The 72,089-nt window shown below is 39.0% G+C and overlaps 1 protein-coding gene across 2 annotated transcripts; it reads right to left on the bottom strand.

Moving 5' to 3' along the window:
• Positions 1-48,414: 48,414 nt before the first annotated feature.
• On the bottom strand, positions 48,415-68,461 carry RPE65 (retinoid isomerohydrolase RPE65). 2 transcript variants are annotated; one of them, XM_060139770.1, is made up of 14 exons: positions 68,451-68,461; positions 67,246-67,328; positions 65,427-65,577; positions 63,839-63,946; positions 63,594-63,735; positions 60,002-60,149; positions 58,553-58,634; positions 58,182-58,314; positions 57,932-58,071; positions 57,144-57,273; positions 50,278-50,392; positions 50,086-50,180; positions 49,860-49,971; positions 48,415-48,566 (listed from the first exon to the last, which is right to left on the bottom strand). In XM_060139770.1, exons 1-14 carry the CDS (start codon positions 68,459-68,461, stop codon positions 48,415-48,417), a joined length of 1,602 nt encoding a protein of 533 aa, XP_059995753.1. The 2 variants fall into 2 exon arrangements, with proteins under 2 accessions (XP_059995753.1, XP_059995754.1); XM_060139771.1 differs by lacking the exon at positions 63,839-63,946.
• Between the last annotated feature and the right edge of the window lie 3,628 nt (positions 68,462-72,089).

The raw sequence follows: 72,089 nt of genomic DNA, 5'->3' as shown, positions 1-72,089 counted from the left end.
TCCTAAAGAATATTTCTCATGGGGCTTCCCTGGTGGCGCAGTGGTTGAGAGTCCACCTGCCGATGCAGGGGACACAGGTTCATGCCCCAGTCTGGGAAGATCCCACATGCCGCGGAGGGGCTAGGCCCGTGAGCCATGGTCACTGAGCCTGCACGTCCGGAGCCTGTGCTCTGCAACGGGAGAGGCCACAACAGTGAGAGGCCCACGTACCGCAAAAAAAAAAAAAAGAATATTTCTCATGTCACTTGGACCTTGTGGCAGGGAGGATGCCCCATGCCTGCATGTTGTGGCCTCAGATGCTGCCCTAAAGGACAAAGCCAGTACTCTTACAGTACGTGCCTAATGTAAGAATAAGCATATTCCCCATACTCTCTTACAAGTTCGTAAGACATAGCATCTCTCTACATGGTGGCAGACCACCTACGAATAAGCCCTAATTGCAATCCCTCCGTCATCCTACATTGTTGTAACACTTTAAATCTGGCTACTCTACCACCCCCCGGCTGACAGAGAGCCTCAGTCCATTCCACGTGATTGCCTTGCAACTACATATATAAATGGCCTCAAAGCAAGGAGAAGACCTCTTAGATGCCCCCTTTAGACAGCCCAGACTTACTTCTATTTTGTGATGGCTCTTGTAGATACAATTTCTGGGAAGACATAATAACTGTTTTCCCACATGAAATGCTTGGGGTGTACCCTTTGCCACTGTAAAATCAGCCTGGGCTGCTTACAGATCTAACTAGAGCTTGCACGCTGACAAGGGGAAAAAAAATGCTCCTATTTACTGACTGGAGATATGCTTTTTGAGTCTGCCATGCTGTTGGCACAATCTAGAAATCCCACAGATTCTTTTTTTTTTTTTTTTTTTTTTTTTTTGCGGTACGTGGGCCTCTCACTGTTGTGGCCTCTCCCGTTGCAGAGCACAGGCTCCGGACGCGCAGGCTCAGCGGCCATGGCTCACGGGCCCAGCCGCTCTGCGGCATGTGGGATCTTCCCGGACCGGGGCACGAACCCGTGTCCCCTGCATCAGCAGGTGGACTCTCAACTACTGCGCCACCAGGGAAGCCCTCCCACAGATTCTTTTTTTTTTTTTTTTTTTTTTTTACATCTTTATTGGGGTATAATTGCTTTACAATGGTGTGTTAGTTTCTGCTTTATAACAAAGTGAATCAGTCATACATAAACATATGTTCCCATATGTCTTCCCTGTTGCGTCTCCCTCCCTCCCACCCTCCCCATCCCACCCCTCCAAGGCTGTCACAAAGCACCGAGCCAATATCCCTGTGCCATGCGGCTGCTTCCCACTAGCTATCTACCTTACTGCGTTTGTTAGTGTGTATATGCCCATGACTCTCTCTCGCCCTGTCACAGCTCACCCTTCCCCCTCCCCATAACCTCAAGTCCGTTCTCTAAGAGGTCTGCGTCTTTATTCCTGCTTTACCCCTAGGTTTTTCATGACATTTTTTTTTCATAAATTCCATATATATGTGTTAGCATACGGTATTTGTCTCTCTCTTTCTGACTTACTTCACTCTGTATGACAGACTCTAGGTCTATCCACCTCATTACAAATAGCTCAATTTCGTTTCTTTTTATGGCTGTGTAATATTCCATTGTATATATGTGCCACATCTTCTTTATCCATTCATCCGATGACGGGCACTTAGGTTGTTTCCATCTCCGGGCTATTGTAAATAGAGCTGCAATGAACATTTTGGTACATGTCTCTTTTTGAATTATGGTTTTCTCAGGGTATATGCCCAGTAGTGGGATTGCTGGGTCATATGGTAGTTCTATTTGTAGCTTTTTAAGGAACCTCCATACTGTTCTCCACAGTGGCTGTATCAATTTACATTCCCACCAACAGTGCAAGAGGGTTCCCTTTTCTCCACACCCTCTCCAGCATTTATTGTTTCTAGATTTTTTGATGATGGCCATTCTGAGTGGTGTGAGATGATATCTCATTGTAGTTTTGATTTGCATTTCTCTAATGATTAGTGATGTTGAGCATTCTTTCATGTGTTTGTTGACAGTCTGTATATCTTCTTTGGAGAAATGTCTATTTAGGTCTTCTGCCCATTTTTGGATTGGGTTGTTTGTTTTCTTGTTATTGAGCTGCATGAGCTGCTTGTAAATTTTGGAGATTAATCCTTTGTCGGTTGCTTCATTTGCAAATATTTTCTCCCATTCTGAGGGTTGTCTTTTGGTCTTGTTTATGGTTTCCTTTGCTGTGCAAAAGCTTTGAAGTTTCATTAGGTCCCATTTGTTTATTTTTGTTTTTATTCCCATTACTCTAGGAGGTGGGTCAGAAAGGATCTTGCTTTGATTCATGTCATAGAGTGTTCTGCCTATGTTTTCCTCTAAGAGTTTGATAGTTTCTGGCCTTACATTTAGGTTTTTAATCCATTTTGAGCTTATTTTTGTGTATGGTGTTAGGGAGTGATCTAATCTCATACTTTTACATGTACCTGTCCAGTTTTCCCAGCACCACTTATTGAAGAGGCTGTCCTTTCTCCATTGTACATTACTGCCACCTTTATCAAAGATAAGGTGTCCATATGTGCATGGGTTTATCTCTGGGCTTTCTATCCTGTTCCATTGATCTATCTTTCTGTTTTTGTGCCAGTACCATACCGTCTTGATGACTGTAGCTTTGTAGTATAGTCTGAAGTCAGGGAGCCTGATTCCTCCAGTTCCTTCTTTCGTTCTCAAGATTGCTTTGGCTATTCGGGGTCTTTTGTGTTTCCATACAAATTGTGAAATTTTTTGTTCTAGTTCTATGAAAAATGCCAGTGGTAGTTTGATAGGGATTGCATTGAATCTATAGATTGCTTTGGGTAGTAGAGTCATTTTCACAATGTTGATTCTTCCAATCCAAGAACATGGTATATCTCTCCATCTATTTATATCATCTTTAATTTCTTTCATCAGTGTCTTATAATTTTCTGCATACAGGTCTTTTGTCTCCTTAGGTAGGTTTATTCCTAGATATTTTATTCTTTTTGTTGCAATGGTAAATGGGAGTGTTTTCTTGATTTCACTTTCAGATTTTTCATCATTAGTATATAGGAATGCCAGAGATTTCTGTGCATTAATTTTGTATCCTGCCACTTTACCAAATTCATTGATTAGCTCTAGTAGTTTTCTGGTAGCATCTTTAGGGTTCTCTATGTATAGTATCATGTCATCTGCAAACAGTGACAGCTTTACTTCTTCTTTTCCAATTTGGATTCCTTTTATTTCCTTTTCTTCTCTGATTGCTGTGGCTAAAACTTCCAAAACAATGTTGAATAATAGTGGTGAGAGTGGGCAACCTTGTCTTGTTCCTGATCTTAGTGGAAATGCTTTCAGTTTTTCACCATTGAGGATGATGTTTGCTGCTCCCACAGATTCTTAAACCCTGCTGGTACTCCTATTGCCAATGGCTGCCCTGTGAGAGGCTCTTCACCTCCATTGTCCGGTCTGTATTAAGGAGACTGATACTATTGTACATCTCTAGGGAATGATAGGGCTGACAGAGCTGCTAAATACACAGCCTAAAACGGATCCCCACCCTTTCTCCACCCAATTTATAAACCTGCCTTTATCTGTGGCTGATATTATTATCAGACAAGTACTCCTCAGTCTGAAAAAAGACAAATGAATACAAAAAGGTGCCAAACAATTGTCAGACACATTTTACATCGGGCCAAACAGACTTCGTGTGGCCCCCTTTCTTCTGACCTTTTGGCTTGCATCGATCTCCCATAAGATGGGACATATGTGCAGATGGGGGATAGTCAAGGAACTAAAAGATACTTGTTTCTGCTCTGGCATTCATAAAATTTCTGACTCAGTTATTTCCCAGTGCACTACTTGTAATCTCACCAAATTTTAGAAGCCAACATACCTTAGGAAGTCTTCCAAGGTCCACACGCCCCTTGTATTACTCCAGATGGATTTAAAGGTTTAGGCTATTCCCACTGGTGGTAATTGTCTGTATGTTCAGTGGGATAGAGTGAATGCTATCCATTAGATGTGCTGATGCCACTTTACTTTACAATAGTGGTAAAGAAGTGAATAAGAGATTATTTTTTGTTTTGGCATTCCTTTACAAATTGAATCAGATCAAGCAATTAGTTTTACAGCAGAAATAAACCACTCACTTGCAAAAACTCTGGCATACTCATCAGAATTTCCTACCTGATGATTGAGGATGCTCAATCATCATGGCAAGTGGAATGTAAAAATCAAGACATAAAAAGGACTTTAGGAAAAGTCTGTCAAGAAACTGGACTTAAACATTACCCACTGTCCTTATAAAAATCTGGAATACTCTAAATAGTAGACCTGGATTAACCCATTTTGAAATAATGTTTGGCTGCCCTTTGCCTTCTGGCGTCTCTAACCTTCCATTCCCAGATTGAGTGAATGTTATGGAGACTTAAGAGAACAATTTGATGTTAAGACTAGCTACATACAAGAATTGCCTGGTACACCTGGAGCACATCATCAACAGGTAAGAAAGCATGGCCTCCACCAACTAACTAGGCTCGCCATCCTTTCCACCAGGAGATCGGGGGTATATCAAGGCTTCTAAAAGAAAGCACACACTGTCACCTCATTGGGAAGGACTTTATGAAGTATTCCTAACCACCTACACTGCCATCAAAATAGAAGAATTTTGATGAATTCACATGAGTGACACCAAACTAGACCCAGATCAGCAGTCCCAGGACCAGTGGAGGACCATTCTTACAAATGACCTTAAAGTAATGATTTCTAGCATCAATTCTCAAGCCCTGGAAGCAGATGACATCATGAATTAGACAGCTTTTCCCAAGAACATGGATTAAAAAACTCCATTTCCACCTATTTTCTTCCCCTACTAAGTTTCCAACTCCACAGAAAAACAAACACATAAAAGCAACCCTCTTCCTTTTAATGAAGCCTCCCCTTTCTTTGGCCATCATATTAAGGGTTGACTGAGATTACTTGTCCCAATCTGTCCTATTCTCCTTCTGATCCTCCACTAGGGCCTTTCTTTCAAACTGTATCTCATTCTTATTAACGCTTACTATTTTCTCAGTAGGTCAGGGACAGACCTGACACTCCTTTACATTGTTTTCCCAAACCTTAGCCACATTAGCTAACCAGTCTAATTACTCGTTATGTCAACATCTAGATCATGCAAAAGAACCTGACCTAATTTTTGTTCTTACCAGTGTGAACATCTGGTAGAACAGTTCTAGAAAATGGGTGTATGGTATCCACAGCCAAGTAAACAACATCACCTACTTCTCCTTCTGCTGAGTTCATTGGACATGAAAAAAATCTCTATAGAATCTCAAGGACCATCCTTTGCTCAGATGAAGTCATTAGAAGGGAATTTTTCCCTTTGCACTGAAAACAGTCACGGTGCTTGACCCTTCCTAGGTGACATACAAAGGCAATGCTTCGATCAGACTCTGTGGTTTGATTCCACAGGTGACATGCTCAAGCCTCACACAAAGGTTATAGATGGTCCTAGCACTTACGGTACAAACACTTGCCAAATCATCAAATATTGTGGCTAGGTCACAAGATACCTTTGTGCAATCTTGGGTAGCTCAGTAGCTCAGCTGCTCCCCTAATTAGGATGCTCACTGCCAAAGATTACATATGGGGTAGTCTTTGTAGACCAAAGTAGACCAAAGTTCTGGACTAGGTTGGCCACGTGACAAAACCAAGCCTCATAACTACCAAAGCTGAACTGCAGCTCTCCTATATTAGATATTTTGCAACCTGTTCCATTCCTACAGACTGATGGGGATATGTGGAAGATGGAGTTGTGCAGATGCCAATATGACAGATGCCAAAACACAACAAACTCCACCCTAGTGGGTCAAAAGTTCCACTCTGACGTTAACCATGAGCATTGCTGGTCTTTTTGACTTATGTAACGACAAGGTATTTGAAGGATTCCCATCTAGATAGTCGGGACAATGTGGATTTGGACGCCTGATGCCTTCTGCCATCAGGTACTTTACTTTAAATAAAATTACAAACTTAGGCACCTTTGTTCTTAAAAGAGTGCCACATATTCATACTAAATGTACTAGGCAGGAAGTCATAGAAAACCCACTTGTGTATCACAATTCTAAATTCTTTTCAGTATTGAGATCCCTTTCCCCAGGCTTTGGAACTTATGAGCTGGAAAAGGCAGTTTGAAATCTTTTCATAGTGATAGAACAAGAGTTCAGCATTAATGTGCAAATACTGGAAGCACTTCAATTAGAGTTAATACTTTAGCTTCTGTTTAACTCCAAAATCTTTGTGCTCTGGACACACTGATAGCCCAACAAGGAGGAGCTTGTGTGATCATCTGTGGAGAATGTGGTTTCTATGTAAATCACTTGGAACAAATAATGTCTAATCTACACTATTGTCCTTTTAAAGGACAAGATAAACACTCTCCATCAGATAAATCATCAGATAAATGAGTCTTAACCTTTTTTCTTTCTTAATTGTACTGACCTATTCCCAGGGATGGGAGACTGGTTTAAAGGGATATGGGGAAACATACTTAGATTTTTTTTTCTTTTCTGCTTATTTATTAGTGCTTTATCTATGTTATTCTCTTCCTTTGAAGATCTTTTGCCAATCAGCTAGTAACCTGTTCCTTCTCTCCTCGGCCTCCAACTCAGCTTTTCATATGTGAAACTTCTGGGGAATTTCCAAATTGGGGAGATGAAGGGGTTAAGGACATGCTACCCAAAATAAGCTGCCTTGATATATTGATAATTTTGAGTTAAAGGCACTTAAACAGTGGGTGCAAGAAAGGCACTCTGATTCTCCTTTTTCTTCCTGAAAGCAGAAGTTAAAACTCCAATGTGAGATCTGCCCTGCCTGTGCCAGGAGGAAAAAACATTCTTATCACCAGAAATGGGAGTCAAGGCCAGGAGAATTCTGTACTAACAGACATTGTTAAAATAACTCTTATCTTCCTTTAGTTTCTTCATTTATTTTAGTTATGTTTCCACACTTGCCACTCTTTATTCAATCCAGTATATAAGCATTCAGGTTTTGACACTTCTTTGGGTCCTTCATTTCCTTATGAAGGCTTCCATGTCATATAAAACTAACCTTAAATAAATGTGTATGCTTTTCTCCTGTTAATATGTCTTTTGTCAAGTTAATTCTCAGGAGTAGCCAGACACTTTAAGAGAGTAGAGGTAAGGTTTTTGCCTCCCCTACAAAAGCAATAAACAGAAATGATCTCTGAGGGGGTCGGATATTGGACTTAGCAGAGGAAGGCTTCAAAGCAATTACTGTAAACATGTTAAATAAAGGAAACAATAGTTAAAGAAGTAAAGGAGGTATAACAAGGACTCATTAAGTAGAGACTATCAGTAAAGAGATAAAGATTATTTTAAAAATCAAATAGAAGTTCCAGAAAGTACAATTGAAAGTACAAAAATTAAAATGAAAAAAATTACTAGAGGGGCTCAATAGATTTCAGATGGCAGAATCAAATGAATCAATGAAATTGAAGCTGGATCAAAAATTATAAATTACAGAAAGAAAAATGAACAGTCTCAGAGACCTGAGGAACATCATCAGGTGATCCAACACAGGTGTTCCAGAAGTTCAGGAGAGATAAAAAAGGGAAGAAAAAATATTCAACAAATTGTGCCTGATAATAACTAAAATATATATAGTCAAAGACATCTGTATTACTCTGTTCAAGCTGCCATAACAAAATATCATAGACTGCATGGCTTAAACAACAGACATTTATTTCTCACAATTTTCGAGAATGAGAAGCCCAAGATCAAGGTGCTGGCAGATTCAGTTCCTGGTGAAAGCCTTTTTTCTGGCTTACAGATGGTGGCCTTCTTCCTGTGTCTTCATGTGGCAGAGAGAAAGAGAGCTCTGATCTTTCTTCCTCTTCCTCTAAGGACAAAAATTCCATCAAGGAGACCCCATCCCCATGACCTCATCTAAACCTAATTAACTCACTAAGGCCCCAACCTCCAAACGCAATCATATTGAGGGTTAGAGGTTCAACATATGAACTTTGCAGGGAGACAAACATTCAGTCCATCACAGTATCTTACAGATGAATTTAAATGGTGCACTAGAAAATATTTAATACAGGGGACTTCCCTGATGGTCCAGTGGGTAAGACTCTGCGCTCCCAATGCAGGGGGCCCGGGATCGATCCCTGGTTGGGGAACTAGATCCTGCACACATGTGCAGCTAAGAGTCTGCATGCCACAACAAAAAGATCCCACATACCGCAATGAAGATCCCACGTACCTCAACTAAGACCTGGCACAGCCTAAATAAATAAATAAATAAATAAAAATGAAAATCTAAAAAAAAAAAATTACTACAATACAGGCAATAAAGAACAGAAAAAAAATGAACTATGTAGATAAATAACTCCAAGTAAAATTTCAACAAATAAGTTGAAAGCAAAAGCATGGAAAAAACATATTATTAGAATAGCCAAAATCCAAAAACTGAGAACACCAGTTGCTGGTAAGGATGTAGCAGGAACTCTCATACGTTGCTGGTGGGAATGTAAAATGATGCAGATACTTTGCATCATGACAGTTTGGATGGATGACAGTTTGGCAATTTCTTACAAAACCAAACATAATCTTATCATATGATCCAGCTATTGTGCTCCTAGGTGTTTACCCAACTTATTGGAAGACTATGTCCACATAAAACCTGCACATGGATGTTTATAGTAGCTTTATTTATAGTAACCAAACTCTGGAAGCAACCAAAATGTCCTTCAGTAGGTGAAGAGATAAACTGTGGTACATCCATAGAATAGAGTGTTATATTCAGTGATAAAAAGATATGAAGTCATAAAAAAGACATGATGAATTTTAAATGCATATTGGTAAGTGAAATGAGCCAGTTAGAAAGGCTACATACTCTATGATTCTAATTATATGACAATCTGGAAAAGGCAAAACTACTGAGACAGTAAAAGGTCAGTAATTTTCAGGGTTTGGCATGAGGCTGTGGTGGGGTTGGGGGGAGATTCAGTAGGTGAAGCACAGGGATTTTTTAAGGATGTGGAAAGGATTCTGTGTGATAATATAATTGTGGTTATGTGACATTATATGTTTGTCAAAACTTCAGGAGCAAAAATAACAAAAATGTAAAAAAATCAATTAGGAGATTGGAGGAGTCTCAGGATTGAATGATGTATGTGAAGGAACAATCAAACTGTATGTGTTACAAATGTATGAAGCAACCGCACTGAAGGGGGTAGGGGTAAGAGGTACTAACCTAAGTAACTTTGGAAATGAGTGGAGTCTGTAAAACTAATGACAAAAGAAACTGTGCATAAACACTGTCACTAGTTGATAACGTTATTACCTACGGGCATATAGCTTAACAGTTCTGATACTGCTATTCTGGAACTGAACAGTTAAGTAAATTGATGTCAGATGATGGGAATCAGATGTTACATGATGTCAGAAGATGTCTCACTGTTGCACTGAAAAGTTAGAGATATGCAAAGGGAGGAGGCTAGAATTATTCAAGTGGAAATGGGTTAGCGTTTGAGATGTCAGTATGAACTCAGGTTTAGCTTAGTATCAGTAGAGACGTTTACACATAGAAATGTATATATACACAGGTTAGTATATACACATATATTTCCTTGTTCTGTCAGCTGAGCAGGCCCAGAAGCAATAACACTCCAGTAGAAATGAGCACACCTAGTCCCCAGATCTTGGTTTCTAAAACTATTCTCCAGTCAAAGGAACCAAGGTTCCTTGGAGAACTGGCTGATTCTAGAACTGGGACAGGAAATATACAAAATGAGCCTGGAGCATCTTATGGTGCCAGAAAGTAAGAAAGTGCTCAAAACAACTAACCAACCAACCAAACTATGTGTACAATGTTGGGGATATGTCTGGGGCACAGGAAGCAAATGAAAGAGCTCCCAGTGGCCAAAGCTGGAAGAGTTTGAGGAACAAAATGAATAAAATACTATTGGATCATAACCCTAACTGTAAAATAAGTATCCATGAGTCCATAATGATATAAATAAATGATTGAATCAATAATAAATGGGGGAGAAGAGACAAATCTCCCATGCAGAAGAATTACAAATAATTTATGTGGATACTGTTGCCTCAAAAATGTGGAACGTAATTCCCCACTCCTTAGGTTTGGGCTGTGTATAGTGACTTCCTTCCAAAGAGTGTAGTGTGGAAAGGAGAAAAAAAAGAGTACATATATAGTGGAGAAAGCTGACAAACACTACCTTGATCAGTGGGTCAATGTCAACACCAACAGTGATGTCATGTTGATAATATGTATCCTTGATAAAATGTGGTGAAAGTGGCACTTTACCTTTGTGGTTTTCCTCTGCAAAACCCATAACCCCGGTCTAATCATAAGAAAAACATAAGTCAAACCCCAATAGAGGGACATTAAGCAAAATACCTGACCAGTACTCCTCAAATAATGTCAAGGTTATCACAAACAAGGCAAATCAAAGAAACTGTCACAGTCAAGAGGAGCTTAAGTAAACACGATGAGTAAACATAATGTGTCATCCTGGATGGGATCCTGTATCATAAGAAGGACACTGGAGAAAAACTGAGGAAATCTGATTAAAGAATGGACTTTAATTAATAATAATGTATTAATGTTGGTTCATTAATTTTAATAAATGTACCTTAATAATGTAGGATATTATTAACATCCTACATGTTAATAATAGGGGGAAATGGATGTGAGTTACACAGTAACTCTGTACTATCTTGGTAATTTTTCTATAAATCTAAAACATTAAAAATAGTTGATTTAAAAAATATATATGTACCTGTGTGAGTGTATGCAAGCAGTAAACTTAAAAAAGATATAGCAGCTATAATAATATAAGGGAAAATAGAATTTAAGATAAGAATATTTATAATAGATAAACAAAATGTGTTATGTCTACATAATGGAATAGTATTCAACAATAAAAAGGTATGAACTACTGATACCTGCTACAACGTGGATGAACCTTAAAGACATTATGCTCTGAAAAGAGCCAGATGCAAAAGACCTCTTGTTCTATGATACTATTTATATGAAACATCCCCAGAAAAGGCAAATCTATAGAGACTAAATAGATTAGCGGTTGCCTAGGGCTGGAAGTGAGAAAGTGGTTTGGCTGCAAATAGGCCTGAGAAAGCTTTTGGGAGTGATGGAAATGTTCTAAAATAGGAGTGTCGTGATGGCTCTGTAAACTTAAATTTACGGAAAACCATTGAATTTTACATTTAATATGGGCAAATTTGGGGGGAAGTGTATTTTCTGATTGTGAATTATGTGTCAATAAAGCTGTTTAAAGCATTAAACAATTTTTTTTTACTCCCTAGAAGAGTTAATGATTAATAGCATATCCAGCAAACAAATATCCTAATGATTTTTAAAATCATTAAAAATACATATCTCTAGTGATCAAATAGCTTAATATGAACATTTCACAGAAAAGGCAACTGCTTCCTGAAAAAATTGAAGGGGGTGCTCAATTTATATAAATAAGTTTATTTCCTGACTTTCCATTCAGATTGTTTGTTCTTCAAGGACAGGACTATTGCTCTCAGAGAATAAACTTAGATATACAATTAATATAATTATTAATTATTGTTTTTTCAATTAATTATTGTTTTTTGACTTCAAAGATTTATCCAACACTTGATTAAAGACCAAATGCTATAATTTATTGGGCTTCAATTAATTGTTGATTAATTATTAATTTAATTAATTATTAATTTTTTTTTGACTTCAAAGATTTATCCAACACTTGATTAAAGACCAAATGCTATAATTTATTGGGCTAAATCAGTGTAGCCCAAGATGAGGTGAAGTTTCAGATGCCCTCTAAAAGGAAGTGTTGCGAACTATATTATTGTTCAAAATATTTATTCCCTGCCCGTGACCTCATGGGAAGAATTCTCTTCCCTAACTCAATTGATGTTGGGCTTGATACTCTATGATTTGCTTTGGCCCCAGCTGAGCAGAATGTACTTCTAAACTCCTGACCTTGGGCTTGGCTATGTGATGTGCTGTGGCCAATGGGAGTTAACAGATGTGATGTAAGAGGAGGCTTAAAGTGTGATTACAAGGTTGAACTTGCCATCTTGTGCTTCTGCTATTGCCACGAGAACTTCTCCAGGGAAGGCCCAGGTTCTAGGTTCTTCCTTACCAGCCACAGGGGGCCCTGGCCTTTGCTGAGAACCTGGGTGTGGTACATAGCAGCTAGACAACCTCCGGGATACCTGGAATTCTGTATCTTTTGGCTTCCCTAAAGGCAACCCCAGGGTCAGTGCATCCTTCCCAGTGCTGGATCCATCAACCAGCCCACAGATCCGTCAGAGAAGCAAACCTCAAGAACAGTGAAGCCTGTATAAAGAGGTAATTTCACACACAGGGGTGACTCTGTGGTCTTCCTTGACCCCTTTAGCCTTAATGCAGCACACTCTCCTTTATACTCCTTGGGGCTTGGCACCCATCTCGGGTTTTTGTCTTCCTCACACTGTATTATGATCATATACCTCTCTGTCATCAGCCTTAGATGAGGACTATCTTGAGAGGCTGAACTGAACTGTTGGTTCATCTCTGTGCTCCTAGTATCATGTACAGTGACTGGCATGGACAAAGCTTTTAATAAATATTTCATTAATGAATAAGGAATGTCTGAAAAAAGAATGAAAGAGGCCAGGCTCCAAAGGAAACTTTGAAGTTTCCTCTTACCTCATCCCTGCATCCCCTAGTTGGTCTGGGTTGCCAAACCCTTTGTGGGAATAGGTGCTCTTTCCAGCCCACTTTTAAAGAATGTTTTTATTATAGGTTGAAACTTGCAATGTTGAAAGTGATTTTTCAAGATCATGGCCTTCAAGCCTAGAATTAAGTTGCAAATATGTGTCTCTGGTTGTTAGCAATGAAAAAAGGTTGAATGGGGAGATCTTTCCATGGAAAGGACATTTGATATTGTTACAAAGAGTAGTCTTTATAACATTGCAAGGGAATATCAAGGTTTTTCAATGTTTTACAAGGAGGCTGGGGAAGAGGGTGATCTTTAAGTCTCACCAATTCTGTCTCTATGGTTCTACTTATTGATTTGCAAAGAGACCACACTGCATTGTTCTTAGCCAAGGTAAGCGCTCTAAAAAATGCATTGATGCATATCCTGCCTCCCACATTTGTGAACTTAAGTTCATTTCATACTTCTTTCTTCTCTCTGAGCAAAAAATTTACCAAGATAAACAGATATGTGGTATATCCTGAATCCTCCTGCAATGCACGTCTTTCACAAATTTGACCTCCATTTCTCCTGGCATACAAACCTCTTTCTAGAAATATGCTTATTTTACCTGTGACTGTTCCCTGGAAAGCAGTTCTGTCCCCAATTCAACCCAGTTCCCAGATATCCTTGGAAAATTCTTATTATTTTGTACCTGATTGAGTTGGACTGGTTTGTTTGTTTGTTTTAGCGTATAGGGTTTTATTGGGCGGAGGAGTGTTAAAATTTGGGCTCCCTTAGTGCACCTATTTAGGTTGAGTCCAACTCTTTCTCCATGCTCTTGCATAAACACTTAATGCAATGTATTACAGACCCTTGTGTATATGACTGTTCCTTCCATCTCCTTGAACGTAGAGACCAGGTATCGTTCCCCTGCTTATCCCTAGCACCTAGCCCTGGGCCTGACACCTTGAAGGCACTTGGTAAATGTCCTGTGAATGAATGAAAGAGGAGGTGAACAGTAAGTCAATGGAAGGCTGTGATTTTTAACTTTTACCATTGGAAGCCCAGCATGGCTATGTTAGCACCTGTAGCACCAGTGTTAGTAGAAGGATAAGAAGGTGGGGATGTTTGGGTAGTGTTTGAGAATTAATGGTGGTAAGGACGATCTCTCAGATGAGGAAAGGGATGGAAGAAAGTAGAAGACAGTTAAATGGGGCAGGAGAATAGAAAAGAGGAATAGCGGAAGAATCCCCATCTGTCAGACTCGGTTCTTCCTTTTTCCCTCCTCTCAGCTCCAGGTCACTGAACATTTTGGAGTTTCTCTTTGTAGTCCTTCCCCACTTGCTCCATTTCTGGTCAGAAGAATTGCAGTTCAGGATGGGGAATTGTAAGCAGGTGAAGAACAGCAACTAAACAGCCAAGCAATTTAAAGTTGTGTCAGAAATGCCAGGCTGCGTTAAAATGTCCACAGGGGGTAGACCTTCTAAATGACTAATCACCTTTCACCCGTAAAATGCAGTATGCTCTAGTGGAAACAGCCCATGAGCAGCCTGGTGTTCCGTTTTTCCAGCGTCTGCCCGGCTTGCTGCTGGGTTGATTCAGTGGGTTGGCTGGGTTAGGCTGAGGTTAAGCCAACAAGATCTTTTCAAAGTAAGTGGCATTTGGGGCCAACTACTATATGTTTCCAAAGAACAGACGATGTTGACAAAGAGATGTGACCTTAAAGGTACGTGACCCCAAAGACAGGTGACCTTGGTCTTTTGCCTGATTCTGAAAAAAATAGTCAAGAAAATGTCTGATCAAGGGTCATGTTTAAAGAAAAATTACAATTTGCCAAATTCTGTTTTTAAAACATCAGTTTCTTAAGAAACAAGGAATAAACACTGATTGTAATGCAGGTGTATTTTTGTTTAATTATGAAAACATTTTTAGGATCTCTCAAATGCCCTCCAGAATCTGGCAACTAATATTTAAAGTATACATGTTTAGGTGAAATAGTGAAATTAGAAACTTGCCTGCTGGGAAAAATGAGAAATTTTGAGCTCTTCATTTGGGTTCATGGTGATACCATCTGTATCTCTGTACCCAGGTGCTTGGCATATAGTGGGAGTTCATAAACATTTGGTGCATGAACAGAAACAGAAAGCCAATTGTATTATGCAATCCTGCTCTGCTGGTTTGTTATAGCTAATAGGACGTCAGCATCTGTATTTCTTTTGCTATAAAAGTAGGTAAAGTGAGACCTAATAAAAGTGTTAGGCACACTTATTTTAAACCACCTAGTCTCAAGGCTTGTCATTAACAATACATCTGTTTTATTAGAAATACTTATATGTGCATGTGTGTGCCTGTGTGTGTGTGTGTGTGTATGTGTTTGCAGAAAAACCTTCCAATGTAACAAAAGCAGTTTTCTAAAAATTGACTATCTTTTGTAATCAGTAATTCATACAGTCGTAGTTATTGCAAATGGGCAAACAGCTCCAAGATTCTGTAAGGTCACAGTGATTTGAACTAAATTAATAATGGTGTCTTTCTGTATTTTTCCTGATTGCCAAGTCATATGTTTTTTTATTGCACAAAATGAAAAAGCAGAAAGAAATGAAAACTCAGAGTTGTCACTATGAATACATTTCTAGAGTATTTTCAGTGTGAGGATGCGTAAAAGAATTCTAAGATGCCCCCCATGATTTCCACCCTCTGAGGTTATGCCTACGATTAGGTTACATGGCAAAAGAGATTTTACTTAAGTTACTAATCAGTTGACCTTAAAATAAGGAGATTATTCAGGTGGGCCTAACCTAATCATTTGAACCCTTTGAAAGCAATTTTTTCTCTGGCTAGTTGGAAAAGCAGAGGTCAGAGATTCAAAGCATGAGAAGAATTCAACATAGCATCGCTGGCTGGAAGATGGAGGGAGCCACAGCTGAAGAATGTGAGTGACCTCTAGGAGTTAGAGTGAGTCCCAGCCAACAGTCAGCAAGTGCATGGAGACCTCAGTCCTACAATCAGAAAGAACTGGATTCTGCCAGCAACCTTAATGAACTTGGAAGAAAATCCTTATTCAGAGCCTCCAGTTTGGCCAGTGCCTTGATTCAACCTTTGAGATCCCAAGCAGAGGACCTAGGTGAGATACGCCAAACTTCTGACTCACAGAAACTGTCAGGTACAGGCTTTCCCTGGACATATTATAGGTTTGGTTCCAGACCACTGCAATAAAGCGAATATCGCAATAAAGCAAGTAACACAGATTTTTTTGTTTCTCATTGCATATAAAAGTTATGTTTATACTATACTGTGGCCCATTAAGAGTGCAGTGACATGTCTAAAAAACAATGTACATATCTTAACTAAAATATAATGCTGTTGGGAAAATGGCGCCGATAGAGTCGCTTGATGCCTGGTTAGCACAAATCTTCATTTTGTATAAAACACAGTATCTGTGAAGTGCAGTAAAGTGAAGCACAATCAAACAAGATATGTCTGTAATAAGTATGGGTTGTTTACAGTTGCTAAGTTTGTGGTAATTTGTTGTGTAGCAATAGAAGACTAATACAGATTTTGGTATTTAGAAGTGGGGTACTGCCCCACAGTAACAGATACCTAGTGTGGAAGTAGCTTTGGAATTAGGCAGTGGCTGGAGGCTAGAAGAATTTTGAGGAACATGATAAAAGAAACCCAAACTGCCTTGAACAGACTGTTTGCAGAAATATGGACATTAAAGATTCAGCTGGCGAAAACTTAGAAAGAAGTGAGAAGCATTATAGAGAAAACTTAGATTTTCTCTGAGAAAGCCTAAATCACCATGAACAGACTGTTCTTAGAAATCTGGACTTTAAGAGCGATGCTGGTGAGGACTCAGAAGGAGGTGGGAAACATGTTATTGGAACAGGAGGAAGGAGAATCCTTGTTGTGTGGTGGCAGAAACCTTAGAAAAATTGTGACCTGCAGTTATGTCAAAAGCAGAATGTGTAAATGACAAACTTAGATATACATCTCAGGAGTTTTCCAAGCAAAGTGTTAAAGGTGTTGGTTTGTCTCTCCTTACGGCTTATACTAAAACGTGAAAAAGAAATAATTTTAGGGAAAATCTGGTAAACATAAAGAGATGAGGACTGGATAATCTTGAAAATTCTCAGGCTTTTCGGATGGTAAAAGATGCTAAATGTCAGAAATGACTTCTGAAAGCATGACATAGAGGAAAGAAGGACTCCGTGTCTATACAGGTCTTTACTAAAACAACAGAAAGACCAACAGGTCAAAGTATTCAATCATACAAAAGCCTCTTCTAAGAGATTAAGAGTGTGATGCACAGATCCCATTAATCAAACCAGAGGGTCTCTCAGAAGCTTAGGGGTGTATCCCTTAGCCATCTCTGCAGAAGCCAAAGATAGAGAGGAGACCTTCTCAAAAAGATATGTGGGTATGACTCTTGTCTAATGGAGCAAAACCCTGTGAAATTAATGCAAGGACAATAGAATAGGTTGAATAGTTTTCCCCCCAAATTCATGTCTACCTGGAACCTATGAATGTAACATTATTTGGAAATAGGGTGTATGGACATATAATCAAGTTAAGATGAGGTCATACTGGATTAGAGGGGACCCTAATCTGTTGACTGATGTCCTTATAAGAAGAGGGAAATTTGGATAGTATTCTAAGTATTCTGGCAGTATTCTAAGATGGCCCCTTGATCTCTGTCCTCTCGTGTTACTCTCTGATTATATGATTTTACATAAGAAAAGGGATTTTACAGATGTAATTAAAGTTACTAATTGGTTGTCCCTAAGAGAGCGAGGGTAGGACTTCCCTGGTGGTCCAGTGGGTAAGACTCCACACTCCCAATGCAGGGGCCCCGGGTTTGATCCCTGGTCAGGGAACTAGATCCCACATGCATGCCGCAACTAAGAGCTCGCATGCCACAACTAAGAAGTCCTCATGCTGAAACTATGAGCCCACATGCCACAACTAAAAAAGATCCCCCATGCCACAACGAAGATCCTGCCTGCTGCAACGAAGACCTGGCGCAACCAAAATGAATAAATAAAATAAATATTTACGAGAGCAAGGTAGACTTGTTCTAATCACATGAACCCTTTAACTCAATAGAGTTTTTCTCTGGTTGGAAAAGCAGAAGTCAGAATTCAACATGTAATTGCTGGCTTGAAGACGGAGGGAGCCCCAAGCTGAGGAATGTGAGCAAGAGTGACACTTGGTCAACAGCCCCCAGTGAGAGGATGGAGACTTTAGCCCCACAATCACAAGACCTGGATTCTGCCAGCAACAGGAATGGTCTTGGGAGCATATTCTTCTCGCCGAATCTCCTGAGGAGAGCTCAGCTCAGCTGACCTCTTGATTTTAGTCAACCTTTGAGACCCTCAGCAAAGGGCCCAGTTCAAGTGTATTGGACATCTGACTCCTGAAAACTGTGAGATAATACATTTGTGTTATTTACAGTTGTAAGTTTGTGGTAATTTGTTATGCAGCAATAGAAAACCAATGTGTGTGTGTGTGTGTGTGTGTGTGTGTGTGTGTGTGTGCGCACATGCATGTGCATGCATTCTCTTAAGCAAAAGAGATTACATTTTTACCAAACAATATAGAATCAGTCTAGCCAGAGGTTTATAGAACAATTTGGTAGGTCAGTGATGAAATGAATTTTATGGTACACATATGATTCTAATAATTTTTTAAAAGCCCTTAATAAAAAGAGATAGCTCTAGGTTTAAGCTTCTTCTTGCTTTATGCTTCTGGGAGATTCTGTGAGGAATATACCTGGGTAGTAAGTACTCTCAGAGAGTTGAGATCTCAATCAAACAAAATCATTCCAATAAATTATTGAGAATCTTGCATGCATCACTAGACACTGGGCTCAGCACTGGGGATTGAATGATAAATATTTCTTGCCCTCCAGGGGGTTTATGTTGGATAGGTATAACAGTCAAGTAACTATATAATCGCAATATAATGTGTTAACTACTATAATTGGGTAATACAGGAGCACATATGAAGATGACCTAATTCAAACATGAGAGGGGGATGGCGATGGTCTTCAGTACTTGTGGCTCACGGGCTTTAAAACATAGGCCCAGTAGTTGTGGCACACGGGCTTAGTTGCTCCACGGCATGTGGGATCTTCCCAGACCAAGGCTTGAACCCGTGTCCCCTGCATTGGCAGGCGGATTCTTAACCACTGCGCCACAAGGGAAGCCCTAGTGGGAAAAACCATTAGAAGTATTATGCATAGCAAGGATGTTATCAAACTTTCCCTTCGGAAAAATCTGAAGGATTTTTGTAGGGAAAAGATCGAATTGCATCTTTGAGATGAATTGTAGGGAAAAGATCAAATTGCAGGGACATCAGACCAAATTCTCCCAGGTTAGCAATACCTGAACTGAGTGATGGTGGGAATGAAGAGGATGATATGGCCTTGAGAGGTAATAGGGATAAGAGCAACATGTGTTTGTTTGCACCTGGACTGTGAGGAAGGAGAAGAACAAAGGTTAATGTCCAGTTATTTGGCTTGTGAGGCTGGGTAACTAGTTGCATCAGTGAAAAAGATGGGAACCGAGAGGAAGAGCAGTTTGGGGGAGGAGCTGAGCTCAGTTTTGGACATGTTTAGTGTGAGATATGTGTGGGATACCAAGGGGAAATGTTAAGTAGGAAGTTGCTAATATTGTTCTACAAGTCAGGAGAAAAATCTGGTCTAGATAGAGGTTTGGACAAGTAGGTGCAATGAAATTACTGTTGGGGAAGGGATTGAAACTGTCGGCAAGAGAGTGGTTGCAATGATAAAATCTAGGCTATTTATCTGTAAAATAGGGATAACATCTGTATAAGGTATTCAGGCTGGAGGTTTGGCAAACTCTAATACATAAATGTATGGATGTTATAAGAGCAAAGGAAACATTTTAAGCAAAGGATGCCCAGATTATCTCACCGAATATATGTGAAGTAAGTGTAACATCTTGTTTCCCTAGTTCTTCACAGAACTGCCTACTTTGGTGGTGATGATGTTTCACCTGTCTAGGATGAGATCCTGCCAGGTTGCAGGAAGCCCTGAGGGGGAGCTTACCAAGCCTCTTATATTCCATAATATGTCACACCCAAACTCTAGTATAATTACTTTATAAGGCTGAAAAAACTTCCTTTGGCAAGTCCCGTTACCTGTATCTAAACAACATAGGTTCCAGGTATAATTCCTTACTAAGCCATAGTGCCATCCTGCTACATTGTCCTAGGTTTTAGAGTGACGGCTGTGCATCTCTTGTGTGCAGTTACATTGTAATGATGAGTAGTGTATATGGGTTCAGTTCGAGACCTAGAGAGGGCTCAGAATGGAAGGCTTGACTAAGGCCCTTTGCACCTAGTCCACAGAGTAGTCCTGAGAATTAAATGATGTAAGGCACGAAAATGCTTAATACAGTGCTTGGAATAAACTAAGAACTCAATAAATGCTAGTCATTGTTGTTAATTGCTATTACTTACTTGTTATTGTAATTACTACTGTTGTAGTAACTATATTATTGAAGAAGTCGTGAAGACAAGAGGGGATGCTTTGAGAGGAATCAGAGGGTATCTGGAAGTCATGATGAAGTTGAAGAAATAATACTGTGGGAGTAATTGAATGAGAGAGATGGAAGGAAGTCTGCAGTGAGTGGAGAGTTTGAATTTAAGCCTTAAGAGATGGAATAGGAGCATAGGTAGCAATCCAGGATGGACGTGGGAGTGAGTGATGTGACATGAGAGATGGGGGAGGGAGATGTGAGGTGAAGGTCATTAGCGCTCAGAAGGTCAAAGAAGTCACAGACTGAGGAATCCAGGGGGTCATCCATGTGATTATGGGACTCCTGGGGTAGATGACAGCACGCCTTGGATTAGAGGAGGCAAGTGTGAGTTAAGTGCTAACATCTTTAATAAAAGAAGGAAATACCTGAATTTTGTTGGTGGGATTCCCATGCCTGAAATTGTCTCTGGATCCTGTGGTTTTAGCAGAGCTCTTACATGTACTATGTATACCGTTGACAGAGTTTTCTTTATCCCCTGACTTCTATTGAGCCAGTTACCAGAGAGCTGCTGGGATAGCGTATTTAGGCCTGAACTGGCTGTTTGGAATACATATGATGTACTATCCCCATTCCTCCAGTCCAGGCAAACTGCCCTGGGGAAGTTTGACCCCTTAAGGGGAAGAAAGACCCCTTAAGAGCTACTTGACCGAACATCACGAAATCTGTTCTCATTCTAATTTAGAATGCAGAGACTTGTGTGGTGACTCATACATTTGAAAAGCTCAAATTAAGTAGTGGTGATCTCAACCGTGATTCACTGATGAAAACTGGAAAGTGATTCATCTCCTTTATGTGCTTGTCCTTGGGAGTCAGGAGGCTTAGAGGTCTTTCTTCCAAAGAACACACCACACTCAAGGAAAGACACTGGGCCCTCCTATGGTGGTATTTTAGTAATTACACAGAGTCATTCACTACATTTTCTTACAAGGCCATTTTCTTTAGTTCATTTTATTTCCATACATAATCTGGACGCTACTTTTGTGCTGTAACGACTCATTGCTAATAAATTAGGGAAGGCAAGGGTGCTTTCAGGCTAAAGGTGGGGGAACGTTTAGGAAACCATTGGTGCAGATTCTAACTTTGTAACCTGTAGAGCTATTGTATCTTCCTCAGTATCTATTTGTTATCAAGGAGTAAGTTTTTTCATAGGAGAATAACTAGGCTTAAATGAATAATAAAATCCTAAGAGGAAACACTAATTAAAAATACTTAAAAGTGGAGATGAATTCTACTGTAGCAAATAAACACAGAGATTAATGACTCTTGTATACCAGTAATAGTACTTTATGGAATTAAAATTGATACCCAAAAGATCTATCTGAAAATGAAAGGCCATAAAATTTGACCACAATAAGTATTTATTTGTGCACCTACTGTGTGCCCAACCACTGTGCTGACTACCCAGGACTAGGTAGGAACTCTTCCTACGAGCTTTCCCAGCACCTTGTACTAACACTCACTGTTGCTTTTATAAATGATCAGTTCCAGTGCCGTCTGGTATATCTAACCTCCTTACAGGCTGTAATGCTTATAGCTAACATTTGTACTGAATTTATTTTGTGCCAGGTTGTGGGTGTAAGCACTAAACATGTATTAACTTATTTAATCTTTACAGCAACGCTCAGAGATAAGTACTTATTATTATCATTATCCCTATTTTTATATACAAAGAAACTGAAGCACAGAGGCATTAAATTGCCCAAGAAATTTTTCCCAAACTAGGAATGAAAGGAAACTTTCATAACCTGATAATAGACATCCTCAGAAAAAGAAAAAAAATACCACAAATATAACTCTTTTTTAAAAAAATAAATTTATTTATTTATTTATGGCTGTGTTGGGTCTTCGTTGCTGTGCACGGGCTTTCTCTAGTTGCGGCGAGCGGGGGCTACTCTTCGTTGCGGTGCGGGGGCTACTCTTCATTGCGGTGCGCGGGCTTCTCATTGTGGTGGCTTCTCTTGTTGCGGAGCACGGGTTCTAGGCGCGCAGGCTTCAGTAGTTGTGGCACGCGGGCTCAGTAGCTGTGCTTGCGGGCTCTAGAGTGCAGGCTCAGTAGTTGTGGCACACGGGCTTAGTTGCTCCGCGGCATGTGGGATCTTCCCGGACCAGGGCTCAAACCCGTGTCCCCTGCATTGGCAGATGGATTCTTAACCACTGTGCCACAAGGGAAGCCCCACAAATATAATTCTTGATAGTGAAATGCTGAAAACATTCCCATTAAGATGAGGAACAAGACAAGGACGGTCATTATCAACATACTTTATTCAACTTGGGACTGAAGGTATTGGTCTGAAAAGTACAACATAATAGGGACTTCCCTGGTGGTGCAGTGGTTAAGAATCCGCCTGCCAAGACAGGGGACACAGGTTTGAGCCCTGGTCCGGGAAGATCCCACATGCCACGGAGCAACTAAGCCCTTGCGCCACAGATACTGAGACCGGTGCCCGGAGCCCGTGCTCCTCAACAAGAGAAGCCACATCAGTGAGAAGCCTGTGCACTGCAATGAAGAGTGGCCCCCACTCGCCGCAACTAGAGAAAGCCTCTGAACAGCAACGGAGACCCAACACAGTCAAAAATAAATAAATAAAATAAATAAATTTTTTTAAAGTACAGCATAATGAAGACTGGAAATACAGCAAAAGTTGAAAAACAAATTGCCCAAGGTCACAGAGCATAAGATGGAGGAGCCAGGGCTCAAACTCACATAGACTTGCTGGAGTCTATATTCCTTATCACTCTCCTGTGTGGCTCTCTGTTAAGTCTCTTTCTTGCCCATCGTTGCATCCCTAGTACTGGATATCATGTCTGGCCACTCAGCTTTCCTGTTTGCTCCCCTTTGATCTATTCTCTGCACAGCCACCAGAATAATATTTAAGGACAATTAGATCAAATTACTATGCTTGTCAAAACCCCCAGTGACTCTCCATCTCACAGAATAAATTCCAAACTCCTATGAGGTGTGATGCAATCTGGCTACTGACTACACAACCTCATCTTTACCATTTCCTGCCTTATTCACTCCCATCCACCTACAACATTCTCCTTGCTGCCCTACAATAGAGCAATTCCTTCCTGCCTTTGAAACTAGAAAATTGCTCTTTTCTCTGCCAGTAAGATTCTTTCCCTGGCATTTCTTTTGCCTTAATTGATATCTCTTCTGAAATACCATCTTCTCGAAGGGGACTTTTCTGACCACCCTACCTAATAGATCCCACCCACTCCCAATCATTGACTTGCTCTTACCCCACTCTTTTTTTTTTTTTTTTTTTTTTTTTTTTACGGTACGCGGGCCTCTCACTGTTGTGGCCTCTCCCGTTGCGGAGCACAGGCTCTGGACGCGCAGGCTCAGTGGCCATGGCTCACGGGCCCAGCCGCTCCGCGGCACGTGGGATCTTTCCAGACCGGGGCACGAACCCGTGTCCCCTGCATTGGCAGGCGGACTCTCAACCACTGCGCCACCAGGGAAGCCCCTTACCCCACTCTTAATCGTTATCCAAAATGTTACACAACAATGCGACTTTCATGATGGCAGGCAATTTACTGTCTCATTCACTATTTTATCTTGAACGCCAAGAAGAAGTACATGTTTCCTAGTAGGCATTCAGTACATATTTGGTGAATGAACATCTGTCTAGTAATAGATATAAAAGTTTTTGAGTGAGTGAATAAATGCATGCAGTCTTATAGATGAAACACATAATTTTAATACAATGTGAAAATGTTTATGAGTGCACATAAGAGGGATTCCTAGTATTTCTGGAGAGAATGGTGCTGAGCTGAGTCTTGACAAAATAGTAGGAATTAGGCTTAGAATGGGTGAAAACGGTCTTCCAATCAAAGGAAACAAGATGCACAACGATTTAGAGGTGTGAAACAAATATTATGCACTACATAGGGTAATTACAAGTAGTTGGGGTACTCTAGAGCCATAAAGTATAAAGAAACAAAAATAATCCTGGATATACAAGCAGGGGCTTCTTCATCTCTCTTCAACATTGAAATAAAAATGTAAAAAAACACAATCAACCACACAAAATCATCTTGTATTTATAATTACTGGAATATATTAACATGTAATATATTAATGTATAATGTAGTAATATATTTTCAAAAGCTATTATTAGTTCTCATGCATTTTTTTTTAAGCCAGATACTCAGAATTACTGACAGCATCCAGACAAAGAAAGAAAAAGGACATCTGAGACACAAGGGCACTAATTACAAACCGCTAGTACATGAGCAACTCAGTTTACTCCTGGATGATGAAAACATTCTGGAGGTGTCACCCTTAGCAAGCCATGACTTACCTATGACACTACCTAGAATGCAGGCAACTTCACTGGTGAGATGTCTCTTGCCCCAATTATTATTTCACTGAGAAGGGAAGCAAGTCTTTATTTTCTTGTTGGTTGTTGATTTCTCTACTAGAGTAAGCTTCTTCAGGGCAGGGACCTTACATATTTTGTTTATCACTGCATCCCCAGCACCTAAAACTAAATGAACATTTGTTGAATGAACATACGGATATCCAAGTGGAGGTGCCTAGGAGTCAGTTGCATGCATGTGTACAGAGATGGTTCATTGGACTAGAGGGTAAATAAAGATTGTGTTGAAATGGTCCCCAACATTGCCAGTGGCTTTGTGGATTAATTTTATATGTGAACCTTAAAATTATACATAAAGGAGGCAGAAGTTAAATAAAAAGAAGACTTGGACTAAAAGTCAAGGAGCTCAGTGAATGAGGGAGAGTAGCTAGGATGTCTGTAGATGACATCAATAATTTGGGATAAAGAGTGGTATAGATGGATATCAAAGTGGTAAGTGATTCAGCCTGAGTATGGAAAAGTAACAATGCACAAAAGGATATGGGAGAACCTGGACTCTGTGGTATTTGGAGTGAGAAAATAAGCAGCCTTAAGAGGACTTAGGGGAAAACAAATTCCCACGGGGGATTCAGGTTTCTGGTACGACTAGAAAGGTGAAGGAACATCCTGTAACTAGGTTGGGGATATAAAAAGGATGGTTGAAATAAAATCAAGAGTTTTGTAGAGCACTGAGAAGTAGGACAGCTATGGAAAGAAGAATCAGAGGTGAGGAAGAGTATAGCATAGTATAGAAAGGATAGCACATAAGGGAATAGTGGATTACAGAGCCTTGTTTTTTGGCCAATCACCAAAGATGGCAGGGATGAAGGGCACAGTGGCATTGTTCTTGAGTGAGGGACCATTCTTAATCTGCAACCGTCTCCCAAAGTGTTAATTCATTCTACAGGTATTTATTGAGGATTTGCCAGCTGTGTTCTAGTCAGTGTTAATACACAGGAGAGTAAAATGGCTCTAGCTCTTTTTCTAGTGGATGCTACAGTGTAGCAGAATAGATGAATTTAAACAGATATTAATGTAATAGCAAATATAATAGATCCAATGAAGGGCATAAGTAGAATGCAATGAGAATTTATAATAAGGAATTTACCTTAATCTAGAGATTCAGGGAAAGTTAATCCTAAAATATGAGTAGTGACACATCAGATTATAAGAGTAGACAAGGAGGGACTTCCTTGATAGCGCAGTGGCACCTGCCAGTGCAGGGGACACGGGTTCGAGCCCTGGTCCGGGAAGATCCCACATGCTGCGGAGCAACTAAGCCCGTGCGCCAAAACTATTGAGCCTATGCTCTAAAGCCCGTGAGCCACAAGTACTGAAGCCCACGCGCCTAGAGCCTGTGCTCCGCAACAAGAGAAGCCACCCCAATGAGAAGCCCGTGCACCGCAACAAAGAGTAGCCCCCGCTTGCTGCAACTAGAGAAAGCCCACGCGCAGCAATGAAGACCCAACACAGCCATAAATAAATAAATAAATAAAATTTTTAAAAAAAGAATAGACAAGGGAAAAGTCTCTGAGGCAAGGTGGAACTGCCTGGTACAGTAATACACAGTGTTCTGTAAAATTTAGTACTCAGTAAACCTTTAGTACTCTGTTATGTTTTATAACATGGAAAAGTGTTTCATGTCATATGTGGCATTGGGTAAAGTCCTTAGTACAAGCATTTAAAGTGCTTTCAGGTGCTGTTGTCAGATACACATTCTCAATAGGTTGGCTTTGACATTTTCCTTCAACACCATAGGTATGTCTTTCCTACTGATATAGGAAATTGAAAGAATTGTTTAACCTCTGATATTGAATTTAATCAGCAGTCTACTGACTACAAAATGTTGTCCAAGGTACAAAGATGGTCAGGAGCTCAATGAAATTACAATGTTATTGAGAATGCTATATATTAAAATAATGAGAGAAACATGATCATACAATATAAATATATAGTAGAGATTACAAAACAGTGCACAACAGACAAAGGACATAAACAAGAGATACTCTGGAGTCTTTGGATGGAGATAATACTCTCTCCTGGAGTTGTCTGAGAATCCTTCATGATGGAGTTGAAGCTTGAGATAGTCTTTGAAATAGAAGAAAGGCCATAGCCAGATATTTTGATCTTGAAGTAATCCTCTTAGAGTTTGCATTATTTAGGATCATTTTGGTTGCAGCTAATGAATAATATAACCCAAAGTGGCTTTAATGATAAAGGAAATATGTTAGCTAACAAAACTAAAAATTCCACTAGTAATGTAGACATCAAACACAGTTTGATCAAGGACCTGGATATATTTCTTTTCAATTATCTTGGCCCTCATCTTCTTTATCCTCAGACTGTTTTCCTTCATGGTTGCCTGATGGCTGCCCTCAGCAATAAGGGCTACATGCCTCTTTGTTCACACCAGGGACAGAGAGGGAGTCTTTTCCACAAGGGTCCTGAGCTTTGCTCTGATAAGGTCATCTTATGTCCTATTTTGATGGCCATGGGAATACTCTGTACTGGTTGTCTTAGGTTTGGGTCACATACCCATTCTTGAACCAAGCGGCAAGGGAAGGAGGATTAAAAACTACATCTTAAAAATAACTGAAGGGAGTGGATAAATTGGGACATTGGGATTGACATATATACAGTACTATATATAAAATAGGTAACTAATAAGGACCTACTGTATAGCACAGGGAACTCTACTCAATACTCTGTAATGACCTATATGGGAAAAGAATCTAAAAAAGAGTGGATATTTGTATATGTATAACTGATTCACTTTGCTATACAGCAGAAACTAAGACAACAGTGTAAATCAACTTAATAAAAATTAAGAAAAAAAAACCTGAAGCTGGTTGACTATGTGTCAGTTGAGTTCATTGTGAAATGACCGATAACTCCAAGCCATAGCAATCTACAAACCAGTATTTTTGAACACTGGCTACTTGTCCAGGCCTTTGCTCTTTTGTTATTCTCAGATTCATTTCTATTCAATAGATATGTATTGCATGCCTGTCATGGCATTGTGCGTAGTGCTGAGGGATATGATATCAGGAATGGATCAGTTCTTATCCTCATCCACCAAAGTATATTGTATGGGTGGCGGAGGGCAATGAAGTGTTACGATAAGAGTAAAGACCACGAGAAGCAGAGTGCTATGGGGGAGAAGAGGTGCTAGAGGGAACCATTGTCAGAAAAAGTACTGGGGATAGGGAAGAAAAACTTAAAACATGTATAATAACATTTCCCTCTTAATATTAGTGTGGATTTTTCCTCCTTAAAACAGAAGCAAAAATATACTGACATAGTAAGGATTCATGTAACAAAATATATTTTGCCTTGAAATTATTTCAATTTAGAAATAGCTTTATCCTTCTAGTTAATACAAACCAATCAGAAGTATATTTCAATTGAGTGTTGCCAGATTTTGTTCCTTTAATCAGAGTAGGGGAGGAAAAATAACTTTCCCTCTACCTTTCTGAATTCTTGGCTAAGACTCCTGTAATAAAACACAAATTAACAAGAGAAAAACAAACAGAAGTTTATTAGCATGTGTACTTCATGTACCCATGGGAAACACCCAGGAAAAATGAGTAACTCCCTGAGGAGGCTTAGAATTCAGATTTAAGTACCATCTTAATAGGGAAAGGGTCAGGAAGATATAGGCCTCTTAGGGGAGAGTAAATGATTTTGAGGAAAGATGAATGGACCTTCAGAAGAATAGCTAGGAGGTATGATAGATTGTGACAAAGTTTGTCTTGGTGTGGTGTTGACTTCTGGTCTCCTCTCCTGTGATCAGAGTCCATTTCCCTGGTTGATGAAAGTTCCTGGGAGGGGCATTAGAACAGGGGATTTCCTTTAGGAGGATCTGTCTTTAGGAAGATAAGAGGAGTTCAAAGAAAGATTCTCCCTGCATTTGCTGTTCTTCAAGTACCTACAGCTCAAAATAATCAAAGTCAAAGTGGCATATTCTGTTACTCTTCATTAGTTAATGAAAAATAACCCTTCTCCCCACTTTCTAATATACTATCGTTGGAGAGACTGGTATCACCAAAGAAATGTCTTTGCCTTTGGTGTTACGTTTGTGAACCAACCCCACTTCTCTTGCTCCTGCTGGGCTTGGAAAGATGCCCGCAAACAACGAAGCCATTGTGCTTTCAGGTTCTGTGAACACTACATCACTCTGAGGGGAATAATACCCTCAGACCCATGGACAACTCCACCCCAGGGCCAGGACTGGTAAAATAGGGCTACATGCAGCTGAGTCTGTTTATGTCTTTCTGATAATCCTATATCAGCTTGTGCTGTGTTGCAAACAGTCCCAAACTTGGTGGCTTAAAACAACAATTATTTGCTTACTCTTCTGTATGTTAGCAATTTGGTCTGAGTGGTCTCACACACACGTGTGTTGTCACCTAGCAATCGTATATAGCCTCACTTACCTGTTTGGCAGTTAACTGTCATCAGGGGTAATGAATATTGCCAGGCTTGTTCACATGGTGGTGGTGATAGGGTTCCTAAAAGTAGCAAGAGAGAGCAAGCCCCAAAACCCAAGCACCTTTCAGGACTCTAGTTGCATCGTGTTTACTAAAATCCCATTGGTCACAGGAAGGAACATGACCAAGCCCAGATTTAGAGGGTGGAGAAGTACTCCATCTCAATGGGAAAAACTGCACAGTTGCTTTGCCAAAGGGTGTGGATAATGGGATGGGGAGAATTTCTTGCCAATTTTTACCACACATCTACCACACACCCAACAAATAGTCTCTCTGTTTTTTAAGAGTATAGTGTAAAATTATGCTTAACTTAAAGCCAGAGAGTGGACTAGAAGGAACTTATTCAGGCTGCCTGAAAAAATCACTGTTAGCCCAGATGCTTTTCTGCAACAGGTGTTAATGGCTGAAGCAACTTTATATTATTTTGAGGCAGAAAAGGTGAACGTAGAGGGAGAGAATAGATAACAGCATTTGTGGATGAACACCAACATTTTTCTTGTTCTAAGATCCAATTAATTATACATTATCCTACAGGAACTGGAAAGATATATGGAGTCTGGTGTATGTTAGTAGCAAATGATGCAACAGTGAAAGATGTGTCACTATACCCAATTATGGTGAAGAAACAACTGTGAGCACATGACATGCAATCAAGAACCACCTTGCAGTTGTGTACCTCATCGATAGTGGAGGAGCATTCTTGCTACTACGTAAGTGATAGTCAGAATGATGAATTATTAGTCATTTGGTTTCTGTATAGATTCGTATCAGTCGTTATCATTGGACAGTGTTGATGATTTTCACTCATGGCAGTAGGTTCATCATCTTTGATTTCTGGAACATTGATGATATTCTGTCTCAGCTATGCTAATTCCTAGCTATGAAAGTAATTAAGGGGATTAATTTCTTTAACTCTGGGGTCTTTTTTCTTCAATAATATGATTGAGCTAACTAATGATAATGTGGTAATGTTTCACCTATTTGGAATTCTGCAATCAGTTTCAATAAATATTTTCTGAGTACTTGATTTGGGATAGGTATTTTGCTGGGGGCTGGGGATATAATGATGAATAAGGTAAGCATGTTTGGAGCTTTTATTTTGGTAGGAAAGATATAGATTAATTAACTAATAATACATATGTTAGATATTTCAGTTAAATCAGCTGTGGGATCATGTACTAGGATATCTAACTTAGTCTAGGAATCAGAGATGTCCTTCCTGAGGAACTGATACTTTAGCTAAAATTGAGGGATGGATAGGAGTTAACTGGGTGGAGATAAGGACAAGGTGTAGGGGATGGAGATGAGCTTTACAGGTAAATGAAAAAGTATGTGGGGATTTCCTGGTGGCGCAGTGGTTGAGAGTCTGCCTGCCGATGCAGGGGACACGGGTTCGTGCCCCGGTCCGGGAGGATCCCACATGCCACGGAGCAGCTGGGCCCGTGAGCCATGGCCGCTGGACCTGTGTGTCCGGAGCCTGTGCTCCGCAACGGGAGAGACCACAACAGTGAGAGGCCCGCGTACCGCAAAAAAAAAAAAAAGTATGTGGACAGACCTGTAGGTAGAAGACAGCATATATATTTGACAAACTGAGAGTAGTCCACTGTAGCTGGATCAGAGAGAGCAAGGGAAAATGATGGCTGATGGTGCTGGAGGGTCTGGTGTGGCCAGACTGTTAAAACATCAGTGAGATTGATAGGAAAGGTATTATCTTTTTTTGAAGATTGTCATATATATAGGAAGTGTAGACCTCAAAAAGTGCGAAAAATCTCTGGCTGGACTCTATATATCCCCTAGAGCAAGAAAAGTGTTCAAACTCTGATTTTCATGGATTTACTTCATTATACAGATAGCTGCCTAGTTTCTCATATTTCCCCATACAAAACACGTAGGTTGTTTTCAGTGTTTTGGTATTATAAGCAATGCTCCAATATACATATTTCTTGCAGAAACAGGTTGAATATTTTTGTAGAATAATTCCTAGAAGTGGACGTGCTAGGTTAAGGTGTATGTGCATTTCAAATTTTATTAGAAGTAGATGCTTCACAAAAGCGGATATTCAAATGACCAGTATGCATATGAAAAGGTGCTTAATATTATTATTCATCTGGGAAATGCAAATTAAAGCCACAAGGAGATATAATCAACCCCCCCAAGAGAATGCCTAAAATTAAAAAGACTGACAACAACCACTGTTAGGAAGGATATTGTGCAACTGGAACTCTCATACATTGCTCATGGGAGTATAGATTAATATAGCACTTTGGAAGACTGCTTGGAAATATCTATTAAAGCTAAAGACATTCTATTGCTCAGTAATCCCAAGATGAGTATATATGCCCACCAAAAGACATGTGCAAGAATGTTCACAATAGCTTTATTCCTAACAGGTTCAAACTGGAACTAATCTAAATGTTTATCAATAGGAAACTGACAAAGAATTTGAACTACTAATACAATTACCTACGTGGATGAATGTCACAGGTATGTTATTGAAAGAAACCAGACACAAAAGAATACTAACTGTATGATTTACTTTACATGAAATTCAAGAATAGGCAAAACTAATCTGTAATGATAGGAGTTACCATGTCTTTATCTTGGTGGCGGTTACATGATATTTTACATGTGTAAAAAAATCTTCAAATTGTATAATTAATATAATGCACTTTACATGTTTAGCATATATGTCATATCTCCATGAAAAATAAAATTAATCAAAAAGATAATAGGGCTTCCCTGGTGGCGCAGTGGTTGAGAATCTGCCTGCTAATGCAGGGGACACAGGTTCACGCCCTGGTCCGAGAGGATCCCACATGCTGTGGAGCGATTACGTGCGTGAGCCACAACTACTGAGCCTGCACGCTAGAGCCCACAAGCCACAACTACTGAAGCCTGTACGCCTAGAGCCCGTGCTCTGCAACAAGAGAAGCCACTGCAATGAGAAGACTGCGCACCACAACGAAGAGTAGCTCCCGCTCGCAGCAACTAGAGAAGGCGCTCAGCAACTAGAGAAGGCGCTCAGCAATGAAGACACAACACTGCCAAAAATAAATAAATTAAAAAAATAGAATTTGGGTAATAAGATAAAGTCTAACCTCTTTTTTTTTTTTTTTCCTATGTGCTTCGTCCAGTTTCATTTGCTTATAGGGTGCCATGTGCGGAGGCCTAGCCCCCAGCTCCTCAGACCAGAGTTCCTAGTGCTAAACAGCTGAGCCAGCACCTCCGCTCAGGGGTCTGTGTCGAGACTCGATGCAGGACACCTCCACCCAAGCTGGTGGCGGCGGGCCGTGTGCAGAGATGCTGCACCCCGGCACCTGAGATTTGCAGCCAGTGCCGGGAGCTGTGTGGCAGGGCCAGACCCGTGAGAGCCCCGCCCCCGCCCTGCCGGGAGACCCCTATAAAGCAGCCCCGCCCACGGCCTGTCGGGGAGAGCCTGCGCTCTAGAGCGCAACTCTCACCTGTCCATTCTTTGATCAAAGAAGAAAACTTTCCTTTGCTTCTGAACAAAACTTGGTTTCGTTCTTCTGGCTCAAACAACACGGGGCTGGACTCTTGTTGGGGCCCAGCTTAGGGAGGGTGGGTAAAAATGCTGGGCGCATTTAAAGTGCTCAACAGCCCTATGTGGCCGGTGACTATAGCATCAGACAACATGGTACAGAACATTTCCACCTTCACTGGTCTAGACAGTACTTGGAACATAGTGGTTGCTCAATAATATTAGTTGAGCGAAAGGGCTGAGTAAACAATATTTATTTGCTTTGCCTACTTCACAGAGTTTTTTGAGAATCAAAGCTCTTTTCAAATGGTGAGTGATCTGGGCATGCTGAAGAATCTTCCTCTCCATGGTGGCTTCCAAACAACAAATACTTCAGTGGAGGACCTTTTGTTCTGTGGAGGCAGAATGAATTTTTACTGTTTGTCTTTTAGGAATGGTGTTTCCTCATGGCCACTGTTTGTGCAGTTAAACAAACCTTCCCTTTTGATTACAGGAAACAGCATGAACTTGACATAACTGTATGGCCCTGTTTGTTCTTGTTCCTTTTTCTCTTCAACCTTTTGATTCTCACTCCAAAACCCCTTCGGGATCACTCTTACAAACATTTTGTGAAGCGAGTCTGTGTTGGGGAAACAATGTGAAGTGTGTGTGTGTGTGTGTGTGTGTGTGTGTGTGTGTGTGTGTGTGTGTGTGTGTGTGTGTGTGTGTGTGTGGTGGCTGTGAGCAGAGCTGGCAGTCAACATATTTGTAATCCACTTGCAGTGGTTTCCCAAGCAACCTCTGTGGATGACAAAAAAGCTGCTTTCAATAACAGGAGTAAAAGTGACCTGACTTCTTCTTTGTGATTTGGTTTTGTTTATTATGGTTTTAAAACTTCACGGCTAATTGGTCTATTTAGTTACTCTCAAAACGAACAGTTACATTATTTGAATCAGTGCCTTACACTTGAATCCATCTCTGCAATTTACCAAAGATGTTTATATATGTCATCTCACTTGTCTTAGAATAATCTTGGAGGGCTGTTAGGGCTGGTATAATTCTTGCAGCTTTGTGGACAAACTTCAGGGCATTTTACGTGAGTGTTTTGCTTCAGGTTACATAGCTTATGAGAAGCAAAATAGGGCTAGAACTCAGGGCTTCTGATACTTAACTCCTTTACACTCTGCAGCCTAGTTTACTATGAAGGGGGATGAACGCGTGGGTAGGTAGTAGTAGATATAGACACTGACTTGAGCCTATTTCAGTCTCCTCTAATACCCTTTAAACTGGGTTGTGTTTTTGCCATTCTTTTATCTTTCCTTAATTTAGATGCAATGAAGAATGGTAGGAAAGGATGGACTTTGAAGTCAGATAGGTTTGAGTTCTGATGTCTCCTCCACTACTTACTAGTTGAGTACATTTGGGCAAGTTACTTACATTTTCTGAACTTTGGTTTACTCATTAAAAAGCAAATTAGCAAATCAGGAACATTAGCTACCTTACCAGTATACTATGACTTAGCAAGCTTTTTATAAATACAGCAGTCATTCTCTCCCTTTCAGAATTAAAAAGTGAATGACAGATCTCAGATAAAGTTTAGGCAGTCCACGTGCTCTCAAAAGACCTACTTATTAAGTATGTACTGTGTGTCCCAAAATGTGCCATGCAAGGCTCCTCAGAGTGCAGAGCCTGTGTTCCTATCCTTTGAGGCTCTGAGTACACTCTATCAGTTAGTGAACAAATACTGTTTATTGAGAACTTAAGTACAGCAGTATGTCAAGAATGATATGAAAAATGATAAGAGGTAGCCTTTCCCTTCAAGGTACTTAGGTTCTAGAGAAGGAAACAAGGTACTTACCGTTGTTGTTCCATTTTATAGATGCAAATTTTAAATAAACTGTCAAAGTTCACAAAGATAATATACGGAAGAATGTGGATTCTGGTCCAGATCTATCTGACTCTAAAACCCTTTTTGCTGCTTGAGAGAACATCTGAGAAAACCTCCCCAAAACCTACCCCTCTACGAACACTCTAACCATGACGACCAACATTTACTTGGTACTCCTTCAGTTTCAGATACTGCTCTTAACACTTCACATGCTTTCTCTTGTTTCATCCTCACAGTAAACATGTGAAATAGGAGCTTTCATTAACCCCTTTCTACCAATGGGGCACCAGACCTAGCTCAGAAATGGCAGAGCCAGGATTCAAACTGAAGTCTGTCACCAAACCTAACTCTTCACCACTCGCTAGAGGAGAACCTGCCTTAGTCTTCCCACCCAACATCCACATATGGAGAAACAGCTCTCCCAAATTCTAGTGCACTGACACTTTGTGTGATTAATGCCTTCTCTCATTCATATTTCAGCATATTATTCCTTCAGATAACCAACAAAAGCTATTTGTAGCTGCTATGTAGGAGATTTAAATTATTTAGCTGTTCAAAGTACCCAACACAAAGCCAGTATTTTTAAAAAATATACGTGATGAAAATCTTGATCCCCAAGGCAATACTTATTTCCTACACATGCTTCAGTTATGTGGAAACGTTTTTATTTATTCTGTGGAAATGGGACTTTTCAATGATGATTTATGGCTATAAGACATTCTACTATAAAATTTCATCTACGGTTTTTCTGTTAAAAATCAATCTTCTAGTAATAGCTTCAACCATAATGAAAAAGAGAGTAAGCTGAATTTGGCCTGATACTATACTAATAATTTGATTCATATGGTCATATCAACAATGATTTCTCACATGCTAGCGGATCAAAACCAAAATCCTTACACAGGGCCCTCTGAATTGGTCCAGACATATCCATTACTTTTCCCTGTCATGAGCCCTGTTTATCCTTCTCAATATCCTCAAAAGGATATTGACCCTGGGTTTCCTTGCTTATAAAAATGCCAATTAAAAATTCAGTTCCTTATACTCACATTTCAATAGCCACAAGTAGCTAGTACAAACTGCATTGAGCAATGCAGATATAGGACATTTCCATCACTGCAGAAAGTTTTATTGGACACTGCTGCTCTACAGCAGAATTTCTTAACCTTCATGATTTCAAACAGTATTTCTATAGAACAGTTTTTAATAACTTAGATTTTGTAACATCACCTTTACTAATTTGAAGTGAAATAGGTGATATAACTCAATTGTACACGTAATTTTAAAGCTATATAATAACATCACACAATTCATATATGTATATATGAATGAGAAAATGTGAAAAAACAAATTTTGATAATATAATATGTATTTCGGTAGGAAATATAGGGGACCAACTCCATTAGAACACATGAGTGCCTAGAGGCTTGCACCTTTATGCAGAATCACCACAAATGCAACAGCTGCAAATATAAACTCACACAGCTTTGCTGTATTGGCAACTCAGAGTGGTTTTGCCATCAGTGACATAATCATATGAAATTGTCAACAATCAAAATCTCAAACCAATAAAGGACAATATTCCCTCTTTACACATGGTCATGTATTCCTGGCAATTTCTGTGTATATTAAAATCAAGGAAAAAATACTAGATTTAAATGTAAAATTGAGCCATGTTCTAGGCTCTAATAATTATGAGCAAGTTTTTCACTCTTCTAAATGTCTAGCACGACATTTGAAGTTACAAAGAGTACAGAGTTCTTCTTCGACCAGTAGTTCCCTAGATTACAGGAAAACTGACATCTCTGGATTGGCTTAAAATGTTATCAGTGTGTTCCTTTTCCCATCTTCCTGATGATACAATGTGCCTTATATATTTCCAAAATTCCCCTATGGTTGTTTCACCCCCATGGAGACCTCCTGCTCTAGAGTTTCTTGGGCTCTGATTGCAGTGGCTGTTTAGACAATGGTTGCTTGGTTCAAATGAAGGATGTGGCTGTAGAAGTTCTGGAATAGTTCTACCATGAAGCCTGTAGTTCTAACCACAATGAGCAAGGGCTAGCATTATAGTGAAAGTTATTTTGCTTCTTAGGATTTTTAAACCCTAACCTTTTATTTTCTTAGATGCTACTGATAGTGGTCTAACACCACTTTCTTAGGACCCTAGGATTCCTTCATACAATGAAAATATACTGAAATACAGATTATTAGCAACTCTCATGATAAGAGAATAGCAAATGGAGACTGAGTCTATGTTTAGAGACTGATGTGGACAACTTTGTAAACGCCTTATACATTTGGTCTTTGGAAATAGTCAAATGGATATTTAAGGTCAAGAAACTTACATTTAAAATTTCATGTGAGATTTTCATTCATAGATACAAATAGCAGTTTGGTCTTTATTCATTTGTTCATTCATTCACTCACCCAGTGAATATTTAAGTCCTTATTAAGTACCAGGCACAGTGCTAGCTACTGAGACACAAATATAAATAAAACAAGGATTCTACTCTTAAGGAGTTTAGAGCCTAGTGGGTAACAATTAATTATGAAACAGTTATGGTAAGTGAATTAGCAGAAAGGTACATGGGGCATATGGGAACAAAGAGAAGAATCATGTATTAAGAGGACATGTGTTCCCAGAAACATACCATGGGGCCTGGCATTTCAGGCCGTGTCTCTCTTTCTCCTTCATAAAAATCATCCAGCTTAAATCTCATGTTATCGGATTTTACCATCTCTTATTTCTCCTAATGTAATTATTTAAGCATTTTCTAGGTTGTTACCCTTCATCTGTTGAGCATTTAGCTATTGGATCACTCTCTTCCCATTCAATGCCACTTTTGTCATAATTCTTGGGAATTTCAACATTCATTTAGATGATTGTACCTGTGCTCTGGTATCATAGGTTGTTTGACTCCTCTCCTTTACCCTTCCTTGGTCACTCATTCCCATGTCCTATTCTTAATCTTCTTATACCCCTTACTGCAAACTGTCTATAATCTCAATTTCACACACTCCATTTTGCAACCATTGCCTTCTATTTTCTCTTACTCCCAAAATAGTTTGGCCTGACATGACCACTGACCCTATCCTCATGATCTTTTTTTATCTTCCTGTCTCACTCTGCTTAAGTTCCATGTCTATTCATTATAATAAGTTTTTTGCATAAATACTAAACTTCCTCAGCCTATCCAAAGTATATGTGCCCCAGATTCCATTTTTTTCTTGCCTGTTCAGGACATTGCTCCAGAAATTTCCCACTGTTTCTACCAAATCATCATGTTCCCCTCTCTACCAGATCATTCTTAACAGCATATAAATAAGCCATAACTTCTTCAATTAAAAAGAGATTTTTGGATCTAAATTTCTCCCAGTCACCCCCACTATCATCTCACTGCTCTCCTTCCCTTTATGGAAAAACTTGTTGAAGGTGTTTCCTATGCTTTATATTTCCAATTTTCCCCCTCATTCATTTTTGCACCTATACCAGTCAAGTATCTTTTCCCACCACTCTGCAGAAACTATTCTTAACAAAGTCAGCCAATGACTTCCACATTGCTAAGTTAAATGAGAGGTTAAATGAGGTCAATTCTCAATCCTTCTCTAACTTGACCTCTTCTAGTATTTAACACAGATGGTCACCCACTTGTTCTTAAAACACTTTGCTTTTATAACACCCACCTTGACTGTTTTTCTTATACATTTCTGTCTACCCTTTTAAAATTTTCATTGTTGGCCTTCCCTGGTAGCGCAGTGGTTGAGAGTCCACCTGCCGATGCAGGGGACATGGATTCGTGCCCCGGTCTGGGAAGATCCCACATGCCGCAGAGCGGCTGGGCCTGTGAGCCATGGCCGCTGAGCCTGCGTGTCCGGAGCCTGTGGTCTGCAACGGGAGAGGCCACAGCAGTGAGAGGCCCGTGTACCGCCAAAAAAAAAAAAAAAAAAGGGAAAAAAAATTTTCATTGTTAATTCCTTCTCATCTCCCTGACTTCTAAATGTTGGAGCACCCCAGAGCTCAGTCTTTGAAACTCTTTATTTCCCTTTCTCTATCCTTTGCCTTGTTGATCTTACTTAATTTCATGGCTTTAAATACCGTATATGTGGTAATGACTCTCAAATATATGTCTGCAGACCTGAATTCTCCTCAACTCCAGAAACTTATAACCAGCAGCTTACTTGATATGTCATGTGGATTGCTATAGACATCTCAAACTTAACATTTCAAAACCCGTTTCTGATATTTGTCACTAAACCAGCTCCTCATACTTTTTCATTAATGGTAATTCTGCCCTTCCGGGTGCTCAGGACAAAAATTTTGGTGTTATCTTTGACTCTTTACTGTTTCCCCTCAACCAAATCTGTCAGCAAATTGTGTTGGCCCTATCCTCACAATATATCCAGAATTCCACTTCTCATCACCTTCATCACTTCCTTAGTCCAAACCTCCATCCTCTCTCACTTGGATTACTGCAGTAGCTTCTTAACAGCCTCCTTATCTCTGGCTTGTTCCACTGCAATCTAGTCTCTGAATAGCTACCTAAAAGATGATGTTAAATTGTAAACCAGATCACCTTACACCTCTGTTTAACTCTCCAGTGGCTTGCAATCTGAAAGTCCACATGATCTCACCAACCTCCCAGTTCCCGAGACTTCTCTGCTTTCATCTTCATACTTCACTAGTTCACTCCATTGTAGATTCTTTCCTCAGGCATGACTAAAATTTCACCTAATTAAGACTTTGCCTAGCCATCCCATCTAAAGTTTTAATCCCCTCCCAATATTTCATATACCTCCTTCCTACTTTATTTATTCTCCTTAACACTAACCACTGTCAAACATACGTATTTTTACTTACTTACATTGTTCATTTCTGCTCAATCACTAGAACGTGAGCTCCACAATGTCAGGGATATTTGCCTATTTGGTTTCACCACTGTGCTTGGAATAGAGAGCCTGGCATACAGCTGATTATCAGTAAACACTGAAGATATTATTTAATTCTAAATCAATATAGAATAACCCCTATGCTCTCCTAATGTATGCATCCTATACAGAATTATCAAAGCTAGAAGGAACCATAAAGATAATATGGTCCAGTCCCTCTCATTTTGAGGACACTGGAGAGCAGAGAGGTGGGGAGACTTTCGCAATCCTATGGAGAGCAATAGAGCCTTGCCAAAGCTCTTTTATTACATGTCTTATAGTAACTTTTATCTTCAACATTTACGTTGTCAAGGATTACTTATAACTTCATGTAAAACTCAAGCTATTTATACCATAAAGTTAATTTACTAATATTTTTCTTAAATGTTAAGTTTATTAGTTGCAAGTGAACTCCCCTGAAGTCAGAAAAAAATAAATGTCTCCGTCTGACACATCTCTCTTACATGATGCTTAAACACATTTCTAGTTTGAGGCATTATGGTTCTACCATTTAATTTTTAAGGCCACAAAATTTAATATCTTAGTGATTATTTACTGTTGGACTGTTTGTGATATTGTGGTTTATATACTTTGAATATACCTGTTATCTAAAGGCTAAAATAAAAAATATTCACAAGCACCACTTTCTTAGGACAAAGCAAGATTTTCCTGCTGTTCCTCTTGGTAACAGAGTTATTTTTTATAATCCTAATGTAAGTAGGTTTTGTCTCAGTAAAAACAAGTTTTCTCACAAATAGATTTGTAAACTAGTGTACCCACTGTCTCAGAAATAATAGGTTCTTGTCACCAGGGAGTTGAAAAAGAGATTAGATAATCCCTTCCCTAAAATGTGAAAAAGATTTTTACCAGATAAAGGCTGGCCTGGATGACTTCTCAAGTTCTTTCAATTTTAAGATTCTGTTATTCTAAAAGGATGTCAAGGATTATGTATTCTCTCTTTTATAAAATATATGATGGAAAGTGGACACAATGACACGTACAATTTTTAAACGACTAAGCTTTCGTCAGAGCGAGCTTTGAAATACGAGTGAATGACAATTATTAATAAATATTTCTAGGAATATTATTAGAATATATAAAAATGTATATATGTATATATTATACATGAGTTTCTTTTTGATCCTCCCGCACCGGGGCACGAACCCGCGTCCCCTGCATCGGCAGGCGGACTCCCAACCACTGCGCCATCAGGGAAACCCTACAAGTTTCTTTTTTTAATTAATTAATTTTTGGCTGTGTTGGGTCTTTGTTGCTGCGCACGGGCTTTCTCTAGTTGCGGTGAGCAGGGGCTACTTCTTGTTGCGGTGCGCGGGCTTCTCATTGTCATGGCTTCTCTTGTTGCAGAGTACGGGCTCTAGGCACGCAGGCTTCAGTAGCTGTGGCACGTGGGTTCAGTAGTTGTGGCTTATGGGCTCTAGAGCTCAGGCTCAGTAGTTGTGGCGCATGGGCTTAGTTGCTCCGTGGCATGTGGGATCTTACTGGGCCAGGGCTTGAACCCGTGTTCTCTGCACTGGCAGGCAGATTCTTAACCACTGCGCGACCAGGGAAGCCCCGATACACCAGTTTCTTATCAGCTATATTTTTTGCAGATGTTTTCTCCCTTTCTGTAGGTTGTCTTTTCACTTTCTTGATGGAGTTCTTTGAAGCACAAATTTTAAAAATTTCCATAGGGGACTTCCCTGGAGGTCCAGTGGTTAAGACTCCCTGCTTCGGTTGCAGGGGGTGCAGGTTTGATCCCTGGTTGGGAAACTAAGATCCTGCATGCCTCCCTGCATGGTCAAAAAGAAAAAAAAAAAAAAATTCTGTAAAGTCTAATTTATCTACCTTTTTCTTTTGTTGTTTATGCTTTTGGTATCACATCTAAGAAACCACTGTCTAAACCAAGGTTATAGAGATTTACCCTTATGATTTCTTCTAGGAGTTTTGAAGTTTTAGCACTTACATGTAATTCTGTGATCAATTTTGAGGTAATTTTTACATATGATGTGAGGTCTAGCTTCATTCTTTGGCAGGTGTATATCCAGTTTTCCCAGCATCATTTGTTGAAAATACTATTCTCTCCCTATTGAATTATCTTGCTACCCTTGTTGAAAATCATTTGACCAAATGTGAGGGTTAATTTTTGGACTCTTGACCCTGTTAATTTGATCTATGTCTCTATCCTTATGGTGGTACCACACTGTCTTAATTACAACAGCTTTGTAGTGGGTTTTGAAGTGGGAATGTATGAATCCTTCAATTTTGTTCTTTCTTTTAAGATCATTTTGGCTATTTTTGGTCTCTTGCATGCCCTTATGAATTTTAGGATCAGCTCGTCAACTTCTGCTTAAAGACAGCTGGAGTTTTGATGTAAATTGCATTGAATCTGTAGGTCATTTTGGGTAGTAATGCCATTTTAACAATATTAAATCTTCCAATGCAAGAAAATGGGATTTTTTCCATTTATTTAAGAATTCTTTAATTTCTTTCAATGGTGTTTTGTAGTTTCAGTGTACAAGCCTTGAAACATTTTATTAAGTTTATTTCTAAATATTTTATTCTTTGATACTATTAAATGGCATTGCTATCTTAATTTTATTTTCAGGTTGTTCATTGCTAGTATATAGAAATACAACTAATTTTTGTATATTGGTCTTGTATCCTGCAACTTTGCTGAACTTGTTTATTAGTTCTAATAGGATTTTTTAAGTGAATTCCTTAGAATTTTTTACATACAAATCATGTCATCTGTAAATTGTTTTCCTTCTTTTCCAATTGTATACATTCTATTTCTTTTCTTTGCCTAATTGCTGTGGCTAGAACCTCCAGTACAGTGTTGGATAGTAGTGGGAGAGCAGACATTCTGTTCCTAATCTTGGGGAGAAAATTCAATCTTTCATCATACAGTATAATGTTAACTGTGGGTTTTTCATAGATACTCTTTATCAGGATGAAGAAGTTCCCTTCTATTTGTGATTTTTTTCTTCATTTTTTAAAATGAACGATTGTTGAATGTTTTCAAAACGCTTTGTCTGCATCTATTGAAATGATCATGTGGCTTTGTCTGCTGTTCCATTAATATGGTACATTATATTAACTTTTGGATATTAAGCTAATTCTTGAATTCCTAGGAGAAATCCCACTTGGTCATAGTGTAGAGTCCTGTTTATGTATTGTTGAATTTGGTTTGTTAGTATTTTATTGAGGATTTTTCATGTAAATTCATAAGTGATATTGGTCTGTGGTTTTCTTTTCTTGTGATTTTTTTTGTCTGATATTGTTATCAGGGTAAATTTGGCCTCATAGAATGAGTTGGGAAGTATTTCCTCTATGTCCACTTCTGGAAAAAGTCTGCAAATAATTGGTATTAGTTCTTCTTTAAATGTTTGGTACAATTCATGAATGAAGCAGTGTGGGCCTGGATATTTCTTTGGGGAAGTTTTAAAATTACTAATTCAATCTCTTTACTTCTTATTGGTATATTCAGATTTTCTATTTTTTTTAAAATTAATTTATTTTTGGCTGTGTTGGGTCCTCGTCTCTGTGCGAGGGCTTTCTCTAGCTGGGGCGAACAGGGGCCACTCTTCATCGCGGTGCGCGGGCCTCTCACTATCGCGGCCTCTCTTGTTGCGGAGCACACGCTCCAGACGCGCAGTAGTTGTGGCTCACGGCCCCAGTCGCTCCACGGCACGTGGGATCCCCCGAGACCAGGGCTTGAACCCGTGTCCCCTGCACTGGCAGGCAGACTCTCAACCACTGTGCCACCAGGGAAGCCCCTCTATTTGCTTTTGAGTCAATTTTTGTTGCTATTGTCTTTCTAGAAATTTGTCTATTCCATTTAGGTTGCCTAATTTATTGGCATAGAGTTGTTCATAGAATTCCCTTATGCGTTATAAATTTACCCTTTTATCATTATAAAATGTCTTTATCTCTAGTAACAATTTTTGTCTTAAAGTCTATTTCTTCTGATATTAGTATAGCCATTTCAGTTCTCTTTTGCTTACTTTTTGCACAGTATATCTTTTTCCACCCCTTTTTTTTAACCTATTTGTGCCTTTTAATCTAAAATGTGTTGCTTGTAGATAACATATAATTAGATCATTAAAAAAATACATCCTGCCAATCCCTGCCTTATGATTGGCATGCTTAATCCATTTATATTTAATGTAATTGCTGATATGATTTTTGTCTGACATTTTGCCATTTGCTTTCTGTATCTTTTGTCTTTTTTGTTCCTTCTTCCTCCACTTGTGTTCTTTTTTGTTAAATATTTCTAGTGTATATTTTAATATTTAGTACATTTTTTAAGTTACTTTATTAGTGGTTGCCCTGGTGATTACACTTAACATCTTAATTTAAAAGCACTGGATGTTTATCAGCATTCTAGCTTGTTTTTGGAACATACGTCTCATGATATATGTCAATAAAAATGGCTCTATCCTTGTATAAGGTTGAGAATTGTTTTATATTCTCTCCCATGTAGGATATCATAAAATACTTTATTTTATTTTTATTAAAAACTGATTAATTAATTAATTTTTGTTTGTGTTGGGTCTTCATTGTTGCATGCGGGCTTTCTCTAGTTGTGGCAAGCAGGGGCTACCCTTCGTTGTGGTGCGTGGGCTTCTCATTGCAGTGGCTTCTTTTGTTGTGGAGCATGGGCCCTAGGCTCGCAGGCTTCAGTAGTTGTGGCACATGGGCTCAGTAGTTGTGGCTCACTGGCTCTGAGTGCAGGTTCAGTAGTTGTGGTGCATGGGCTTAGTTGCTCTGTGGCATGTGGGATCTTCCAGGACCAGGGCTCAAACCTGTGTCCCCTGCATTGGCAGGCGGACTTAACCACTGCGCCACCAGGGAATTCCCATAAAATACTTTAAATATTAATGAAAAATCATGTAGCAAAGAAAGCTGTTAAGGTTTTTGAAACCCCAGATTAAAAATATTAACTACCATTTGTTGAGTAGCTACTATGTCTTAGGCACTATGTTAGGTACTTAATATCTCCCCCAAATCAAAGTCAGGTCTAGTACTATTTCCTATTATGCCACTGAAATAGTAACTCATAACCAGTCATGGTTATGAAGAATATTTAAGTCTCTTGTACATTTCACATCAGCTTAGCCTTCACATCTAGGTTTTTAAGTACTTATTCAACTCTCTTTATAATAGCTTCAGCAATAATGTATTGCTTCTTGGATTAGTTGATCATTAATACAAATGCACTATTCACATAATTCCCTAACACTTGGCAATGTTTCTTTAGTGTGGTAGATCATTTGAGCCTGAATTCTTAGTCCTATGTCCCATTGCAAGGGTTGCTCTTGTAAATGGGAGATACCCCTTTGCTCACCTTCTGGAAGGAGATGAAGATATGTATATGGATGAATCCAAGTTAAAGAAACTTGAGAAACAGCAAGTTTTGAGATTTTTGTTGGTAGCTTCTTAAACTTATTTTATCATCCATCTAGTACAATATTATGAACATATTAGAACAAGAAATGTCCACAAACAGACTAATCATAGAAATATTGGATATGATTGTTTCATCTTTCTTCTTTTTCTTAAATAAGTAAAGCTCTTTGATATAAATTTAATGTTGGAACTGATATAAAATGACTTGTTTTGAGGATGAATTTATGAAGTTATTTAAGTCACAACCCTGTAGACTAGGTCCTATGAGGTTAGAGATTTACCTACTAAATTAAAAACCAGAGTCTTGAACAGAGATTCTCTAACATTCTAGCTTCACAAAGCCTTTAATGTCTGAGTAACTTTTTTATGGCACTCTGAAAGAAATATGTAACACCTCTGCTTATTACATAGTTAAGTCCAAGTGACATAATATATACATTTGTTCTAATAGCCTAGTACCTTTTGGACATGGCAGAACTTCTCAAAGTTTGGAATCAGATTGGACACAGTCATTATTATTTTGCGTTCCACATTAATTTTTGCATGGTACTTATATTTTCACAGTAACCAATGGAAAACTAGTTTTTTAAAATGTCATCAAAAGGAATGTAGTGATCTAATGTTGAAATTGTGAACTACCTCAAGGTAGTAGTTCACAGTGCCCAACAGATACAGATGATGTTTGGAATCAGATTTTCATCCTGTGTGGAAAGTTGGCCAAGTTATTTAATTTTATTGAGCTTCACTTTCCTCATCTGCAAAATAGAATCATCAAATCTATACATAAAGACTAATTAGTGGAATCCCTGGCATAATATATACTTGTTACTTGGTTACTATTATTCAAGAAGCATTTGGCCCACTAATCAATAGTGAGAATTACTGAACAGTCAAAGATTTTATTTGCATCCAGACTTGATGACTAAGTAGTGTGATAGTGGTTGTATTTGAAATAAATTTCAAATTAGTAGAAATATTTTAGAAAGTATCAGAAACCAAATTTTTAGTGGAAGAAATGATAGGTTTAGATTTCAGTTTAAGTTTTGCTACCATTAGAAAAGTAACTGGTCCTCCCTTTCCTAATCTTTAAAATGGTGACTATAGTACCATGGTGGGTATAGTATTAGGAGTAATTTCCACTTTTCTGTAAAAGTAAAAGGCACTCAATAAGTAAAGTTTCCTTTTCTCCTGTCTTTCAGAGACTTTTTTTCCACTGAGACTGAATTGTACCAGATTTGGCATTCCCTAGGGGATCCTTTAGGGGATATTTTCTCTTAATACTAGTCGGAAGGTAGGCTGGGTTTGCTGTCTGTTGATCTTTTCTGGTTTAGCATGTAGTATAGGAACTCTATCTAGATTATCTGCCATGAGGCAGTTATCAGTTACTCATTACTTTTTGATATTGTCAAAGATGTTATTATCCTTTCTCCTTGGCTATGACAAATGTAAGGTGTCCCAAATGGAAAAAGGCTGACTTCAAACAACTTATTTTAAAAATAACTACTTATTAGCAGGTTTATTTATCTTAATTCAATTGAATTTTCCCCTTAAGACAAATTTATTTGTTTATGGATGAGACATGATTCTCTAGATTCCCCTAGATGAATACCTCTGATTCTTAGAAACCAGGTTACTTAATTTTTTCAATCTGACTTTCCAAGTTAATCCTTCTTGCCTGACTTAAATCTCCCTTATTCTAATGTAAGTTTTTAAAGCTCAAATTCCATCTTTGCAATTGAAAACAGCTCCTAAGCCTTCTTGGTATAATATTAGCAATGATTATATAGACAATTCCAATTTTGGTGAAATGGTGTTGTCAGAATGTTTTAGTCAGATGTGCCTCTCTCCCTTCTTAACACTGGTGATCTCCACAGAGCACAGGGCTCAAAATGGGATCCTGCAACAGGAGAAGTGGGCACACCAAATTGCCAGACTTGCTTATGGAAAAGGAATGGGAAGAAGGCAGGGACTGATCGGCAAGTGTAGGAAGTGACAGTTTGGGGAATTCTCTAAAATTTAAAGACTTAAATAAGTATAAAACTTAGTAATTATTCAGTAATTTATTTTCTTCATTTTTAAAAGAAATGGATAAATAGCCTTCTTTGTGGAAATATGTTCATGTGCCATGTCTAGAGACAAAAATAACAGACTGATGTTTATCTATAGTCACATATTCCATGTTATTTTCTGGCATTTTTCTTTTTATTTTTTGAGATATCTAGCTCTACCTAGGAATTACCCACAAAGAAATAATGATTACATTAAAAATCCACAGGGGGAAAAATGATGGAAAAGACCAGTAGTTGAGCTTAGATGAGCTGTGTATGATTTTACTTTATAATTTCCACTTTCTTGTAATTTTAGATTTTCTTTGAAAAGTATGTTTTAATGAGTATTTATAATTTTAAAAAACGCATTTGCATTTTATCTAAATAAAGAAATCAAATGGATGCATCAAGTACACTAGTCAGTCTGTTCCTTCAAGCTGTTTTTACTTAGTCAAACACAATGCTGATCATCTTAAATACAATGATATGTAATACTTTTGAGCATAAAATAGATGCCAGGATTAAGATATAGGATACACATTTTTGACAATCTTCATTTTTTTGCAATATCTAGCTCAGAAGAGAATAATTTTAAAAACATAAATACTTAAAATATATTAATATTGGAAAGTTAATGACAATATTTCTCTTTTTTCACTTTCAGGTGATTGCACAGTGCTTAAATATAATTAAGCAGACGAGGCAACAAAGTATAACCCCCCACACACATATTATTACCCCATACTCTGATTTTAAACAGAAATTATATTTGTCAGTATTTTATGCTCTGTTTTTCAAAAAAATTACAGTCACTACTATATGTAATTGCTTGGATGTTATGTAAGCTTTTAATAGATAACTTAATCTCTGAGAAATTATTTGGTTGAGAGCCCTCAGTGGATTAGAGATAGGTTTCCTCATTGTAAAATCAGAAATAGTAGTAATTGCTTATATTAAATGGAAATGTTAAAGTTTATAAAACTTGAGAATCTTTGAACAATAATATATATATGCATACAATTACAATGATTGTCTTAGATGATAGTCCCTGGTTTGAGAAAAAGTTTGGTTTGACATTTAATAATTAAGCCTTTTTGCAAGATACTGCTTTGACTTGGCAAAGCCACATACAAATCAGGTGTAGAGGACTGGCTTTTAAGTGTTAAAAAATAATTGGAGCAGATAGGTACCTAAAATACACTTTTATAATAGGAATAAAAAACAGGTTAATAAATCCACATTCATTTGCTCTTTGATTGTAAATATATAAAGAGTTTTTAGTTATGATGTGTCTGTCTCACAGAGAAAGTATGATTACCTAAATATGCACGTTTTTTAAAAGGAATTGCTTACTCAACTCTGTGCGTTCTGTAAAACACTGCAAAATTGTGTGCATCTGCAAGTTAAAACTCATATACAGCAGGCTAAAACTGAACAGAATTTCACTGCAGACCTGACTATGTTGTTCTGGGTTTTGTCACCAGAAACATATTAGGCTAGAATGTGCTCAGGATTTTTTGAACAGTCCATGAAATGTGACTGGGATGTTAATCTCCACTTCAGCCCTGGCAACTTCACTCAGGTCCTTGGCATTCAGAATTAGGAGATAAGCGGGCTTTTGACCTGCCCCAGGGCTCACCACCACACTCAGAACTACACCTGTTAATCAGAAGTTAATAAGGCAATGTTGAATTAAAAAAAAAAAGCCCATAGCAGTAGATTAAGTGTCACTGAAATAATACAGGAAGCAAGGAAGCATTACATTGACAAATAAAGAAAACCAGATGCCTTGATATCTTGCTCTGACTCTTCTACCACCTGGCTGTGTGGTAACCCTGAAAGGGATTTTAAATTTTTCATGTCCCCTGGACTATAAGCTCTAAGAAGGGAGTGACCCTATCTGTCTTGCCCACTGTTGTATCCCAATAGCCTACTGCAATGATTAGAACATAGTAAGTATTCATTAAATTCTTATTTAATGAATGTTTCTGTGTTTTTATCTGTATCATACGATTTAACACCTGTTCTACCTACTGCAAAAAAAAAAAATGTTGTGACAATCAAGTGAAAAATGTATATTAAAAGACTCTGGGAATTCCCTGGTGGTTCAGTTGTTAGGACTCCGCGCTTTCACTGCTGAGGAAGCTGATTCGATCCCTGGTCGGGTAATTAGGATCCCGCAAGCTGAGCGGTGTGGCCAAAAAAAAAAAAGACTTTGAAAATGGTAAGGTATATTATTTCTATAATTTCCAAGACCTAGCTGGAAGCTTACTTCCTTCAAACAAAATAAGAACAAACTTTTTGCGGTTTTGACTGGAAAGGCTGTATATGTAAAATCACTTAGTGTAAAACGGCTCTACAACTCTTTATTTTATTCATTTCTCTGTGGTTTTCCGTATTTTAATCCCAGAGAGGATAACCTACCTCCTTGTCCCGGATAATCAATAGTTAACTAAGATGACTCTTTGTAACTGAGTTGCTGTTTTATAGGCTGTTGCTCTGGATCCCTTCCTAGCCCCAGCTTACTGAAAGGAAAAACCAAAACTAGAAACACAAAGCCTCATCCTCATTCTCTTGGATCTGTTAGAATACTCAGTTTCCCTCCTTAGAACTCTATCCCTTTTCAGAAATGTATCTAGGTCAGGAAAGGCAAAAACCTAGACCGCATGCTGCTCCTTCTTCCTCCTCTCCTTCATCTAGAGTAGACATTGATGTTCCATCGTGACACCAGATGGTGCTTTAGCATTTTTCCAACAGTACCAAATGAAACCTGACCATAAGATAAAACTTATTCTCAAATAAGTTTAAATTCTTTAGTGCTGTCCCATTCAATAGTATAAAGGATTATTTCTGAACATTAGGGAATAATCAACATAACTCCTCTCCTAATTAACTAACTATATGAACTGCAATGAAAAGAGAGTGTTCAGACACATCTATTACTTTCATTACCGTCATCTTCCTCCAAGGCATCTGGGTGAGAAACAAAGATGGGTTCTGAGGGGTATGAATCAGGCTCTTGCCATACCCAAGTTTCTTTAGTTTTGACGTTCAGCTTACAGAGCTGCTTGTAAGAAAGAAAAGTCAATCAATCAGTCAGTCAATCAGTCAATATGCTCTACTTGACTAGCATGTGACTCAAAGTACTGTTTGAATATTAGGAAGATGGATTAATTACCCTGTCTGGAACAAAGTGATTCAAGCCAAGTCCATATGCGTATGTGTAAGGTTTCCCACCATACTTCTGGTAGTTGATTTGAGGAAATTCAAATGCTGCAAAGTAGAGCACGTGCTTAGGAAAACTCGTTAATCTCTTTGAATGGAACATTTTGTTCTCTCTCATGTGAGGTTTTTTCCTAAATCATCTCACCTTGGCGAGGCCCTGAAAAGAGAACTTCAGGTTCCAGCCAGATGGTCTCATCACTGCACAGAATTGCAGTGGCAGTTGTGTTGGGGAGTGTGACTAAATTCTTGCCTGTGTCAGCCTAAGAAAGAGGATAACAGAAACCTCAGTGATCAGGAAAGAAAAATCAAGCAGCCATAAATATAGTCTTCCCAAGTTTTGTCTCCTGCGTTCTTCATTTCTTAAGTCAACATGTAGGGAGAGGCAGTGCAGAAAACTCTAGAAAGGGGAGCCCAGGAACATGACTGGGAAAGCTGTCTGTGTCCACATCAGTCACTGGCTGTGTGTCACTGGGAAAGTCATACAACTTCATAGGCCCTCAGTCTTCTCATCAGTGAAATGAGACTGACCTCGAAGAAAATTTACAGCTCTGAGGATGGGCTCTGGAAAAAGAAGTATTTTTCTGCAGAACAACAAAGACTTCAACCTCTAGGTATCCATACAGTGTTTGTCTCCTTTATAGTTAGGCTATATTTTTATTTTATTTGAAAACAAAATCATACTCGTAAGTTGTCAAAAAAGAAAACAAATTAAAAAACTACTGACCAGATGTTTTCTAAGATCTCTTGTCACCCACATTGCTCCCACGTGATTTTTCAGATTATTTTATGAAAGGAATGAATATCATGAGCTCTTTCAAAGAACATATTCATTTAGTAATACCTGCATCAAATACTTAAATACATGTTTTGTGATGGACTCTATTCTAGGCATTTGGGATATTTCAGAGAACAGAGTCCCTGTCATCATGAAGTTTTCATTCTAATTTGGGAACATAAACAATATAAATATAATTAATAGACAAAGTGTATAGTACATCATGAATGTGAGGAAAAAGAATAGAGCAGAGTAAGGAGAATCAGAAATGTGAAGAGTAGGTGAGTTGTAATTTTAGTAGGTGGTCAGGGTGAGCCTCATTGAAAAGGTGAAATTTGGGATAAAACTTGTAGGAGATGAAGGAAGCTAGCAATGCAGGTATCTGGGGAAGAGCATTTGAGCAGAGAGAACAAACTACAAAGGCCTGAGGTAGGAGTATGCCAAAGGTCCTTGGAGAACATTAAAGAGACCAGTGTGGCTGCACTGACTGCGCTCGGGGGAGAAGAGCAGGAGAGGAGAGTGGAGGGGTAAAGACTGATAGGTCATTGTGAGGTCTTGGTCTTTTTCTGTGAGTGAGAGATGGGAAGTCATTGGAGGGTTCTGAGCAGAGCAGTGGCAGGCTCTGATTTATTTTTAAAAGAATCACCCTGACTGCTCTGTCGAGATCACTTTTGCAGCTCAATATTAAAAAAACAAACAACCCAATCCAAAAACGGGCAGAAGACCTGAATAGACATTTCTCCAAAGAAGACGTACAGATGGCCAAGAAGCACAAGAAAAGCTGCTCAGCATCCCTAATTATTAGAGAAATGCAAATCAAAACTACAATGAGGTGTCACCTCACACCAGTTAGAATGGGCATCATCAGAAAATCTACAAACAACAGATGTTGGAGAGGGTGTGGAGAAAAGGGAGCCCTCTTGCACTGTTGGTGGGAATGTAAATTGATACAGCCACTTTGGAGAACAGTATGGAGGTTCCTTAAAAAGCTAAAAATAGAATTACCATATGACCCAGCAATCCCACTACTGGGCATATACCCAGAGGAAACCATAATTCAAAAAGACACATACACCCCAATGTTCATTGCAGCACTATTTACAATAGCCAGGACATGGAAGCAACCTAAATGCCCATCAACAGACGAATGGATAAAGAAGATGTAGTACACATATACAATGGAATATTACTCAGCCATAAAAAGGAACGAAATTGGGTCATTTGTAGAGACGTGGATGGATCTAGAGACTGTCATACAGAGTGAAGTTAAGTCAGAAAGAGAAAAACAAATATCGTATATTAATGCATATATGTGGAACCTAGAAAATGGTACAGATGAACCGGTTTGCAGGGCAGAAATTGAGACACAGAAGTAGAGAACAAATGTACGGACACCAAGCAGCAAATCACCAAACCACCAAAGCAGCGGCAGGTGGAGGTGGTGGTGTGATGAACTGGGAGATTGAGATTGACATGTATACACTGATGTGTATAAAATGGATGACTAATAAGAACCTGCTATATAAATATATATATATATATATGTGAGAGATACAAAAATAAATAAATAAATAAAATACATGTAAATTTAAAAAAAAAAAGGGAGATGAAAGAGTGAAATCAGGGAAACCAGTTTGTCTTGTAGTAGTCCAGTCAAAAGAAAACAATGGTTCAGACTAGGCTAGTAGCATTGAAGTCAGTGAGGAGTGCAAGGTAGAGCCAAGAGGATTTCCTGATAGTTAAGATATGGGGTGGGGAAGAGGCATGAAACTGAGAAAGGAGTCAAGAAGGGCTTCAAGGTTTTTGGCCCGAATAATTAAAAGTTGGAGTTGTCACAGCAAAGATGGGGATTACTGAAGGTAATTTTTGGTAGGGGAAGAGGAGAAGTTTAGGTTTTGTCTTATTAAACTTGAAGTGTTTATTGGACATCAAAATAAAGACATGGCATTGGCAGTAGCATATAAGAACCTTGAGTTAAAAGGAAAGTTGGAAGTGAAATTCTAGGCTGCTTTAAAGCATGAGTCTTTACAAAGGGAGTGAACGTACAGATAGAAGATAGAACAAAGGGCTGAGTTCTGGTGCCCTCCAACATTAAGGGGTCTTCAAGAGAGGAATGAGGGGATAGGTGGTGGGGGCAAGAAGAGTTAAAAGAAGGATTTTGTAAGAGGGCAAAATAATAGCATGATATGCATGATTTAATGAAAACAGGAGGAGAGTGAGATATATGAGAGAGGGGGAGAATTGTAGAGTGTTGTCCTGGAGAGGGTGAGGAAGGATGGGAAAGACTAGTTCTGAATAGGATGATGGATAATTCAGTATGAGTACAGATGCTGGTGGGTGGGTAGATGTGGTGGCAGGAGTCTACGTTCTTTTCTGATTTCTTTCATTTGTTTCAGTAAAATAGGAAGCAGAGCCATCAGTTGAGTATGAGTGTGGAGGTGGGAGGTGTTAGAAGGTTGAAGAGAGGAGGGTGTGAAATATTTAACTAGGAAAGTGAAGTTGGGAAATGTAGCAGTAAGGTTTGTTGTCATGTACTTAAAAATGGGCCAATTAACACAATTGTGTGTTTTTAGCACTTAATTTCAGCCTTAGAGGTACAAGCATGGAGTGGGTGGAGGGTTGAATTTAACTAGGATTATGATTTTGACAAATAAGTTCTATAAAGTAAGAAAGAGGGAAGAGAAATGAAGATCTACTCAAGGGGGTGATTACAATGATTAACCATGAAATTGTTATTGAATAAGGAGGGAAGGTAAGTCCTCAAGGGAGTGAGAGATGATGAGAAGGTAATAGGTTCAATAGATTGGAGGTTCCTGGTGGGAACTGCAATAGGGCAAGTAATCTTGAAAGATAATAGGTGGTAGTCAGACTGTGTCATGCATGAAACCAAGGTTATGGTAGAAGCACAGTCAAAGGTCAAGGTCAATTGCATGACTGTGGGGAGTGAGTCAAAGCGAGGTCAATTGCATGACTGTGGGGAGTGAGTGGCTGAGATAGAATGGAAGACAAAATCAGTGGAAGACGTCATGGAACTGAGAGACCAGTTGTTGGAAGAGTCACCTATGATGTGTATATTGAAATAACTGAGAGTCAGGAGTAGATCAGGGGAGTGTGACACTGAGCCAGAAGGGAGAAGGAGTGGTGGTTAATTGGTGAGAATAATAATGAGGGGTGTATATATGTAAATGTAGACATACCATTTGGCTATATACTTAGCTGAAGTGAGATTTGAAATTGGAAGATTTTAAGGGTGGGTGGAAGGAGCAATGGTCTGGAAGCAGCAAAGTGGAACAAGTGTACCACAACCCCAGGCCCAGTGGTACAAGCGCTGTAGGAGGAGAAACTGCTACCCCCGGAAATTGCTGCTGAAGAGACCAGTGTCCTAGAGAGAGTGTCGGATTTTTTGGTAAAAGAAAGAAGGTGGAAGGAACCTTCTGAGCAGAGGATAGATGGAATTTTTCTGGTATGTACAATGAATTAAAAGGAAATAGTGAAAGATTTTCAGGATTGGGAAGAGATGGGAGGTGAGGATGGGTCTTGTGAGATTCTGTGAAGTGGGGCCTCGAGGCACTTCATGGTGATTTTGGGAAGGAGAGAGCAGCATGTGTGCATACATACATATTTATACATGTATTCAGTAAGTTCAAATGTTGATGTCGAACACATTACTTATGCGACTGCAACTTTAATGATTTTACTCTGTTGTATCTTATTTTTTCCACCATTAAATTAGGGTTTTTAATGTAAGAGATGTGTAACATTATCTTTGCTTTCCAAACTAGCTCCTTATTTTCACTCTTCCCCCTCACTATTTTTTTAACACGTGCATTTATCCCCTGACCCAGCAATTTCACTTCTGAGAGTCTATCCTATTGCTATATCTGCACATATATAAAATAACATACATACAAAGTTATTCCTTGTGACATTATCTGTAACAGCCAAAGAATGGAAACAACTCTGTTGCTCAGCAGTGAGGGACTTGGGTATGTTCACAAAAAAGAATACCGTGCAGTTGAAGAAAGCAAGATTTTCAATATATTTTAAAATGAAAAGAAGCAAGGAACAAAAATGTGGATATAGAAAGTTACTTTTTGTGTAAAAATGGGAAACAGTAATTATATATATTTTCTTATATTTGCATAAACAAATGAAAAGGAAAGACATTAAAAGTTACACACAGAAGTGAAGGGGAATGGTATGGAATGGAGGCAGAGAGAGGTTGGAGCGACACTTCCAGTGTGTACCTTTTTAGATCATTTTGAGTTTTTGACCATTTAAATTCACTGCCTATTCAAAAATAATAAAGGTATATTTTAAATATATCACTGTTATATTAATCACTAAACTGGAAACTTCACTCATACTCTTTCCTCTCCTTCCTTCAATCTGTTTATCTCTTATTTCCCTAATTTATGACTTATTTTTCTCTTCATTGCCAAACTTTTAAAAGTGCAGGCTATAGTAATTGCTCCCACATTCTCATCAATTGCTCACCTTTATTGCCTTGAAACCTGATTTCTGCCTCCCTCCTTACTCCCCTGGAGATCACTAAATCTGGTTTCTGGCTCTTCATCTTCATTCTTTTCAACTTGTCTATATATAGCAGTGGGCACCAGTGAAACCCTTCTCTTGCCTTATCATGTGGCATTATCCTCTCTTAGCTGTAACTAGGGCCCTTTGGTGATGTTTTTCTCTTTCTTTTTCTGACTCCTCTTTTCTTACCACTTTCTGCACATGGATGTTTCCCCAACTTTTGTGCTTGGCCATCTTTTCTTTTCTTTCAGCATGTTATGGCTATCAAGTTCATCATTTTTAAAATAAACAAATTTGTATGTTTCTTTTAAAACACTCTAAAGTATGAATTTTTCCTGCTAGCAATCTTATCTGTCTTCATATATTTGATCATCATTTCAATTCCAATAACTATCAGCTCTTTTCTTCTGACCCTACTTTGTGTCACAAGGACCTGCACTTCCATATGAAAGCCTACAAGACGTCTTCACGAAAATGTTGTTGATGCTGATTTTGCTGTTGATGATGATTATAATCAATATTATTTAACACTTACTTTGTGTGAGGGACTATATTCAGTGATTGACATATGTCACCTTGTTTATTGATCACAAAAATCCTGTATGGTGGATATAGATAAAGAAAAGGGGATTTAAAAAGGTTAAATGTCTTGCCGCGAATCAAACAGCTAGAATGCTGGAAGCCCTGGTCAACCTGGGTCTGTCTTGAAGTCAGCCCTTTTACTCATTCTCCCCACTTCCTCATAGTTCTACAATTCAGGTTTATCTCCAAACCTGCTCTGCCTATTATTACATTTCCTATTTCCAAAGGTATCAACACTCTAGACACATAGGCTTAAAGGATCTCTATGGTCTTTTGCATGTATAAGACTTAATTCATTCTACCATCCAATCAAATGTAAGATCCTTTTAATTCTACCTGTAGGAACTCTCACTTTTGTCGGTTTGTCTGTTCCTACTACCACTACATTTTTCTATCACCTGAGTGATTTTCATTGTCTCCAATCCCAGGTCCCTTATCATCATCCTTTCTTTACTTCCAATACTACTTATACACAACACAGCCTTATTTTAGAAAATCAAAGCTGCAAATAACCTTAGTTATTATTTAGTCCAATTTACTTAGGTTTCTGAGCAGGCAACTGAACTGTAGGGGAACTTGCTCACTGAGTGACTTGCTCAGGGAAGCCGGACATTTAGTATCAGGGACAACTAGAGTAGTCAGTACGCTTGATACCCAGTCCACCAGCTCTGAATATGGCTTTCTTCTGTTCAAAACCTTGACTATCTCCCCATCACCTGTCAAATAAAGCACAAACCTTTTGGCCTGAAAGCCTTCAAAGACTGCCAACCTACTTTTTTTTAAGCTTTTTTGCCTACTTATTCCACTGTTTTTGCTTATGTTCTAACCAGTTGGATTGCAATCACTTTGAAAGGATTTTGTAAATAGAAGAACAACAGGTTTAGAGTCAAAACCTGGTTTTCGTTTTGACTCTACCACAGTTGGATTTTGCTAAGTCATGTGACTCTTCTGAGCTTCAGTTTCCTAGCTTATAAAATGAGGGAAGTGGAATTAATTTTTAAAGTTCCTTCCAGCTCTGAAATGTCAAGACTTTATGTATAAACACACAGCAGGAGAAAAAGTCCTGAGCGAGATGAAACATTCTGGTTATATCTGAAATCTATGTAGAGGGTGGTTACCTTGTCAGTATTCAAAGGAAGTACGTATCTCCTAACTTCAGGCTGGGGAGCCTTTCTGGCATTTCTTTTCACCTCTTCCCAGTTCTCACGTAAATTGGCTAAATATAAGTAATTATAAACAAATTCAAACCTGCAAAAATAAGAAGTCAAACATGAGGACAGCCAATTACAAATAATTTAGAGACATGCTTCATGCCTTTTAAAAGCACAAGTGCCTCCCTATTCTTCAGACCCCAACCCAGAACCTGCTAAAGACTCAGGAATCCTGGAGCCATTTCTCCTGCCCACTCTGGGTGGAGAAAAGAATCCTGCTCATGGATATGTTTAAATAACAACAGCCTTTAAAACGTTCTGCTCTGTTTCTCTCTCACCATTCTGTCTGTGTCTTCAGGGGCTACTGTCTTTCTTAGTGACCTGCTGTTTTGAAGAAAGCATATCTCTTTTTCCCAAACCCAGACTAGGTGGAGTTCTAGGCTCCCCAAAGGATCTTGTTAAGTTTGAGTGAAATTAAGCTTAAGTTTACTCATCAAGTCACAGAATCTTTTATTTTCAGGTCTGGTTCATGGACCTGATCAGTTTTCAATCATTAACCATAGTTTTGAGGTTCAGTTAGTGTTTCTGATTATCTAAACTCCCTACAGCCTTTTCAATCATATTTTGTGACTTAAGCATTCTTCTTGCTTTTTTAGATGTAATTCAGATTAAATATTGACAGTGGCATCTCCGAAAGAAACCCTAATTTCCAGGAACAACTGGAGATGTAACATTTATCCAATGTCCTTTCTTACCCTTTCCAGCAACAGAGATCCACAACCAGAAACTCACTGTCTTCATAGGTATTGATGTGATGGAAGAGGTTAAAAGGAGATGTCCTGTATTTATTATTGATATACTTTTTTCGTTTCTTGTCAGCAATATGAAGCCAAACCTTGAAAAGTGAAGAGAATATTTTGATGCATTTAGAAAGAAAAAAAAGTGTGCATTATGAAAGACATATTCTTCAGAACCATAAAGCTGACAAATAAATGTAAGACTTACCCCCATGGTTTCATTGGACTCAAAACAATCCATGTAGTTGGCTCCCCAAAGACTCCATGAAGAAAGGAACTTGAAGAGGTTAATTTTGACTGGTGTCTCCACAAAAACAATATAGTTGGGAGTCAAACCAAAACTGTTCAGAAACAGAAATAAACTTGTGAGTGGGAAGGGTTGATTCTCAAACCACAGAGAAATATGTACACATGAGGTATACTCAGTTATATGAATCAACAGTGCCTACATGAAATTAACTACATTTAAATTTAGGTTTCTGCAAGAAAATGTCATGATCAGGATTGGTATCAAAGGTAGGCAAAGCAGATCTTTAAACCTGAGTTTTCCTGAAGATTCATAGCAGGTCTTCAAGTTACCTATGGACATAAGATGGCTTGAATCGGTCACTGCAGGGGAATTGTACAACGATCTCTGACTTGCTTATTGGATCTTCCTTGTCTGAAATAAAGTGGTTTCAAAAGGCTATGGAACAGCCTCTTTTTTTTTTTTTTTTTTAAAATACAAAGCATTTAGAACAGCTTATGCAAGCAAAGAAATACATTTTCAGATCTTGATTTTTTAAAGAGTTTATTTCCATTTTCTCAGTCACTGGCATTTCTTAGAGAAATTTCACGCGGAGCTGCAATCACCCAGGAAAATCCAAATAGCAGCAGATTTGGAAAGTATACTCAAACAGTGTGTGGCAGACAGGGTACAGTGGAGTCACATCTTACATCTGGAGGTGGGTTCTAAGTCAAGGGAGTAAGGCAAAATTTTAGTATGGTCAAAGTGCCTTTTACAATCTCTTAAGTTATCTATAAAGTTATGGCATATGTGTTTTGGGTCCGTAACCCTTTACAATAATTCTTAAGCACATTAAAGTTTATTTACTACTAAGGCAGTGTCTTCAAACCTTAGTGTATATAAGAACCACATAAAAAGCTTCTGAAAATACTGACTATGGGCTCACCCCTAGAATTACTCATTCAGTCTACCTCAGGTGGGGCTCAAGATTTGTATGTAAAAATCCATATATACTCAAATAATTCTATTATCAAGATCATTATCAAATTTCTGGCAATGAATGGAGGATGAATGGAGAATTCTAAAGAGTACTCTCTTCTGTTTTAATATTCTTTCTCTATAGTATATGAGTTAAAAAGTTATGTTTTTAGTTTTGGGAATTAAATACACACAAAATACTTACTACACTTTCATATACATGTGTGTGTCCTATTACACATACACATGTTTGTTTAAAATCTTAATTTTGTCTGGCACATGGATAAGTGCTCAATAAATATTTGCTGGATTCAAATCTAAATCTTATATGATCAAAGTCACATATACACTACACCTTTGAAACACTGTAGAATAGAACACAGCAACTTATTTTTGAAGATGTCATTTCCTGCTATGGTGCTTTTTGGCATTGGTCCCCTGGTAGGGTAAGGGTGAGGGGCAGTTGTCCTAAAATCTGAGAGTAATTTAACTGTCCATATAGTGCTAGCCTGATATTTCTGATCTGACACCCTGTATTTCCAGTAACTTTCTCATGTTACAGATACTTGTTTTTTTTTTTTTTTTTTTTTTGCGATACACGGGCCTCTCACTGTTGTGGCCTCTCCCATTGCGGAGCACAGGCTCCGGACGCGCAGGCTCAGCGGCCATGGCTCACAGGCCCAGCCACTCCGCGGCATGTGGGATCTTCCCGGACCGGGGCACGAACCCGTGTCCCCTGCATCGGCAGGCGGACTCCCAACCACTGCGCCACCAGGGAAGCCCCTAGATACTTGTTTTAAGAAGAGTCAAAGTGGTAAACTGACCTGCTTGTAGTGGAGGGATCTTTACAATATTGTAGGCAATTGAAAAATTTTTCCCAAAGCAATTACCAATATTGTAAACAGTCCCATCATTTTCAATGTGGGGGTGAGCAGTGGCTCCATTGACCGAGACATAGTTGCAAAGATCAACCTATGGAAGGAGAACAAACGTCACCCATGTTAAGAGGAAGATCGTATTACACCTTTGGTTCCTCAGTCTGACCTCACCGTTACCACTTGCACCCTCACCCTAAGTGTGCTTTCTCTCTTTCCATCTCTCTGGGTCTTACCCTCTTTTAAGTCTGTAGCAGTCCCATCTTTAGCGCTGAGCTCTCCTCTGACCCCCATGCTGACCCCTCATGCCTCTGAAATCTTCAAGTTCTCCCTGATTGAGCTTTTCAATTGATGTAGGCCATATATTACTCTGGTTGGTTACTTTCCTTTTGCACATGCAGTTTGTCTTCAAACAGTGACGAATTTGAATCCTGAAACTTCTTTACATTCTCCTTATTGAATTACATTGAATTGTATGCTGATAGTCAATAATTTTCATTTTATAAAAATGGCAATTTTTTCTGATACAACCTAAATACCAAATCCAGTATCTTACATACAGAATGAATTTGGAACTGAAAGGAACTTCAGGATTCATCTAGTATAGAAAGTCTTAACCCAAATAGACTTCAGGGGAACCATGAATTCCTGGAGTTAATGGAAACTTTTTGAAGATAGGATTCAGTGCTTTAAATTCGTTTTGGATTCTCATAAAAAATTCAAAACCACTAATCTACCACAAACCTCTCAGTTTACATAAGAAGAACTTGAGGTGTCAGAGAGATCAAATGATTTATCTAAGGATGTAGAGCACTAGAATTTCTACCTGGAACCTGCTCAATAAAGATTTATTGAATGAATAATCGATGGAGTATATATTTGTCTAACCAAAATTCTTTCTATGTGATTAGGAGAGTATGTTTTAAAGCATAGGGAGTTTTTAGCACCCTCATTTAAATAAAAGGCAAGACATTCATTCAGTCATTCAGTCATTCATCAAGTATTCCTTGAGCGTCTATTATATGCCAGGTGCCGTGTCAGGGTCTAGGAAAACAGAGATGGCCCTTGCTTTCAAGAACTTCAGTCTAGATTTGCACTGTCCACTATGGTAGCCACATATAGCAATTTAAATGTAAGTTAACCATAATTAGATAGAACTTCAAATTCAGTTCCTCAGTCACAGTAGCCACATTCAAGTGCTCAATAGCACTTGGACAATGAAGACATAGAACATTTCCATCGTTGTAGAAAGTTCCATTTAATAGCACTGTATTAGACCAATAAGCTGGTATACAGTGCAGTAGGTGCAAAATGATATCTGTAAAGAAAGGCCATCTAACCCAGACTAGGGGATTAGGCAGGGCTTCCCAAGGGCAATGACTCCAACACATGCTTGAAAGATGAGTAAAATTTACCAGATGGAGAAGGATGACAGTGTGTTCTAGGGAGTAGGAACCCTAATGTAAAGGCATAGAGTCGCAAAAAGTGAATGCTGCTTGGGGATTACTCGTCATTCAGCATGGCTGTGGTGATACACACACATGGAAGAGGAGAAGTAAAATGGCCAGCCACAAAGGTCTGTGCTTTTAACTTTATCTTGGAAACTATGGGTGCACTAATTGGAATAACACATTTATACTTGCATTTTAGAAAAGAAAATTGCTTCTACTGAATTAAGGAAGCTGTATTTAAGGGAATCGGGCTGGAGGCAAAGGAACTTGTTAGGAGTCTATTTCAGTACTAGTAAACCAACAAAAAAACACTCAAAATTTTAAAACTACATTTTTATACGAAGTCAGGGTATAGTGCTGCTCACAATGACTCCTAATAAAGTCTATTCTGGAGCCATACCATGAACTTCACACTTCCAATTAAATTACTATGGTAATGGGATTCACTGTCAAAGTCAAATGGATGGTTTAGAAACTCAGCTTCAGTATTTCTCTAAATGATCTGCACATACACTCATATGTGGTTTCAAACATACATCTAAACTAAGAAAGAGCTATCGAGAATATGTTAAGCCTTAGTAAAATAGTCTGTTGGGGATTATAAATCAGCTTGTGATATTGAGACCCATTGGTGGGACTCCTTTTCCTTTCTATTCCTACTACACTGAATATCTAGTTCTGGTCTTCAATTCCACTTAACTGGTCTCCTAGCTATCCCTTATCTCTTTTGTCCTCCCATACAGCTTACACGTGGCTTCCAGATTAAATAACCTAAAGTACAGCTCTGCTTATACCACTTCCCTGAACAAAAACTTTGAGTAGCTTCCCATCAGCTAAATGACTTATTCCAAATTTTTGTCCATTATTCAAACTTCTAGTTTCACCCTACCCTGTGTTTCACTATTCCCCTTGACGTGGCATGCTTTAGATCACTAGTTCTCACCTGGGAGTGCTATTGCCCCCTAGGGGTAGAGTTGGAAATGTTGGTGAGCATTTGGAGTTTGTACAATGATTGAGGACATGTCTGGTGTTTAGTAGGCGGAATCAGGGATACCAAACCTCTGCAGTGGGTGGGACAGTCCCCACAATGATGAAGTACCACCGGCCCAACGCCACTGCCACGTCCATTGAGAAATACTGCAAATCTAGCCAAATAAATTATTCTTTATCCTCCAGTTTCCCACCTCTATACAGCTGATCATGGTACTCCCTGTATATGAAATGTTCTTTCTCCAAAATCAATGAAGTTGTGCCTTCCCTTTAACTTCTAACTCAAGTGCAAGCCTTTTAAACCTTCCTTGATCTGCCCCACTTCACATCCACCAACTACTGCCAGAAGCAATCTTTGTTCTTTCATAGAAGGTTTTCCCTCTGTGAAAAGAGTCCTCACATTCTGTGTCCTATTATAGTTAAGTAATGTATTTATTTGATTTCTCCACCTAGGTGTTAAGCTTTCTGAAGACAAGAACAATGCCTTGCAAATAGTTACATCTTAATAAATATTGGTTGAAAATGTAGATCTATCTTATCAAATGCTGCACCAAGATTGCCTAAGTTCTCATCAAAATTTATCACTTTTTAATACTGCTGACATGTTTCTCTATGCTTTTTCTTTTAAGATATAGCTTTATTTCTAACAAGAAGTGTCTATAAGAAGGGGCAAGTTGGTACAACACACTTTCCTAGAACAATGAATGGTAGGGTTTTCAATATTAAATGTGCCAGTTCCATGCTAGTCTATAAAAACCATGAAGAGCAGGGACGATGTTGTCTTACTCATTGGTACATCTTTTGCATCTAGCATAAGTTCTGGTACATGGAAGGGACTCAATAAATATTTGTGTCACAAATAAATATGTTAGGCATTTTATACGGTTTTCCTCCAATCCACATAATAAATGTTTAAAATTTCACAGATGGAGAAACAAAGTTTGCCCTTTGTCACATTGCTAGTAGTTGATGACAAAGCAGGGATTTGAAACTTAATCTCTCTGGCTCTCATATTCTTCAAACCCAAATGCACAGCTGATTTAATTCTAAGTTGCAAACTCTAAATTCCTGAGCGATATAGTCTGAGCACTGTGTCCTACCTGCTTAATTGTCTCCAAGGTTTCAGGATTAATCTTTGTAATGAAGTTGGTCTCTGTGCAGGCATAGTAATCTTCCCCCACTGGGTAGATATTAACAAGGGCATTGTCAGTAACCTCCACTCCTCTAAAGTAAGAAAAAAACCTGCAGAAGCAAATGGATTTTTCAGTCCAGTAACTTTCACGCCATGAGAGAAAAAGGGCTAATGTAAAATGTCTTTAATAACATGCAGTTGGGTTTCAGTAACCTGGAAAATATATTCTTGCAGGGGTCTGGGAAAGCACAGGTGCCAAATTCTGTTATGACGATCCTTTTCTCAGTCATTGCCCGTACGTAAGCATCAGTGCGGATGAACCTGAAGGACATTGAGACACGGGAAAGGGTCACAGACAAGGGCAATTAGTGTAGTCCACGGGGAGCTTAGAATGGTCATTCTATGTGACCTCCTAAAGTCAGAATCATAAATCCACAACACGAAGAATGAAGAGTCTGGTAACTTTCTTGGGGTGACTGAAGGAGAAACAGACAATGTGCCACGAGCTTAAATTTATGTCTTATAAACTTCACAGTGACATATGAGGAAATCAAGGTTCAGAGAAATTAAGTGATCAGCATATGTGGCCAGAGCCAGAAAACATGCCTGTTCCATATCACACTATGCAGCCCCATGGGTAGTTCACATTGGACCTCTGACTTCCTGTAGCCTATAATTCAACAATCTACACTGAGCGGGGAAGTATAGAACATGTTATGCTGAATTATATTCCTTTCAATCTTCCTCATGTCCCTCTTATGTTTTTCTTCAATTTAAAAATTTATTTTGCTACTTTTAAAAGTAGATATTCTTGAATCTGGTCTCTTGCACAGGCAGACCTCCTGACCATATCTCCCAGACTAGATGGCATATGTTGCCTAGGATTTCTCATGTGGAGAGCCAATTAAAATCTGATTTTGCACTTCCATAAAGAGGAAAAAGTACCAAGGTCTTTAGAAGGCATATAAAGGCTTTGCCTGACCTCCAAAATATGCTTTCATAACTAAATTTCTGCTTGACCTGATCTGTTTCTCTTCTATTACAGTCCAAGTTATCCTGACTACTTCAAGACTCCATTTATTCTTTCTTTTGATGTCTCTTCAGAATGCCTGAAATCTGTGGTGATCAACAAAGCTGCTAACAGGCCTGAATATTAACGCATAAGACAAACTATTTATTGTGGTGTTAATGAAGCTTTGTAATGAAATTGGAGTGATGGCTTAGGGCTTCAAGCCTTTTAGCAACAATCTTCTGTTTTTAGAAAACTTCTCTTTCTTGTATTATTAAGACATATTTGGTCCTTGCCTCCTTTGTAACACCCCTCCCTCCTTCCCATTGGCCTTTCTGATTATAAAAAAGGAAAGACATCAAGAGACCCATGGTTTAATAATAATAACTATTATTATTATTAAATGCTTCCTATGGGCTAGGAACCATGTTCTCATTTAATCCTTGTAATAAACCCTGAAGTAAATTCTCTTATTTCTCCCATTTTTATAGATGACAAAACAAAGAATTAGAGACTAACATCTTGCCAAAGGGCACCCACCTAGGCAAATGGTATGTAGGGCATATGGGATTTGAAGCCAGGCGTGTCAGACCCCAAAGCCCTAGTTCTTAGCTGCTTCTTTATCCCATAGTACATCTCCGAGGTGTCCATACAGACTCACTGGCCCAGGAGGATTCTGAGTGGAGGCGAGTATAAAAGTCTCCTCTTGGGTTCAGGAGGTTGAAAAGTACCTGGAGGGAGGAGCTGAGATAGGTCCGAACCCTAGGAGGAGTGGGCCCTAGTGTTCTTTACCTTCTGTGGTATGTGACGTGTCCTTCTTTAAAGTCAAACTTGTGCAGGAGAGCTTGCCCATCAAACAGGTGGTAAAATGGCTCAGATCCAACTTCAAAGAGTCCTGGCCCACATCGAAGGAGACTGCCGGTCAGCCAGAGGGGGATCCTGCCTGTGATGAAGGCAAGACTCAGAACATTGCTTCTTACCCCTGCCCTTCTCACCCAGGTAAAGAGCAGTGATTATCTAAGCAGCCCGATTGGGCAGCCTCTTACTTTTAAAGCTGGCAGTCATTTCCATTCCCAGTTCTCATGGCGGGTAGCTCTCAGGAAATGCCTGCTGGCCTACTCTCCTTTCACTAGGAGACCAAGTGGTAGGAAATGTGGCAACATCTCAGAGTTTAGATAAAGGGTTGGAAGGAGACAGGGAAATGTATCTCGAATGGAATGGGATTCTCCATCTAACAGATTTCCCCAGCTACCAATACATTTGCCTTTTTACTGTCTCACTTTTAAGAAAAATTTCAAATTTCTTGATATATAGGAGGGATGGATTAGAAGCAGGGATCTAGATACTAAACAAAGATGTGTCTACAGAACAAACCGTTTAAATGAAACAACAAGAATACTGGCTTCTTAAAATATAGACCTATATTCCTTTGAGAATATGGGCTACTGTCCAGATAAAGGTCAACCTGCTATAGCAGAAAGTGCAAAGGGCTGTCAGAGACCTGAATTCTGGTTCAGGATTTGCTATGTGCCATCTCTAGGCCTCCGTGTCCTTCTCTGCAAAATGAGGGGCACACAAGAAAGGCCTTAAGTCTGTTCAGTCTAAACAGTTAGGTTTGTGCCCTTTGATCCTTTGAAAAGTGCAGCATTTGGCAGTGTTTTTATAATCCTTGCTATTAAAAAAGAACACAAATGTATTATTTTATATAGCTCAATTTCAGCAGCCCACTTTACAAGGATGTATATTTCTGATAAAAATTTGAAAAGAAGGCATGGCTTAACTAAAAGGCACAGCATTAATTTGATTGCTAGAACCTAGATTGTTAGCATCAGAATCTAGTTGAGAAAGAGCACCGGGCTCATTCCTTCTATTTTGCACAAGAGACAATTGGGAGGAAAGAGACCTGCCCAGGCTTTGGACCTTCCTATAACACCATGTCTAAGCAAGGATGCTATGTGGGTCATGTGGTGACTTTGGATAATGATAGCAGTAGTAATAATAACAACCATCTATTGATAACTTTGTGTTGGATACTGTGTGAATCTTTCGATTTACATTGTCTCATTTAATCTTCACAACATCTCGATGAGGTAAAATTTGGTTTATGGTAGGTGAATGAATTGAGACTCAGAAAGTTTAAATAACTTGTTGAAGGATTCACAGATAGTAAAATAATAGAGCTACAATTAGCACCTACATCTGCCTGACTCCAGAACCAAGACTTCTGATATAATGGGCATGAAACCTACCACCCTTTATTGTCATATTCCCAGATGCTTGTCACCAGGCCTTCATTTATTCTGCAACTAATAGAACAGACATTTACAGGACATTTTCTATGTGCCAGGCACTGAGCTAGGCACTGACACCTTAAAGATGACAAAGGTATAGTCCCAGTTGTTAAGGAATTCCAGTTAGGTAGCATTTTTCTATATTAGAGAAGTAAAGAAAAGAGGAAATGGGTTCTTAGCATAAAAAGCCCAAATGTCCAGATTCCTCTCTCTGTAGCCCACAGAGGGAGCCCGTTCTGAGAGATGCCAATGAATAAGGAGACAGAGAAGAGAGATTGAGACAGAAAAGAGAAGATGGCTTCAAGATAGGTGAGACCAACCTGTAACATGAGCTGTGAGCGGTGAGGACAGTTCCTCCACAGTTTCAAACAGTTTCTTGTAACCACCAGCAGGATGTTCGACTCTGAAATGGTGGAATAATGAGGAAGAATCTCATGTGGAATCTCAGGAAGTCCACGGAGATAGAGGCAGAGCTCCAGGAGAAAAGATGCTCTCTGCTCAATGGTGGTGCATACTGCCAGTCTAGCCTGGGCTGGGAGCACACAGTGTTTTGGTGTGGTGTGGTGGTAGAAATGTATCAGGTTGGCAAAGGGGCCCAGGTCAGTGCTCCTCCTTTGATGAAGGAGAAAATGACCTCCCTTTTAATGCCCCAGTGGACTTGCTTGCCCTCTGCAGTTTTCCCATATTTCTGAAGACAAGTCAAAAAATCCCACCATTGTCACTTCTCTTCCTGACCGAGTCCTTCCTACAGAATTAGCCTGCCCTGTCCCTACCCTCAGCTTTTACTGCATCATTTATTCTCTTGCCTTCCAGACAGTCTCATTCCTCTCTCTCTTATGCACTGGGAGACCACAGGTTTGGGGGTCAGTTTGTCATCCTTTGTTATTCACCCATATTATACCATCACTTCTTCCCATCATCTCACTTCATCACCAGTCTCCAAGAGCTACAGTACATTTTAAATATAGTCAGACAAGGAGATTTAGGTCTTATGTTTTTGATTATTTTCTCCCTTCTCACTTTGGCTCCATTTTATAACTTCTTAGAGTGAGAGCTGACCAGACTGCCTAATTATGATAGTTATTTTTTATTAAGGACTTACCATGCGCCACATACTTTTAAAAGGATTTTGTATGCTATTCGTTCATTTAAATCTCACAACACCATAATGGGGTTAAGTACTACTCATTCTATATACGGAAAAGCCAAGACTTCAAAAAGTAATTTGCCCAAAATCACACAGCTAGGAAATGGCTGGGCAAGAAGTGGAACCCAGGTCTGCCTCATTGAAATCTTCATGCTCACTACTACTTCCAAGGCCCATTCCAAGCCACACAAACCCCACTGTAATTTAGACCTGAATTCTAGATATTTGCTTCAATACATAAAATAGGAAGAAACTCCCCAACCATGAGCCAAGGCCTTCCCTAAAGGAGTCATCAATCCTCTTCAGGAGCTCTTGAAATAGACCATTTGCCATCAACACACTAAGGAATTAAAAAAATAATCTCCCAGAGATACTTACTGGATGGACATTTTCTCTCAGTGGAGGATTGAGAGTGCTGGCACCAGTTGTGGAATGAGGAGGCAAGTCCTCAGCCAGGGGCCTTTATATGCCTTCTAAATCCACCTAAAAAGAGCTATGGCTTTGGGAACCCTTTCTCACCCCTTGATCTGAGAGAGCGTGAATAGAAGTGGCTTTCAGTGCTCAGATACTCCTGATGCTTGAGCATTAATTTGGGCAGGCTGCTCCCTTAATTGTTTTTTGGCTATTTTCCAGAGACCTCAATCCTTCCCAAAGAGAATGAGAAGTGGATTAGAAAGAAAGGAGTTTTGTGGGAGTGGCTAGCATCAGGCCTGTGCTGATCCAGGTCACCCCACTGGAACCAGGCAACATTCTCTGGTGCCTACCTCCCTCTTCCACTTCTGTGCCCTCATCTTTACCCCCATTCATTTATTCATTCACTTACTTATTTTTAAAAATATCTATTACACATTGTCTATGGAGAAGGCATGGATGAGCCATCTCTGTCTTCACACATCTTGTAACTCTGCAAGAATAACAAGAAACTAACAAACTCTTCAATAAAATTTTATAAGTGCTATGATTGGAGAAGTATAGAGTGTTATGGAAGCATATTGTAGCACGTCTAACTCTCTCTGGTCACCTTATAGGCTCCATTCAGGGCCCAATTCCGACCAGGCTGAGGACTTCAGTTATGTTCTTTTGATTTGCTGCAGATGAACCCCTTTCATATCTTTGCTTGTTACTAATGCCTTCCTGATCTCCACATCACCTTCCTGTTCATTGGTATGTGTGCTGCACTCAGATAGTAAATAGCACTATTTCATTCATATTTCCACACTCCTTTATTTAGCCTCAGTTGTTTGCCAGCACAGACATGGTACTGACCAAAGGAGTCCCCATGAAACAGACAAGATACTTACTATACCAGCTGACAACTTTTAACACTTTTTTAGAAACTCACCATGATCAAGTGGGCTTTATCCCAGGAATGCAAGGATTCTTCACTATACACAAATCAATCAGTATGATATACCATATTAACAAATTGAAGGAGAAAAACAATATGATCATCTCAGTAGATGCAGAAAAAGCTTTCGACAAAATTCAACACCTATTTGTGATAAACCCCGCCCCAGAAAACAGGCATAGAGGGAACTTACCTCAACAAGATAAAGGCCATATATGACCAACGCAGAGCCAACATCATTCTCAATGGTGAAAAACTGAAACCATTTCCGCTAAGATCAGGAACAAGACAAGGTTGCCCACTCTCACCACTATTATTCAACATAGTTTTAGAAGTTATAGCCATGGCAAACATAGAAGAAAAAGAAATAAAAGGAATCCAAATTGAAAAGAAGAAGTAAAACTATCACTGTTTGCAGATGACATGATACCATACATAGAGAATCCTAAAGATGCTACCAGAAAACTACTAGAGCTAATCAATGAATTCAGTAAAGTAGCAGGGTACAAAATTAATGCACAGAAATCTCTTGCATTCCTATACACTAATGATGAAAAATCTGAAAGTGAAATTAAGCAAACAGTCCCATTTACCATTGCAACAGAAAGAATAAAATACCTAAGAATAAATCTACCTAAGGAGACAAAAGACCTGTATGCAGAAAACTATAAGACACTGATGAAAGAAATTGAAGATGATACAGATGGAGAGATATACGATGTCCTTGGATTGGAAGAATCAACATTGTGAAAATGACTATGCTACCTAAAGCAATCTACAGATTCAATGCAATCCCTATCAAACTACCACTGGTATTTTTCACAGAACTAGAACAAAAAATTTCACAATTTGTATGGAAACACAAAAGACCCAAAATAGCCAAAGCAATCTTGAGAAAGAAAAACGGAGCTGGAGGAATCAGGCTCCCTGACTTCAGACTATACTACAAAGCTACAATAATCAAAACAGTATGCTACTGGCACAAAAACAGAACTGTAGATCAATGGAACTGGATAGAAACCCCAGAGATAAACCCATGCACATATGGTCATCTTACCTTTGATAAAGGAGGCAAGAATATACAGTGGAGAAAAGACAGCCCCTTCAAAAAGTGGTGCTGGGAAAACTGGACAGCTACATATAAAAGAATGAAATTAGAACATTCCCTAACACCATACACAAAAATAAACTCAAAATACATTAAAGACCTAATTGTAAGGCCAGACACTATAAAACTCTTAGAGGAAAACATAGGCAGAACACGCTATGACATAAATCACCTCAAGATCCTTTTTGACCCACCTCCTAGAGAAATGGAAATAAAAACCAAAATTAAACAAATGGGACCTAATGGAACTTAAAGCTTTTACACAGCAAAGGAAACCATAAACAAGACAAAAAGACAACCCTCAGAATGGGAGAAAGTATTTGCAAGTGAAGCAACCAACAAAGGATTAATCTCCAAAATTTACATGCAGCTCATGTAGCTCAATATCAAAAAAACAAACAACCCAATCCAAAAATGGGCAGAAGACCTAAACAGACATTTCTCCAAAGAAGATATACAGATTGCCAACAAACACATGAAAGAATGCTCAACATCATTAATCGTTAGAGAAATGCAAATTAAAACTACAATGAGGTATCACCTCACACCAGTCAGAATGGCCATCATCAAAAAAATCTACAAACAATAATGCTGGAGAGGGTGTGGAGAAAAGGGAACCCTCTTGCACTGTTGGCGGGAATGTAAATTGATACAGGCACTATGGAGAACAATATGGAGGTTCCTTAAAAAACTAAAAATAGAACTACCATACAACCCAGCAATCCCACTACTGGGCATATACCCTGAGAAAACCATAATTCAAAAAGAGTCATGTACTAAAATTTTCATTGCAGCTCCATTTACAATAGCCAGGAAATGGAAGCAACCTAAGTGTCCACTGACAGATGAATGGATAAAGAAGATGTGGCACATATATACAAGGGAATATTACGCAGCCATAAAAAGAAACGAAATTGAGTTATTTGTAGTGAGGTGGATGGACCTAGAGACTGTCATACAGAGTAAACTAAGCCAGAAAGAGAAAAACAAATGCTGTATGTTAACACATATATATGGAATCTAAAAAAAAAAAAAAAGTTCTGAAAAACCTAGGGGCAGGGCAGGAATAAAGACGCAGAGGTAGAGAATGGACTTGAGGACATGGAGAGGGGGAAGGGTAACCTGGGACAAAGTGAGAGAGTGGCATGGCCATATATACACTACCAAATGTGAAATAGATAGCTAGTGGGAAGCAGCCACATAGCACAGGGAGATCAGCTCGGTGCTTTGTGACCACCTAGAGGGGAGGGATGGGGAGGGTAGGAGGGAGACACAAGAGGGAGGGGATATGCGGATATATGTATATGTATAGCTGATTCACTTTGTTATAAAGCAGAAACTAACACACCATTGTAAAGCAATTTTACTCCAATAAAGATGTTAAAATAAAAGAAATATTAAAAAACATAAAAAATTAATAAGTGGTTATGGCTAGTCACCCTCAAGCTCCTCAACAAACCTATAAAACAATTAATCTGAGCACTCCTCAAGATAGATGACAAAACCTTACTGTCCCAGCATGCCTTGCAGTGAGGATTCAGGAATGTGACCTGAGCTCCAT

Source organism: Lagenorhynchus albirostris, chromosome 2 (assembly GCF_949774975.1).
Source record: "Lagenorhynchus albirostris chromosome 2, mLagAlb1.1, whole genome shotgun sequence".
Classification (NCBI taxonomy): Eukaryota; Metazoa; Chordata; class Mammalia; order Artiodactyla; family Delphinidae; genus Lagenorhynchus; species Lagenorhynchus albirostris.
The sequence above is the reverse complement of the archived record's forward strand: the minus strand, read 5'-3'. Positions and strand labels throughout refer to the sequence as shown.

Coding starts and splice junctions, on each gene's coding strand:
- RPE65 (XM_060139770.1), bottom strand. Junction 60,150..63,593: donor CCTTGGAGACAATTAAGCAG/GTAGGACACAGT, acceptor CTCCTTCCATAG/GTTGATCTTTGCAACTATGT. Junction 48,567..49,859: donor TGCCTTGGAGGAAGATGACG/GTAATGAAAGTA, acceptor TCTGATTAACAG/GTGTAGTTCTGAGTGTGGTG.